This window comes from Magnolia sinica, chromosome 1, assembly GCF_029962835.1.
Source record: "Magnolia sinica isolate HGM2019 chromosome 1, MsV1, whole genome shotgun sequence".
Lineage (NCBI taxonomy): Eukaryota > Viridiplantae > Streptophyta > Magnoliopsida > Magnoliales > Magnoliaceae > Magnolia > Magnolia sinica.
Window position 1 is genome coordinate 130,604,903 of NC_080573.1, and position 72,089 is coordinate 130,676,991.

The 72,089-nt window shown below is 38.4% G+C and overlaps 2 protein-coding genes across 2 annotated transcripts; both read right to left on the reverse strand.

Annotated features, from left to right (window-relative positions):
• Positions 1-2,273: 2,273 nt before the first annotated feature.
• LOC131217160 (inorganic pyrophosphatase 1-like) lies at positions 2,274-5,161 on the reverse strand. The gene is made up of 4 exons (XM_058211961.1): positions 4,952-5,161; positions 3,612-3,733; positions 3,290-3,497; positions 2,274-2,844 (listed from the first exon to the last, which is right to left on the reverse strand). Exons 1-4 carry the CDS (start codon positions 5,087-5,089, stop codon positions 2,467-2,469), a joined length of 846 nt encoding a protein of 281 aa, XP_058067944.1. The 5' UTR covers positions 5,090-5,161; the 3' UTR covers positions 2,274-2,466.
• Positions 5,162-24,411: 19,250 nt separating this feature from the next.
• LOC131217171 (protein NDL1-like) lies at positions 24,412-33,365 on the reverse strand. Its single transcript, XM_058211971.1, has 11 exons — positions 33,208-33,365; positions 27,730-27,829; positions 27,349-27,446; positions 27,120-27,208; positions 26,590-26,650; positions 26,408-26,494; positions 26,241-26,318; positions 26,110-26,166; positions 25,932-25,987; positions 25,670-25,805; positions 24,412-25,035 (listed from the first exon to the last, which is right to left on the reverse strand). Exons 1-11 carry the CDS (start codon positions 33,271-33,273, stop codon positions 24,817-24,819), a joined length of 1,047 nt encoding a protein of 348 aa, XP_058067954.1. The 5' UTR covers positions 33,274-33,365; the 3' UTR covers positions 24,412-24,816.
• Between the last annotated feature and the right edge of the window lie 38,724 nt (positions 33,366-72,089).

Consider the following 72,089-nt stretch of genomic DNA (forward strand, 5'->3'; position numbering starts at 1 on the left):
GCATCTACATGCTAACCATTTAATTACCGTCATGCCTTAAAATTTTCTTATTACTTTCTTTTTTAATACTCACGAAAGAGAAGGATGACAATTCATTAAAATGACTAATACACACACACACACACATTACATCAATCAAATTAGAATTTGATTACCTTTAGAAATTATGTTGGCCCACACACAACCCTGTGATTGGCGTACCATACTGATAAAGGCAGGTGTGTAGAACAGGTAGAAGAAGAAGAACATCTCCTCTGCATACTATGAATCCAAGAGAAATAAATGAAAATTTGAGATGTTTCATTGATGTCCATCTCTAATATTAAATTAAAATGCTTTAAATAGTAAAATGTAAACTCTAATTAAGAGTCTTAATTTGATTAAATTCTAATTAAGAGTTTTAATTCAACTAAATTAAAAATTACTAAAAATTATATAATGTACTAAAAATAAAAAATATTAATTTAATCACACATGATCATTCTTACCATAAATAGAATTAGTTTTTTTAAAAACACAATATACTAAAACTTTAAAACGAAGGAATACATCTGAATCATAACTTATTAAAAATAGAAAGTTTTTTCTAAATTAGTAATTGCAATTTTGAATGGGAAGGAATCATTTTCTTGTGAAACTAACTGCAACCTGCCATGTTACAATACCCGGATCAAAAGTTAGGACTGATTTATAGTTTGGTCTATGACCTGTCATACATCACGTACCCATTTTTCCCTATAGTATGGCCCACCTAAACCGTGGATCCGACTTCTTTTTTTTTTTTGCCCCAGCGCTAAGTAGAGGGAATTTAATATCTACATGATCCACACCGTACATTAGGTGAGCCCCTGTGTGTTTCAACGGGAGCCCAAAGATGAGGCTGATCCCAAATTTCGGGTGGTTATGCTATGGGAACAGATGAGATGGGACGCCCACAGTTAAAATGTACAATTTGTGTGTGGGGTCCACCCACCATTAAAATCGTCCAATTTGTGTGTTGGGGCCACCGTGGTGTATATATGCAATCTAATCTATTCACCTGAGCTGGCAGGATGAAGGGACACTCTGAAAACAGGACATTCCAACACTCACATGGGCCACACCACATGAATGTAGAGATTTACGAATGATTTAACACCATTCCTTATGGTGCGGCCCACCTAAGTACTGGATGGAACTTATTTTCAGGAACCATGGTAAAAGTGTGGTGACGCATTTGATATACAGGTAGGTAGAACAGATGCATGTTCCTCCTACAGCTCACTCAGAGTAAGTCACGCCCTTTGCATGACCATGTGTCACCAGATCCATAACTTAGGTGGGTCACACCACAGAACAGTGGTATGGGACGTGGACTATATAGGTATGTGTGGGGGCCACCTTGGTTTGTATATTTCATCAAACACACCACCAAATTCCAAATCGGCAAAGGCTCAAAGATAAGAACAGTTAGTAGATTATCAAACAGCTCAAGATGAGAGGAAAACTCTCTGCACAGTTTTGGCTCTGCATTCGCCATTGTATGATCACGATCACACAATTCAAATCAGGCCCACTTTCTAGGATGCATTTGGAAGTCCAAATCAGCATATGATCAAATAACTAGGCTGAAATTAATGGATTTGATACATTGGATGCTTTTGGTGGCAAAAGGTGGTAGATGCATCCCATCATACTTCTACAACTTGGTGACTTATACTAGAAACTAGTCAAATTGTCTTGATGAAATTGCTAGCTGACTCACCAGAAACTCGATCGTGAGTGCCACTCGGTCTCAATACCCTACAATGTAAACCAAGATCGTTCTAAAAACTCAGTGACTCGATTAGAAACTCATCAGAGTCAACTTGGTTTGATGAGATTGCGAGCCTGAGTCATCAGGAAATTCATTTGGGAGTGTGACTCGGTCTCATTATCCTCACATGTGACAGGTGGGCCATGGATCTAGACCATCCATGCAGCAAGTCCTCGTTGTGGATTGCAATGGTTGAAAATCACACTCAATGGGACTATTCTAGCCATGCGAAATTGGTGGCCTTCAAATCGCCAGACAGGAAAAACTAATGGCTAGGATTGTCTGCTCCATGTGAATTTCAAACCCAGACCACACACCAACAGGACCCACTAAATGGACCATCTGGCCCCCACCACATCTCAAGATCAACTGTGCCTGATCAAAGGAGGTCTACTTGGATTAGACCATGTCTAAAAAAAAATCAAAAAAATCAAAATACATTTTTAAAATGTCCAAATCCAATCTACAGAACAAGAAATCCATGGAAGGGAAGTGAGATACATAATACTCTTTCGACATCCCATTTAAAGGACACATACATATCAAGTAGCTTGCTTGCCACTGTTTAAATGAAAAAAGAAAAAGAAAATAAAATCAGGCATTTATTTTATAGCCATTTGCCAAAGTTTAATTTTTTTAAAAAAAAACTGTTAGAAGGGTCATATGCATGGTTAGTGAGGCATTGGGAGAGGCCGTGGAAGAACTTCATGTGAAGAGACTGGAATTGTCTTGAACTTGCAATCAATTGAAAGCAACTGAGAAGAGTTGATGTTGTTGTTGGTGTCTTCAACAGAAGAGATTTCATTTATGAGATGAAGTAGAACTCTCTCAAGCTCTTCTGCATTGCCCCATTCATGGATCTCTGCCTCGAGAAGCAATGGATTATCACAAATGAGATCCCACAAGGGGTAGTTCCTCCTCGGCATCACATGGTCTCTTTCTCCTAGCTTCAAAGAGGGGCAGAAATCACCCTTTCCATCGCCCAGGTAGATGAACCGCTTCTTCCCGTCCTTGAGCACAGATGCACGAATTCGCTCCATGATAAGACCCTTTTGCCAAAAATCAATCATATAAAGCCATGTTAAACAAAGTAACGAGAGAAACGGAGAAAACTCAAATAGTTGCAGGAGGATAATCTAATTAGTGTTCAAGATGAGAATTTTGATCATTTGTCTGGTGGCCCAATCAATGGATGGATCATCCATTGATGGAATCCACACCAATTGGACAATCACAACTTTCTGGCAATTTATATACAGATGGGTACATAGAATACCAGTAGTGGTCCACATTCTCCAGCAAACAGCAGGGAGATTGGACCGGAGTTGCCTGATCAATGCGAGTTTTGGATCAAAGCCCACCCATATTGAGTTTCATCAAGGTAGTGGCCCAAAGCACTTGATCTTTGTGTCACTTCTCCAATCTTTTTTACAGTACATAGTATGTAATTGATCATCCTGGCCCATCTCAAAAGGTGGTTACAAGATCAAATACCTTGCACATGTTTGGGGGGCAGTGGCTGCAGGTGCAGCCATGAGGAGAAGAGGTGAAATCATGGTAAGGGAAGATCCTAAGCTTCCCATCTTCATCTACAAAACTTGGGTTTGTGTTGATTTCCGAGAAGTAATGGATCAGCCCATGGTGTTTGAGGATTGTCTCAATGAAGAAGAGATTGGCGTCGCTCACTATCCTCAAATCACACCTGAAAGTTCAATGCAAAATAAGTAAGAAACACATGGAAATCACATAAACCCAATAAGGACAGACGTTGTGAAATTTGAATTACTTGGAGAAAAAAGGAGATTAGGAAAATTACCCAAGAGCATAAGCTGATTTGATGGCTGTGATAATCTGTGGGTATAGAGGAGCCCTTTTCAAACAATCTGCAATTTCTTCAATAGTCTTTCCTTGAGAGTGAAGCTCTCGCATCATTCTATCCTGAAAACATTAGAAAAGGATAGATACATATGAATTTGGAGGAAAGAATACAAAAAATCACAAGAGAAAACACTAAAACAAAAAGGGTATGTTTGGTTCCACCAAACCTCCATGAAATTTTCCACCCAATGCATTTGATTAATTATCTTAAAATGTAATGAAATTTAATGATATTCGATGCAACCGAACACGCGCGCACAGAAAAAAAGAGGATTGAATATTGTTTAAGAAGAAAAACAAAACTGTTGCTAGATCCATAAAACGATCTATTCCACTCAATAGGTGCATTGGTCCTTGGATCTGGGCCAAGCAATCAATCACCACCAGAAATATAGACCATAGCCGAAAAATTATACATTACACTTTACCCTTCCAGACAAAAGACTAATAATAATAAGGAAAATAAAAAAAAGAAAAACCAAGATCAAACCTTCTCAAGAATTCAAGAAAAGACATACATATATATACATATGCGCATACATACATACATGTATAGAGAGAAAAACAGAACTCAATAACAAACTCAAAAGTACTTTTATATATATATATATAAATTAAATTTGAAAAAAAAAAAAAAAAAAAAAAAAAAAAAACACTCACACCGCAGTGGGATTTCACCACCTATGGGCACTTGAACCCTTGACCAGGTGTTGAAACTCATTAGAGTTTACCACCGGAGCAAGAGTAAGGACCCAACTCAAAAGTACTTCAATAGCAATGGAAAAACCTCAAAGAAAACTAAAATTCAAGGCACACCACAATCCAAAACCAGCAAGATCTGCACTGTGTACTTCGACGGAATGGGCCAGAACATAAAACCCCAAGAACCTTCCATTGAGAAAAGCAAAACCCAATAACAGAACTTCACAAGAATTCAGAACAAAACAAATACACACATACATAGGCATATAAGTGCATAGTATGGGTCAGAATATAAAAACCCAATAACCTTCCATTGAAAAAAGCAAAACCCAACGACAAAACTTCACAAAAATTCACCAAAAATACAAACCCATATGGAAATGTACGTGTATAAATACATGAATGCATGTAAATTTAAAATAAATAAATTTAAAAAAAAAACTTTTTTTACTCTGTAATTCTTCAATTACAATAGAAAAACATCAAAGAGAAGCAGAATTCAAAGCACTACCCAATCCAAACCAGAGAAATATATACAGTAGACTTCAACAAAAGATCATACACATACGTACGTACCATCAGAGAATTCCATGGGATGGTAGGAAGAAGCTCTTCGAAGAGCTGGGTTGCACCCATATCGTCAATCACCCAATTATCGCTATCGCAGTCGATGATCGTCTTGTCGAAATCGAAAACTACCACAATCTCGGCCATTGAAATAAGTTTGGTGGGAATCCCGACTCAAAAAATCCAATTACTATGAAAAGTAGGCAATGGGACTAAGTTACAAGCACATGAATGTATTTATAGGCCTCTGGAAAGCTTCTACCTATTAGGGAGGTTTATGCCATGGAATATTACGTGATAGTTCATGAACATGATCGTCTCAGCTGAGCCATAACCCCATAGGCGGCCAGGATCTGGCATATTCTCCTGGAATAAAATACCCACTAATGCACGTGATTGAAACGCTTTCTGGCGCATATATGGAATATTTTCGATCTTTTTTGTAATTCAACGCACACATCTTCAAGCGCCAAGTACAAAGGCATATCATCGCTTGCCAATGTAGCAAGTATAGTCGCATCTGAGACATTCATATGGAGGTCCACTTAGTAAAATGTTCTTTAGACCAAAAAAATTAAGTCATTCTATTTATCAGGTGGGCCTATATGTATTAATAAATGAACGGTTGGAAGAAAATGAGTGGGCCAGGGTGATTTTAAGGTATGTAAATGGTGGGGTCACCATTTCGACGGTCCGGATTCGGCACATGTGTCTCACTGGCAGGTACGGTGCTCTTCTTTGGTGATTGAAGATGGGTACATCTAGAATTCCGCAGTTATTTGATACGTCGACAGAGCACGAGACATGGGATGAACGTGCAATCACTGTCCACCTGGCCTACAAGTAACTAAATATAAACCGTTCAAATCATGGGAATCTATTCTGATAGTTCATAAAACGAAAATCAGACTAATCAGATGATCCTTCCTATCAAAATGGTACCACGTATTGAATGGTCAAAATGGAAAAATCGACAGTCTAGATTCAACGGAGAATATCAGTTATTCAGAATGTTGGATTTTTTTTATTCTTTTTTATTTTGAGCATGAAACTAATCCAAAGTGGGTCCATTGATTTGGACGGCTTGGATCGTAGTATATGTATACCCACTTGTGATTTGGTTGTATGCATGCACCAATGTTTTTTGAAGTTTCGCTCCAATTCCTAGAGCGCCTTCTTTCTTTGAACAGAACAGGAGCAGGAGTTTCCGTCGATTTAGGTTTCTAGTGTGTCAGGCCACTGGATTTCGATATTTTCTTTTATTATTATTATTTTTTAATTTCATGTCTAGTATTTGCGGCGACCGACTTACCAAGATTCGTGGCGAGAAATTCCCCCACTAGATTGGCTACTCCCCCTGCCAACAGCCATTGGCTGGTGGTCTGTGCTCTGTGAGCCCCACAATGATGTATGTGTTTCATCCATGCCGTCCATCTATTTTTATAGATCATTTAATGTTATAAAAGAAAAAAATGAGATATATATCAACCTCAAGTGGACCACATTACTGGAAACAGTTTTGAATGAACGTTGACCATTAAAAACATTTTAGGGGCCATAAAAGTTTTGGATCAAGCTGATATTTATTTTTTCCTTTCATGTGGGTATTTGTGGTCTAATCAACAGATTGAATGTCAAATAAAAAGTACAGTGGGCCTTAGGAGAATTTTAATATTGGATATCCAATCATTATTATTTTCCTGTGGTGTGGTCCACCTAAGATTTATTTCCATATAACTTTTTAGTATAAATCACTAAAATGATACGTAAAAATGGATGAAACACATACATCATGGTAGGGCCCACAGAGCACCGACCATAAGCCACATGGCTGGAGTAGGGGAGTAGCCAATCCGTCTCCTTCCCCCACATGCCAACGTGGCACGAAACATACGGATGCGTATCCCGCTCCGGGATGCTGTCCATCTCATTCGAGAGATCATTTTAGGTCACGCGGTCAAAAATGACGTGAATTCAAAAAAGGTGAAACGTCATGGATTTCTCACAAACATTACGTTAGGCTTCCATAAAAGCCGGGTCCGAAACATACGGTAGCGGATTTAGCGCGGCCCCGGACTCAACCAATAGAGTGACGCCATTACTGTAAGGCTCACCTTGATACCACCTTGATACATATATTCTATATCCACACCGTCCATCTAGTTTTTAATCATTTTAAGGCATGAACTCAGAAAATGAAGTACTTCCAGTTCTCAGGTGGACCATACCATAAAAAAACAGTGGTGATTGTCCAATAATATGCTACAAAAGTTTCGTATCAAACTTGATATTTGTTCCCTCCCTTCATCATATATATTTAGGTAATCTTATCTAATTTGGATGGAAAATAAATATTATGGTAAGATTACTGGGGGACTTGGATTTTTTTTTATTACTAGGTTGTTCAATCACCACTGTCTCCTATGGTATGGTCCACCTGAATTTTGTATCTATCTCATTTTTGGGTTCATGCCTTCAAAAGATCAACCAAACAGGTGGACGTAGATGTAAATTACGTGCATCAAGGTAGGCCCTATAGCAAGTGCCGCACCGTCTTGGGTGTGACCACACCTCAACCGCTCACCAAAAACATACGTGGATCAGAGATCTAAGTGGGCTACCGTAGAGGAAATGTGATGATTGAACGTAATGAAAGGTTTCCGTCAGGCTAAGGGCCTATTTGTTAACTCTGAAAAATAGTATTTAACATGGAATTGAGAAAATGCTCCGCATCGAAGAGTTGTTTGCTAATGTCAATGTTAGATAGTGCTGAGTGATTTTTCATTGAATTCTTTCCGTGATAAGAGTAAATTGTTTCCAAAATTACTCGTTTTGAAGTTATTACATAATTTTTTCTCTTCTTCTATTCAAGATAGGAGTAAATTGTTTCCAAAATTATCCATTTTTAAGTTATTACAAAAAAAAAAAAGTTCTCTTTAAATTGTTTGCATAATAGAAAACTAACTTGTAACATGTGAAACTTCTTTATTCCCCATTTATTTGTTTGGATATCATATAAACATCAAGGTGGAGTTTGGGGGGAGGCGGATTGCGTCTTACCTCGCCCGGAGGATAATCTTTCTAGGCAAGGCTCCGTGGAGCCATCGTGATGTAAGTGTTTTATTTACACCGTTCATTGCTTTTCTAAGATCATTTTAAGGTTGTCCAAAAAATGAAGCAGTCCACTTCTCTAATAGACCACACCAAAGGAAGCTGTAGTGATAATGATAACCACCGTCAAAACCTTTCTAAGGGCCACCGTGATATATTTTTACCTTCCAACCTATTCATAAGGTCATGTAGACGTGGATGAAGTGAAAACACAAATATCAGCTTGATCCTAAACTTATACAACTCCCAAGAAGCTTTTAATGGTGTACGTTCAATCCCCACTTTGTGGTTCACTTCAGCCTTGGACCTTCCTCATTTTTTGGATAATATCTTAAAATATTTGAGGAAAACGATGAACGGCATGGATAAAACACTTACATTACGGTGGGCCCCACAGGATGGGGGTGGGACGCAATCCGCGTCCGAGCTTGAGAAGGTTTCACCTTACTTATGCTTTGAGGATTTCTAGAGAAAGTCTAATGGGAACATAGGTGGGCCGCTGTAATGTATGCAGTAAATCTATCTCGTTCATTCATGTTTTGAGATCATTTTAGTAAAACTGAGGAAAATGAGCCTGATCCAAAATTTAAGTGGGCCACGCAAGAGGAAATAGTGGAGATTTAACAAGAAATGCCTACCATTGAAAGGTAAACCTTTCTGGACTCCACCTTGATGTTTATATGATATCCGAACCGTTAATAAGTCATTCCCACTCACATGAACTGAAAATATAATAAACCCAGCGTGATAGAAACCTTCTTGTGGCCATATGATTGTTTCAATAATAGTTATTCAATCCCCATTATTTCTTTCCTCTCGTGTAGCCCATTTGAATCTTAGTTCTAGCTCATCTTAGTTCCAGCTCATTTTTCATATCATGTTCTAAAATGATATAGTAAAGCATATAATGAGGTGAATTTCTCACAAACATTGCGGTGGGCCATCTCTGGTTCCCAGCGCGACAACTTATGTAGCAAGAAATCAATATCATAAACATACGGTGTATTTGAGTGACACAGTTGAGTGCTACCCCTGCTAGGCCTATGAGGGTAGAGGTGGGCATCGAGTTGAGTCGGACCGGATTGGGCCCAACTTGACTCGGTCCGAAATTTTCAATGCCTGAACCGAACTTGATCCAATCTAGGACTGAGTCCAAGTCCTCTAACTCGATTCGATCCGTTACACTACCAGCCTGACCCGAACCGAGTCCGACTCAGTCAGGGAAACTGAGTCGGATTGGATTAGGGATGGTTCGAATTGAATCTCTTATGACCCCTAAAAGAGTTTCAATTGTAAATGTTCAACTCCCACTGCTTTTTGCAGTGTGGTCCACTTGATCTTTAGATCTATCTTATTTTTCAGCTCAAGCTTGAAGATGAGCATGCCAAATGGATGGACGGTTGGGATACAACACATACTTCATGATGGGACCCACAGAACTTGCTGATGTCAATACATCAAAACAACTGGCTTGGTGCGTGGTACACCTGCTCATCCTCGTTTCGCTTTCTTTCATTGGGATGAGGATTTCCTGCATGGCTGCATTGGGATGCTATGTGGGCCCACAGTGATATTTATAAGAAATCCAAACCGTCTATCAGTTGAGGGAGCTCATTTTAGGTCAAGATATCAAAAAATAGGTGAATCCAAAGCTCAAGTACACAGGACGAGAGGGAAAAACGAGGAAAGAGTTTCCTACCTTTAAAACCTTCCTGTTATCTACCCTGATATTTATATGTCATCCAAACCGTTTATAAGGTCATTCCCACTCGGATGAAGTGAAAACACCAAAACTTCTTCCAATATTAAACTCTATGGCCATGCGAATGTTTCAAACGGTGGTCACTGAATTTACATTGTTTCCTCTCGTAAGGGTCACTTGAGCTTTGGATACACTTCATTTTTGGCCACATGTCCTAAAATGAGATCCGAAAACGGATGGACGGTGTGGATTTATCACAAACATCATGGTGGGACCCACCTAGCATCCCTCGTGTGAAATTCCTGCGAAAGGCTTTCGCTTGAAATCTGCGTCTGTCGTAGCTCGGTGCTCGATGCACCTTGAGCCACGAGTGAGAGGACGGATTGGCTACTCTCCCTGACACTAGCCAATCGGTGCTCTGTGGACCCCACCATGATGTATTTATTTCATCCATGTCGTCCATCTATTTTTCTAGATCATTTTATGGTATTAAACAAAAAATGAGGCATATCCCAATCTCAAGTGGACAACATTACAGGAAATAGTGTTGAATGAACATTGTGCGGATCAGATTAGATTCCGGATCGGATCGGTCCGGATTGACCATTGATCTGAACTCGATCCGATTTACGGTAGGATCTAACTAGGCCAACTCGATCCGACCTGATCCTAGCCTTCGGTTTGAATCGGATCCGGATTCGTCGAATCAAGTCGGATCCATCGGATCGGTCTCGTTTCTGCCCAACTCTATATGAGGGTCCACCATGATGTATGGATTTTATCCACGTTGTCCATCCATTTTTTCCATGTCATTTCAGGTGAATAAGCCTGAACATTAGGCATATCCAAGGCTCAAGTAGACGGATCAAAATCTTACCGTTGAAAACTTCTTGGGGGCTATATAAGTTTTTGATCAAGCTGACATTTTTGTTTTCCCTTCCTCCATGTTTATATGACCTTATGAACATGTTTTATGAAAAACAAACAACCAATGGACCTTTAGGAAGTTTTCAACAGTGGGCGCTGCTTCCCATAGCCTAGTACGGTGTAGTCTACTTGAGCCTCGGATCCACTTCATTAAAAGGCTATGGCAAAATGAGGTGGGCCATGAGTGCATTGAAGAAACGGATATGGATGTGAATTATTGCAACAACCGTTGTAAAGAGCGCCCATCCAAAAAATAAAAAGAGGAAGGAAAGAAAATCTTTGGGGCCCACCGTGATATCTGTGTGTCATCCACTCTTTCTAGCACTTGCACCAGCTCACCTTAAGGATATATATGAGCCCAACAATAAAGGCGGCCAAAAACTAGATTGAGCTACGACACATGGAAAAGTTGGAATGGGGAATCAAGCTTATAAGCGGATTGGATTGGATATGAGTATATATCACCGTGTTCCAGCAAGGTTCCAATGGTGGGTGATCTCTATAGTATGGCCCACTTGCATGTTGGATCTGCCTCATTTTTGGAATCACGTACTAACATGAGCTAGCGCTAATAATGAACGGAGTGGATGTTACACTCACATCATGTTGGGCCCACGGAGCTTTTCCGTTGCCCGGGTCCCTATAACAGTTATGTTAAAAGAGGGACGCGGATTGCGTCCTTTCCCGCCCAGATAATTCGTCCCGGGCACGTGATGTAAGTGTTTTATCCACTCCATTCATCGTTTTTCTTAGATCATTTTAAGGTATGATGATAAAAATGAGTAAGGTCCACAGCTCCGTTGGACCACACAAAAGGAAGGTGCAGTGATAATGACACCCATCGTTGAAATCTTTATAAGGGCCACTGTGATTTTATTTTATTTTACCATACAACCTATTAATAAGGTCATGTAGACGTGGATGAAGTGAAAACACAAATATCGGCTTGATCCGAAACTTCTTCGGCTCTCAAGAAGTTTTTAATGGGAGACGTTCAATCTCCACTTAAGATCTTAAAATGCTTTATTTTTTCGGATCATACCTTAAAATAATCTAAGAAAAATGATGAATGGAGTGGATAAAACACTTACATCACGTTGGGCCCTACACAGCCATGCCCGGTCGAATTACCATCGCAGATTGTGTCCTACCCTGCCCGGACGGTAATCCATATGGGCAGTGCTCTGTGGGGCCCACCGTGATGTAAGTGTTTTATCCACTCCGTTCATAGATTTTTCAGATAATTTTAAGGTATGATCCTAAAATTTAAGCAGGTCCACAACTCCAGTGGACCACACCAAAGGAAGCTGCCGTGATAATGACACTCACTGCTGAAACCTTTCTAACGGCCAGCGTGATGTTTTTTTTACCATCCAACCTATTCATAACGTCATGTAGACGTGGATGAAGTGAAAAAACAAATATCATATTGATCCGAAACTTCTCCAGCTCCTAAGAAGTTTTTAATGGTGGACATTTAATACCCATTTGTGGTTCACTTAAGAAATGAAACTGCCTAATTTTTGTTATAATATTTTAAAATGATCTGAGAAAAATGATGAACGGCTTAGATAAAACACTTACATCACAATAGGATGCAATCCGCGTCCTTCTAGGATCACCCGAGTGGTTAGATGTTTTGGCATATGGTCGATCCATCGGGGCAATAGATAAACGGTCTAAATCTCATATACCCGAGCAACGTGTAAGAATTTCAAAGTGTTTGATACCTCCACGTGCTTCAAATGTTATCAAACGTTATTAGAATAATGTCATGAGACAGGAAACTTTTAAAAATAATAATAATAATAATCTGCATTTATGATGTAATTACGTTTATCAAATGTTAATTATTTAATTACAACTATGCCTTAATAATTCTGTAATACTCTTTCTTTCCTTTTTTTGAATGCTCGGCTCAAGAGACAATAATGAAAATTCATTGAAATGATTAATTGTAATACCTTTTCTAATACAACCTACCTTATTATTTTGCCTCCAGGGGATTGAAATCGTGCAACCATTTTTTATTTTTTATTTTTCCTTAACGTACGCGGATTGGGTGCTACCTAGCCTGTCCCTAGCGAGGAGTGGTCAGGGGATCTAAGGGGCCACTGTGATTGATAGGTTTCATCCGCACCGTTCATCCATTTTTCCCTATCATTTGAGAGTACAGGACCAAAAATGAGGTAGATCCAAGGCTGAAGTAAACCACACCACATGAAGCTGCGGTGGTAATGATATCCACCTTAAAAACTTCATAAGACCCACTGTGATGATTATTAATTGCCATCCAACCTGTTCATAAGGTCTACGGGAAACTAGAAATATCAGCTTTTTGATGATAGGTGTTTAATTCCCACTACGAGGTTTTCTAAAGCTTTGAAGCGCATGATTTTTGAGATTCTATCCTAAAATGATAGAGCAAAATAGAGGATACTGTTGATAAAACCCACACATCATGGTAGCCCCTTGGAGCCCTTGTCTCGTGCCTAGCCGAGTGTAGGAATGGTACCTGTTTATTTCCTGTTCCATAAGCACACAATGCAGTCAGGAAGACATCCATTCCATCGATAAAGGCACATATTCAGACAGTCGGACCAGATTAAGGCACCGTTTGTTTAAATATGAAGTCTAAAGCCTGAATCTGAAATTTGAAGCCTGAATTTGAAATCAGATTAAGGGCCTGTTTGTTAACGCTGAATTTTTGTACTTAACACAGAATTGAGAAAATGTTCCGTGTTTAGTGGTGTTTGTTAATGCGTCGTTAACGCGGAAGAAGGAAAGCGCTAAGTGGTTTTTCACTTAATTCTTTCTATGATAGGAGTCTAGCTTAATGGTGAATGCAGAATGCACTCAATAAATTTTTCATTAAACAAAATTTTTGCTTCCAAAATTACCTCTTTTTAAGTAGTTATGGCAATTTCTTCACTTTAAATTGTCTGCTCAGTACAAAATCAACTTTTAAGTATGAAACTTCTTTATGCCCCATCATGATGTATATGTTTCATCCATTCCATTCATCCATTTTTAAAGATCATTTTAGGGGTTTATACCAAAAGTGAGAGGAATATAAATCTCAAGTGAGCTATACCACAGGAAAACAATAGTGATTGGATATCCACCATTAAAATTCTCCTAAGGCCCAATGTACTGTTTATTTGACATCCAATCCGTTGATTAGGTCATATAAACCTAGATGAATGGAAAAAAACAAAGATCAGCTTCATCCAAAACTTTTATGGCCCTCAAAAGTTTTTAATGGTCGACGTTCATTCAACACTGTTTTCCTATAATGTGGTTCACTTGAGATTGGGATATACCTCATTTTTGGTCCCGTAACCATAAAATGATCTAGAAACATAGATGAACGACATGGATGAAACACCTACATCATGGTAGAGCCCACATGGCACCAACCATCAGCCATTGGCTGGTGGCAGGGGAGTAGCCAATTTATTTCTGCGGCGTGGATTGGATAGTGACAGGTTGAGTAGCGAGACTCGCTTACTGTTACTGAAGTTATGTCATCAAGTTATGTGGGCCCATCATGATGTATTTTTTGTATCCACGCCGTCCATCCATTTGGAAATATAATTTTAGACAAAGATCCAAAGAATGAGTCAAATCCAAAGCTCCGGTGGACCTCACCACAGAAAACAATGAGGAGAGTAACGCCCACCATTAAAAACTTAAATAGGCCACAAAAGTTTTTGATCAAGCTGATATTTGTTTTTTCCTTTCTTTCATGCCTATGTTAACTTGTGAACAGGTTGGATTTCAAATAAATATTATGGTGAGCCTTAGGAATGTTTCAACGGTAGGCATCAATCTCGCCACTGTTTTTTGTGGTGGGGTCAACTACATATTTGGATCTTCCTCACTTTTTAACTCATGCTCTAAAATTAAATCTCCAAATAGATGAACGGTGTAGATATAACACATACATCATAGTGGGCCCATGGAACTTGATGACATCACTTCCTTGGCGAATCTCGCTATTCAACTTGTGGCTAATCCGCGCCCAAGTAGGATGAGGATTGGTTGGTGTACCACACACAAGCTATGTAGCTGATGTATTTACGTCAGCAAGTTCTGTGGATCCCATCATGAGGTATGTGTTATATCCAAACTACTCATCCATTTTGCGAGCTCATATTAAAGCTTGAGACAAAATAAGCTACAAAAAGCAGCAAGGGATTGAACGTCTACCATTGAAACCCTTTTTGAGGTCACAGAAGTTTTGGATCAATATGATTTTTCCCCTCTTCTTACAGGCATTTGTGACCTTACGAACATATTGGATGGAAAATAAACTTAAATAGGCTACAGGAGTTTTGGATAAATATGTTTTCACTTCATCCAATTGGGAATGACCTTATAAACAGTTCGGATAACATATAAATATAAGGTGGGCCTTATTTGAAGGTTTTGTTGCTACTAATGTTCAATCCCATACAACACATAGTGACAATCTTTCCGCTAAGAGGAATTGAGGGCCTTATGATGATATTTTAGTCTTTTATTAAGTATTTTAGTTTATTTGAATTAAATATAATGATTTTATTTTCATTTAATAAAAAATAATTTCTTTAAAATGTAAAACATTTCCAAATGAGCAATAGGGGCAAATGTGTCAAATTAACATGTTTCAGACATTTAAGATGTTTGTTAATAAACAGTTTGTTTCAAATTTAATACTTAATTTTTAGATTTCAACCATAATTATCAAATAAGTTTTTTTACTTCAGGTTTCAGATTGGGGCTTTAGATTTCATATTCAGTATTAAGACTTCAGATTTAACAAACAGGACCTAAGTATTATTTTTCAGAGTTAACAAACAGGCCTTAAGTCTGATTAGGTCTTTTCCATGGAGCCCAACTTGATGTATGCATTGTATATTCAGGTTATCCATCCATTTTGCCAACTCATTTTAAGGTATGTGTAAAAAAATGAAACATATACAAATTAACAACATGAAAGAAAAATATAAATATCATCTTGATCCATAACTATTATCACTTATAAAAAAAAAAAATTTATAATCACACCGTTGTTACCTTTAGTACATTTCACCTGATATTTAAATCTTCTTCATTTTTTGGTACATGCTTTAATATGAGCTAGAACAATAAATAGATGAAACATATATATAACACATACATCAAGAAGGGCCCCACCGAAAAAGCACGTTCATAGATTAAGTGTGCCTTTCAAAGCTTGTTCTTGTGGTAAAAAACCAACCAAATCATAACTTAAGTGGGTCACACGACGAGAACAATAGCATAGGATACACAATATAAGTATGTGTGTGGGGGCCTCTTTGGAGTGTATATTTCATTAAACCCATACATCAAGTGTAACCCGTTATGATCAATGTAAGAAAAAAAAAAAAAAAAAAGAGCTATATTTTAAAACTATGGGCTGCATATTTTAAGGTTCCAATTAAAGTAAATTTGCATGACAGATTAAAAAAGGTTTTATTAAAATGGGTATTTTGGTTATTTATATGATTTTCATGTTTTCTTTCAACAAAGTGTATTAAAGAAAGTATCTTAAAATTTCGAAGGCATAACTGTAATTTAGATAATTAAAAGTTACAGAACTATAATATAAGATAAATATAGAAGTTTGGTTGTAACTTTTCTTATCAGACAAACATAAATAATTTACTAATTATAATTCTTAAATTAGTATGCAAAAGTAAGATACATCGACCCTAGCAAAAGTGACACTTCTTTATGACTTTCAAGCAAGGAGTCACGGGAATGCTAACTGCACTCGGCTTTCCATGCAAACACGTGAAAAATCTGTATAGAATCGTAACCGTTCATCTGATAGATAGGCCATGGCCCATAGATTACGTAGATATTGCAACCATATCCATTTGGTTGGAAGACTTGTAAAGTGAGCTTTACATGGTCAAATTACTGATTTTTTACGCACTCCTCGTCTGTATATATAGAGAGGAATTTTTTCCAAACAATTTGAGAACTCATCCCATGTGATGTATGCACAAAATCCAAACCGTCCATTAGATGAGTCACCTCTTTTTATAAAAAAAAAAAGCAACTTGTAGGTTTTAGTTATACATATTGCTATTTTCTTATTTCTGTTTGAAAGTGGACAGCCAAAAGCAACCTATAGCTTTTGCTTTAACAAACAGCTTTTATAAGGGGAAAAAGTAGCTTTAGGCAGTTATGTAGGGCCCTATTGGCTCGTGCCAATCGTGCCAGGTTCAACCGGAGGCGGTTTGGTTCATGACACACACTGGCCGGCCGGCCGGCTGGTATCAAAGCTCTTTGGGCCCACTATGATGCATGTGTTTTATCCATGTCGTTCAGCCATTTTTCTCATCTGATTTTAAAGTATGAGCCCGAAAATGAGGCAGCTCCAAATCGAAGGTGGACCACACTAGAGAAAAAAATTATTGATTGAATTTTTAACATAAAAAACTTTCAAGGACCAGTATAATGTTCATTTGCCATTGGAAACCTGTTGCTAAGGTGACTTGAACAAAGAGAAAAAACAAATATCAGCTTGATTCAAAACTTTTGTACCCCACCAAATAAGTTTGCAATAGTAAGCATTCAACCCCACTATTTTCTATGGTATGGTCCACCTAAGGTTTGGATTTGCCTTTTTTTTGGTGCATGCATGATGCAGAGTCCACGAGAAAAGGAACAAGAAAAATAGAAAATAAATTTTATAAAATTCGAAATTTTATAATAAAATTAAAACTTACTATTTACAGTAAAAATGGAATTAAAAGAGGAAAACGACCTTGATTTTGTGGTATTTCAAAAATTCAACTTGTGCGCCCCGGGATAGCAGGGTTAGGTGGCTAAAGTAGCTCGTTTTACCATAAAATCATATGTTTTATATCCCATAACTCATTCCGTATTGTGAGACATATCCGATTTAAGGTCTGACAGTCCAGATCACTTCTGTCATTTCCGGAACTTTTTCTGATCCACCTTGACCATAAAACTGCCCACGACCCGCTCTACATCAATGCACTAAAATGAGCTGGCAAATAAATAATGGACGGCATGAATAAAATACATACATCATCGAGGGTCCTCTATAGCTTTGACGCTAGCTTTCTGCTTGGGTTAGGGTCACCAGCCAAACCGCGTCCGGTTCAACCACGGGTCACGGGAATTTCAACCACTCTTCTGCAAATGCCTCAACGTAACTTGCAATCTTATCATTCCCAACAACATTCCACTTCTGTAGGACATCCGTACGATGAAAATGGTGGGCCCCACCATAAAGATCAGTGGCACAAAAAAACGGATCGGTCCGCTCATTAGGTGAGTCTAGCTCATCAAACAGCGGTGGCCCATCTAATGAGTTTATAAGCCTAATTGACGAGTGATCTTCATGATCAGGCCTACGGTTTGAATCTATATGATGGGACCAAACTGATGGATGGCTTAGATTTTATACTAGGCTACGCTGGCGCATGCGGTGGTGAGTAGAAAGGATGCATTTTGCATGCTTAAGATTGTATGATTGGTGCGATTTTTGTACCACTAGATATCATGGCGGGGTACACTTTATGGATGGTCCAGATCATTGCAACGTGGCTACATGTGCTTCATCGACGGATTCAAGAGTAAACGTGCCACAAATCTTTTGCACGAAGATCAGTTCATCAAAATTCGATTGAAAGTAATTGATGATCCATTCATCTGATGGGTCTCATCATGGATGGGCCAGGGTATTTCAATGATCTTGTCCGTCCAATTAAAAATAAAATTTTAAAGAGTACAGTCGTCCAAACGAAGGGTTGTCCAAAACAGATGAGATAAGAAGGAATGCGTAAGCATGCATCTGTAGGGGCGAAGGTTGGCTTTATCCGAGCCATTGTTATGAAGGCCATCATGGATGGGCCATGCCCCAAAATCTTATATTTGGCAAAAGCCTGTGAAGAGTGCGGCGTGGACATAGTAGACGGTCGGGATAGGAGATGTGGATTTGAATGAATCAAAATGAAAACATGTGCATGGAAAGGTTCCCAAACACTTAATAGAATAGAAAGATAAGAGAATGCATGCATGGGAGGGGTGAATAAATGCATACAATGCATGCATCTCTTAGGACCTCTGGCCTACCTTCCATGATGAAGTGGATAGAAGAGTAGGACCATTCCAACATTCCCTCTTTTTAGCTTCTCTGGCTAGCAACTACAGGGCCCCACATGGCATTACTTGCTAATTACTGAAAAATGGGATTATTTGGACGGCTAAGAGTTTCAAGATGGGTATGATTTGGAGACTGCAGGTATCCATGTTGGGGCCCAGCTGATAAACTCTATTTACCAAAAGAAGGGTCTTAGAGGCTTGTTGGGGTTATCTTGTGGGAACCAACCACAAGGGGTTGTACAAGTGGGCCACACTCATCCAACATTCCACATGTAAAGACGTGCTTTCCTGCCATGGGGAATTTATAGAATAACCTTATGAAAATTTGAGTAGTTCATGAGATAGCCGTTGAAATGGAGCATCTTGTTTTATATTTAATTCGAATTCCTAAAAGAGAATAGGAATTTGTTCATTTAAAGGCGCAGCACAAAGATGGATATAGAGGATGAAAACACGAGTGCAAGGAGAAGATTATGTTCAAAAGATCCATGCTCTTGGAACACATCTATGTTATATTCGTTGATAAATGCACTACCCTGTGGAGCCCACATGCAGAGAAGGATGGGCCAGGATTCAATGCTCACAGAATAGAAAGCCATGATCATCTAATTGTGATGTTCGAATGGTATAAAAAATATATATATAACCGTTGGCTCAACTGATTTCATTTTATTCTGGCTCGTCTGCATAAGCATCCATGTGATCGAGGTTCCTATCGTATGATTCTATGGCATGTGGGCACATGGGTCGAGGACTTGGTAGATGAGGAAAGGTGCCCATCTGCGAAAAACGAACTTTCTCTCTCTGTTTGTTTTTTTCACACGGGCACTCACACCAATGGATGGTTGATCGGCATATGAGTTCCATCAACTGGCTTCTGTCCAAAGGCCCACATGGTAAGATGATCTGGACCGTCCCCATCAAACTTGGCGTGCACATTAGGCCCAGGCCTATATGAAGGCCCAATATGCTCGGCCTGAGCAAAGCGTAACCCTGGGCCCAGGCCTTTCTGGTTTGTAAAAGGCCGTCTGGGCCTGAACTGTGATCCAGCGGGCCAGGTCTGGGCATATTGTAAGGCCCAAGAATAAATGGCCCTGGTTCATGATTGCCAAGGACTTCCCCAAACCCGGGAGCGGATTAGGTGTTATCCGGGTAAGACTGTAGTGGGTGTTACCTTTACTGTGTGGAGCCTGCATTTATTTATCTGTTGTATATCCATGCCGTCCATCTGTTTTTGCAGCTCATGTTTAGACGTTATCCCAAAAATAAAGCAGATCCAAATCTCAGGTTGACCACACCACTGAAAAGAGTGGTGAATGACCATTAAAAACTTTTTGTGAGCCAAAAAGTCTTTTATAATGCTGATATTTATATTTTCACTCCATCCAGGTCTGGTTGACCTTATCAACGGGTTGGATTTTGAAATAAACATTATGGTGGACTCTAGAAAGTTTTTAGTGGTGGGAGTTCATTCACTACTATTTCGACTGTTTCTTGTGGTGTGGTCATCCTGAGATATAGATCCTCTTATTTTTAGAATCAACTCCTAAAATGGACTGAAAAAATGGATGGACGGCGTGGATGTAAATAAATCATCAAGGTGGACCCCATGGTAAGGATAACACCTAATCCACTCCACCTCACCCCAGCCTGCTGACAGCTCTGGGCCCTATTGTGGGTATACGATGGTCTCTGAACAATCTTGACCGTCCAATCAGTGACCTTTTTCAAAGAGATGATTAAAAGAAAGGGAAAGCTGCAGTCAAAAACTTTTATTAAAGGTATAATTATAGTTATCCACCTATTAATCATCTAATTGTAATTATAGCTTGAGAATTTCATAATAGTTTTTTTAAGATAATTTAAAAGTGGTCTGTTTTTGGTCCATAGACAAAAAGGCAGACAGCCAAATGCAAAAATTCCCTGCCTAAGTACCTTTTCTTAAGTTGATTTAAACCGTTCATGTTCTCATAACGACTATACAGAAGATAAGGTCTTATAATCATGCCCCACTGATGATCCTGTTTACACATCCTAACCTTGAATTTTGAATTTGAATATGAGCCATTCAAAAAAGCTACTTTAAAATGTTCCATGTTTATCTTCATCAGCAAGTTTCTTCCGGTGGGCCCTATAGCATAGAATAAAAAGAATGTGAACGGTTCATATCATCAGGTAAGATGCAATCCAAGGGTGCAAATAGTCCCCCGTACGTTAACTGTGGTAAGGTGCACATGTCTTATCAAAACCCTATCCACAAAGACTCTCCTTCCAAGGTTTCTGCAGGAGGAATCCATTTCTCAAAGTTACCTCTTTGGGGCCCACCAAGTTGTATATATGAAATCCACACCGTCCATCAGTGCGCTCGTTGATGGTAAGCCCTGGGCACAAAATCAACCAGACCCTCTGCTTAGGTGGATCATATTATAGAGACAATGGGTATAGGACACCAGCAGTGGATTTGCGTTTGGGGCCACCATGGTATCTATGTTTCAGGTGGCCTCACCAAGCTGAAGGGAATATAGAAAAGTCATCCTGGTACAAAAGGCTGTAAGCACAAGTTTACAATGTTTTCTTTTATTTGTTTAGTGGACATAAGGTCACCTAATGGACGGAGTGGATTTCACCATGTAGGGGTTATAACGTCAGATTATATATATATATATTTTTTAAAGTGTTGTATAGACAATTTCGGACGCGGATTGCTTACTACCTAATTACGCTAGATACTGAGTAAATCCGTGGGGATCCACCGTGATGTGTCTTATCCACGCTGTCCATCTGTTTAATCAGCTCATTTTAGGGAAACCCAAAATTAAAACATGCCCAAAGCTCAAGTGGACCACACCACAGGAAACGGTGGAATTGAACGACTACCGTTAGAAACTTATACAAGTTTTGGATCAAGCCGATACTTTTGTTTTACCTTCATCCAGGTTTCTGTGAACTAATGAATAGTGTGGCTGACAAATAAACTATCACCGTGGGCACTAAGAAGGTTTCAACGGTGGACGTCATTATCCCCAATCTTTCCTGTGTCGGGGGTCCACTTGAGCTTTCGAGATAATTCAATTTAGTATCATGCCCTAAAATGAACTTATAAAACGGATGAACGGCGTGGATAAGACGCATACATCACGGTGAGCACTAAGAGTTTCCTCAATACGCAATCGGCGTCCTACTATTTTGATCATTCATAGAGTAGCTGTGCTGCTGGAAAAGTCTGTGGGCCCCACCATGATGTATGATTTTATCCACGCCGTCCATCCATTTTTCCAGCTCAGTTTAGAGCATGTGACGAAAAAATTGGGGCAGATCTAAATCTCAGGTGGGCCATGCCATGAGAAATAGTGGTGATTGTACAACCACCGTTAAAAAATTCTTTGGGGCTACGAAAATTTTGGATCTAGTCTGAATGAATCTAACCAACAGGTTGGATGGCAAGTAAACATTACGATGGGCCCTGGGAAGTTTTTAATGGTGAGCGTTCAATCACCAGTATTTCCTGTGGTGTGGTCCATCTAAATTGGATGGATGGCGTGGACAAAACACATACATCATACTGGGGCCAACAGTACCAAGGCAACCCGAGATCCATCATGGTTGCATTCACCTCCAAAATGAACGGTATGATCGAAGTTGTCCAGTCAAGTACAACTTTGATGGGCCATTCGTTATAAGCCCCCCACCCCATGGAAGGTCGTGATCATCAGCGAGTGGAACAACAGATGGATGGAGATAAAGAGCACTGTGTACAGAGAACATCTTCAAATAAGTTGCAGCCCAGTTTAGTAGTGCGCGGGAAATACGGTTCTCTCGCTTTTCGGAATCGAGACAGCTGGAAGGAGGGAATGTGTGAACTTAGAATGTAGTTTTTTGGATCGTGAACGAAGCAGTTTCCTATCAATTACTGTATAACAGTTTATATTACGTTTTGAGAAGAGACAGAGAGAGAGAGAGAGAGAGAAAGAGACGGATACATGAGCACCGACACTCGAGGGATGCACGGATTCCCACCACTAAAAAAAAGGTAGCGGATTGCGTACTTAGTAACTGAGTACGCTAAGCGTACTGAGTAAACTCTGTGGGGTCCACCATGATTTTCATATTTTATCTACTCCGTCCATCCATTTTAACAGATAATTTTATGCTTGATCCCAAAAATGAGATATATCCAAATCTCAAGTGGACCTCACCATGGGAAAAAGTGTGAAGTGAAATTCTACCATTGAAAATTTCTTGGGGCCCACGGAAGTTTTGGATCAAGCTGATATTTGTTTTTTTACCTTCATCCATGTCTGCGTAATCTTATGAACAGATTAGATGACAAATAAAAATCACTGTGGGCCCTAAGAAGATTTCAACGGTGGAATTCATTATTTGCATTTTTTCTTATAGTGTGGTCCACTTGGAATTTGGGAATACTTTTATTTTAGACTCAACCACTAAAATGATCTCGAAAAACCGATGGATGGTATGGATAATCCACATACATTCATAGTAGGCCCAACTGAGTTTACACAGTACGATAAAAGTGTACGGATTGTGTACTGAGTAACTCCCTACGCTTAGCGTACTGAGTAAACTCTGTAGGGTCCACCATGATTTTTATATTTTATCTACTCCGTCCATCCATTTTAACAGATAATTTTATGACTTGATCCCAAAAATGAGATATATCCAAATCTCAAATGGACCTCACCACGGGAAAAAGTGTGAATTGAAATTCTACCGTTGAAAATTTCTTAGGGCCCACGAAAGTTTTGAATCAAGCTGATATTTGTTTTTTACCTTCATCCATGTCTGCCTAATCTTATGAACAGGTTAGATGACAAATAAAAATCACTGTGGGCCCTAGGAAGATTTCAATGGTGGAAGTCATTATTTGCATTGTTTCTTATAACGCGGTCTACTTGAGATTTGGGAATACTTCTATTTTAGACTCAACCACTAAAATGATCTCGGAAAACTGATGGACAGCGTGAATAATCCACATACATTCATAGTAGGCCCAACTGAGTTTACTCGGTACGATAAAAGCATACTGAAGCATATTGAGTAACTCAGTATGCAATCATATTTCTGAAAAAAAGGGAAGCCGATTGCGTACTGAGTAAAATGTGGGTCTACCATGATTTTCATATTTTATCTACTCCGTCCATCCATTTTAACAGATAATTTTATAGCTTGATCCCAATAATGAGAAATATCCAAATCTCAAATGGACCTCACCACGGGAAAAAGTGTGAATTGAAATTCTACCGTTGAAAATTTCTTAGGGCCCACGGAAGTTTTGGATCAAAATGATATTTGCTTTTTACCTTCATCCATGTCTGCGTAATCTTATGAACAGGTTAGATGACAAATAAAAATCATATACAGGCCATCCACCACCATATATGAGCATGTAGCACGTGTATGTCAATCCATCGTACATTCCAGCCCAATCAATCATATACCGGCCATGTGTGTGGGGGTATGAATTACGATGTGAAAACTTCTGAGTCCTCCAACTAATATGGGTCCCCACCGAGTCAATGGACACCACCACATGTGGAAGGGGAGGGAAAAGGGGGGAAAGAGAAAAAAATACAGACGTCTCCATTTTATATTATTACCGTTCAAAAGAAAAGAAGGAAAGGGGGCCATCTCCCAAATGATTGATGTCACCGCCACTCTCCTCTTCTTGATTATTATTACTAATCAGGTATAAACAAATGAGGATTTACAGGCACTGCTCTACTCTTCTTCTTTTTTATTACTACAAAATGAATGGAATAGAATACCCCTCTCTCTCTCTCTCTCTTGTATCATTGTCCTTCCCCAATCCTTTCTGTCGTCTTCTACTATTTTATCTACAACCACAGATCAACCCCCACCACAAACAATCTCCCCGCAGAAAAAATCCACGAAAAATACAACTCCAGTATTACAACAGATATGCCGTCCTTCCCAGCCACCCTTGCTGCCCTTCTTTCCCTCATCAGACCTGCAGAGATGCCCGCGTCTTTATTGGCTTTAGCTTCACCCCCATGCTTTCCGGGGAAAGCAGCTCTGGGGAGCAAGACGAGCTTAGCGGGCTCTGGGGGGTGCTGTTCAGCTGGGATGGGCGGTAGAGACCATAACCCATTAGGAAGTACTCCAACGGTATCAGCATCGCATGGGGCTGCTCCTCCGTAACCATTGACCCACATGCCTGAACCTGCATTCCCCATCAAACCCATTCCATACACGATTACACATCCCCACTATCCAAAGTAACGACTTCCAACCAAATTAGGGATTTTTATACCATAATTTTGATTTTACCAAAAGGTCCCTGAACGTGCTTTTCAGGGGCAGAAATAACCCAATCAGTCTTCTACTCTCTTCCCCCCTAAAATCCATTGGAATGCATTGTGGGCTCATGTGGTTTGTGTGTGACATCCAACCTGTTCAACAGGTACACCTGATCATGATGATCAGATGGAATAAAAATCATGCAGATCTAACATCAGCATTGATTGGATCACCCTGATTTTTTATTTGTCTAATCAATGAAATGGAGTACACCTGTTGAAAGGGTTAGATGTCATCCAAACAACACATGGACTGATGATGGACCCCATAATCCTCATCATAATCCTCAACCACTCTTTAGGGGGGAGAAGGATGATAATCCTCCAGAAAGCATTTTCTCTAATTTCAAAACGACCAGGACATTTTGGTAAAACCATACTTTCTGAGGAATTCCATGGTAAAAATCTCACAAAATTAAAAGCATCCGACATGAAAGAAGAAAACATGCATGTGCATGTACCCCCTTGTTTAATTAAAGGCATCCACGTGTTACATACCTCAACCAAAGCACTGTATCTTCTGTCTAGTTTTGACATCATGTGAATGGCCTCAGAATGAAAGGGAGAGTCCTCTCCAACAAATATTAGTGTCCGTCGCTGTAGTTTCCTCAATCCTTCAGTTATGTCCCATCTCCTGTACTTCCCCAATGCAATGCATCTCATCATTTTGTTCGAATGGCGCACACACGTCCACAATGACAAAGGCATATAATTATAACATCAGATCAAGAAAAGACAAAAAAGGGAGCGACCAACATACCCATTGATTGCTTGAAGAAACCGACAAACATTTCCACCCTGTCTCTCATCAAGCAACTGCAAGGATGACAACGCAAAGGGGGTCCAAAAACAAACATCTTCAGTTTTTCTCCCCCAAACAAACAGAGACTAGCAAAGACATGCAAAAATTCACTGCAAAGAAGAATAAGAGCACTAACGCTTCGGCATGCTTGCACAATGTCTGACTCGGGAACCTGTCCACTACCTCGCACTTCCTGCCAATGTCAGGCACCTGAGTTGATCTGTTGGATCTCAAAAAATACGAGCAAATAAAGCAACTAAGGTATACCTTGCTGAAGTACCGCTGAAGCAAGCATTCCTTCAGCACACCACACATTCCATAAAAGTACAACAAATTTGACATCACCTGCAGATGATTCACAGCTATATTTACAAGATAAAAACCAATACTTTTGGGCTTACAAACTGATAATACTCAGGGGTCAGGGAAGGAACCTTATTATACACCCATTCCGTCCAAGAGGGTGCTTTACATAGAGGGGAAACAAGTATCAAACCAAGAACACGTTCCCTGTACTTCATCTGGAACCATGTCACAGGCAAACCAGATTAACAATAAAACCACAGATGGACCAGAGATTGAGGCATTAAGCATGCTGCATCTAATAATCACATACAGCAAAAAGTGTAAGGATATAGGCCCCAGCCGTGACCCCCAAGAACATCACTGCACCAAGCCTGAAATAGAAAGGAGGAAAAAGAAAAAAGAGAAGTCATGAGAAATGTAGGGAAGGTCGGATGTTCGCCAAGAAGGCAATCATCAAGTGATTGTCAGCGGAAGACATAAATATTTTCACTTTTCTATTAAGATGTTTGCCAAATAAAAGTGATAGGACTCGTTGATCATGGTATGTCCAACAGACCATTGGATAGTCACACATTCTGATTGGTTGAAAGCAAGCTTCTTACAGAACAGAGGGCACAAACATTTTCACTCTTCTATTAAGAAGATGTTTGCCAAATAAAAGTGACAGGACTCGTGGTATGTCCAACAGACTATTGGATAGTCACAATCTCTGATTGGTTGAAAGCAAGCTTCGTACAGAACAGAGGGCACAGTGTTTTTGGTCATCTTCAACTCTAGCTTAGCTATTGAAAGCAATAAATATTGAAAGCATAATTTCGTCTTTAAAAAAAAAATTATTACCCGAAGTAATCAAGAACATCCGCAACCTGATCTGCTAAATCATCGACAGAAGGAATAGGAATATCTGAAGAAATTGCAGCAGCACCCAACTGCAAGAACTCTTGAAGAAAGTGCCAAACAAAACGATGTGAATACAATGCTTGGCGACAAGTTTTGTTTTCCATAAAAATTATTTGTAGAAAGATCAATGGAATTAAAGATAAAATTGTAAGTCAACCAAACTACCGACCTCATGCCCTGGTGGAGTGATATGATATATGCAGAAATTATGAAGCAGCAGAGAAGCAGCTTCCGGGCAAAAGAACAATCCTTGGAAACATGACATATCTGGTCAAATTCACCATGAATATGTTAGTTCAAAACATATAAGATTATTAGAAAAATTCTGATCAGATTTTTTTTCTGAAAGTGACCAGAGGTCAGATAAACCAATAATCTAATTAGTTAACAAACTTAATGAAACCGGCTGAAATGAAAGTACCAATTACAGGATAGAAATTTTTATATGATACACATTAAGTATAATGTGGTAATATTTTTTTACGATCATCAGACAGGAAGGCTCAGAAAGGGAAAAGATCCGACTCTAACAAAATATCATCACACTTACGATTTAGAGCTAAATCGGGATACGTCACCAGTGCTGGCTTGTCCTGGTCTCCAAACACAGCAACAGAAACAGAACCATGACCAGTCCATATAAGATGTTCCTGAGGACAGATTAAAAGAAGCTTATATTCGTATCACACCACAGAAAAACTAAGAAAAGAATCAAATGGAAATCATGACGTTAGCTAAGCCTGCATGCCTTTATGACACGTAAATCTGCACACTGCTGCATGTTTCAGCCCATCAGGTGGGTCTGGCCATATTAGATGCTCTAACCCAAAAAATCAGGATGGTTCACCCATGGACCACTATACTGGAAACATTTGAGGGCTTATAAAACGTTTGCCAAGTTTATCTCAGCCATGTTTGCCAAGTTTATCTCAGCCATACTTTCGTTCATAAACTTTGGTCAATATAATCTGTGGACTGTCTGATTCTTGGGCCAGTGCGTCAAAATAGTGGGACCCCCATGATGCATGGATTAGATCTCGCGCCTATGTGCCACGCTGGCACATGTTGTGGCCTGTACATGAAACCACATGTGCCCGAGAGAGAGAGAGAGAGAGAGAGAGACTTAACAAAAAGAAAAACCTTGCAAGACGTTGCCCAAATGTTTATAAACCACGCAACACATCACCAAATGGACAACGGTAATGTGCCAACAAGGAAAATTTTAAAATAATAATAATAATTAAAATAAAATAAAAAATCGGAGAGAAGGAATATGAAGGGTTTTAACTTTTAAGACAACCATTAACAAGCATACATTAAGAAACTGCCAATAAACGTTAACTGGTCAAAGCAGAAAGCTAAAACATTAGATAATCAATGAAACCAGGCAAACAGATTAGGTGAACAAGTGAAAACAGGAATTCTTCTTGTCCAAAGTATAAGGAAACAATCACGTTGCTGAAACAAAAGATGAACACGAGTTCCATGGAAAAAAAACCATTGAAAAAGAAATAAAAGAGAACCTAGGAATAGAGCTGGCATCAGACCGAGTCGGATCGGATTGGGTCCAACTCGACTCGGTCCGAAATCTACATGGCCTGACCCAAAAGCGATCCAATCCGGGACCTAGTCCGGGTCATCTGACTCGAACCAATCCGAACCACTGCTGGCCTGATCCGATCCGAGTCCGACTCAGTCAGGAAAACCAAGTCGGATCGGATTGGACACAGTTCGGATCAGTCCAAATGTTTTGTTTTTTTTTTTTAGAAAAATTAAAAATAATAATAATAAATTCTAAAAATAGTAACAAAATGGTGGTAATTCTTAAATCATACACAATGTATAGTTTCATAAAAATCTAACATGCACATTCTAACATAAAATGAATAAAGAAAATAAATCATGTTCAAAATCAAAAGTAAATAAACCTAACATGCACATGCTGATATATAGATTAGGTAAAACTTTCATCCATTCAATACCCTCTATATAATGAATGCCTTTGTGGCATGTAACTAAATGAACATTATTTGTAATAGTAACCCCCTCCTCCACCTCCACCTCTGTTGCCAGATTCATCCTTCGGTTCTATTTTTACTAATTCAACTGCAGGAGAACTCTTGGCCGACTCTGAGCTTAATGTGTCCAAAAAACAGTCATTCACCTCTGCTGAATCGGATGGTGGGGATGCCTTCTCATCGTCCTCATTCACAGATGCAAGAAGTTTTTTCAAACGCTTTCCATGATCCGATTTGTACGGGATTCCCAACCGCCTATAAAATGCTGCAAGAGTTTTAAGAAACTTTGATAGTTTACTTGTGCCTGTTTCAGCATCATGTTGTTTCGAAGGTGGATGTTGTTGTCCGGTACTTCTTAATCTGGATGCCATTTGCGAGCTTTCTTTAACGGCCTCTTTATAATCGCATTCTTCTTATTCCCTTAAAATTCTCTTTTGTTCTTCTTTACTAATTGTGGAAGGCCTGGAACCAGAGCCAGAGGTAGTTCCTCTGCTTAACCTGATTGAGTGGCCGAGTGGGTCCTACCTAATGAATGGAGAGACTCGAGTGGCCAGATCGGGATCGAGAGTTGCCTGATAAATGTGCCGGGCTGCGGAGTGGAGTCTGGAGTGGCCGGATCGGGATCGGGAGTGGCCTGAAGAGCGTGCCGGGCTGCTTGCGTTCGGGTGCGGGTAGAGAGGGTAGGGTAAAAGGTAAAATAAGTTTATATATATATATATATATAAAAGTTAGGGTAAAATAGTAAATATACATACTTATTAATAGATCCGGTCCGGATCGGATTTAGGATCGGTCCGGATTGACATCGATCCAAACCCGATCTAATAAACGATCAGATCTGCCTGATCCTACTCGAACCGCACCGATCCAGGCCTTTGGTTCTGTTCGGATTGGGTCAGAAATGCCCAGCTCTACCTAGGAAGCAAAATTCAAACCCCAAAAAAGATCGACTCCACCATCCAAGGAAGAAGATTCTCATACCAGGAGCAAAAGGTCAAGAAATCATCAAATAGATGATTATGTTAGTTATGAAAGAGGGAAGGAAACCTAAAAGGAAAGCATTTTGAACTTTCAAAGTCCTAAAAACAGAACAATTTATTTTAGAATAATCAACAAAAGAATTGCTATGAACAAGATCAAACAACCAAGCAATAGAGAGAGAGAGAGAGGTTCTCATCAAAGCAATACCAACATGTGATAGCTTAATGACATAAATAGCATGAGAAATGCTACCATGATTCAAGCGAATTGCCCCTCGGCAATGATTTGCTCACTTATTAGGGCACACATCAATGGCTCTAAAAATGATTTTCAAAATTTGACTTTGAAAGAGGAATGGTATCGTACAATTAGGCACATCTTCTTTTTTTTTGCGAGGGGTGGGGGTGTGGGGGGTGGAGAAGGGACGTGATGACGATCGCCTGAGTCCGTTTATGAAGATTATTGGGGAATTCTTCATCCACCATGGGAGCTAAGGGTGGAGAAGGGATATGATGACGATCACCTGAGTCCGTTTATTTTTTACTCTCTCCTATTATCCGTTGCTGGACTATGAAGATTATTGGGGAATTCTTCATCCACCATGGGAGCTAACTAACCGTCTAGATTAAAGAAACATAGGCACCATGTAACAGAATTGGAAAAGAGTGTAGGCTATGCTAAGATGGGGCCACCTAGCATATGATTCCTCCCTATAAGAGAGGCTTGTTAAGCAAACATGTGTACAAGGTAGAGGATGTACATGCCACTAAATGTGCCAAAATGACACACGAGCATAACATCAAACCCCCACATCACATAGGTTCTGCATGTAGATAACCTGTTTCAAAAATTAGGCCAGTTATCTGGTTAGTTGGGCCACAATGTTATTTTAAAAAAAATTAAAATAAATAAATAAACAGATGCCTTAGAGAAACTTAAACATGCTGAGTGACCAATTGAATTTTGTATCAGAAAATCTTAAAGACTGGACCAGCCTGATGGACAGCTTGGATCTTACGTACATGTGCCATGCTGGCACATGTAATGGCTTGTTAATGAAATGTCTTATACAAAAGCTCCTCTAAGGGGTCATTTGGATGGTGGTAAATGGGGCAAGTAATAAATGATTTACCAGCAAATCATTTACTACTTGTGTTTGGATACTCTAATTTGCTAGTAAATCATTGTGTAAATGATTTACTAGCAAAGCCCCCTTCTCATTTACTAGCAAAAAGGTGAGTTTTCATTTACTAGTAAATCAGGAGATGGCAACCGCTCTATTTTTTTGAATGAAGGCCTATAAAGCAGATTTCATTTACCATTTACAGGCTATCCGAACACTATCAATGATTTACTAGTAAATCATTCACAACTTAAAGCATAGCGTAAACCATTTACCACCATCCAAAGGATCCCTAAGAGATAACAAGAGAAATTATTACATAAGGCAGTTTCATGGGAATTTCACATGCAGCCATTCCTTTGCCACCAAAGTGTCAAATGTGCAGAATGGTGGTCCACACTGTGACAATCGCCCTATAGGTATAATTCACTCATCATTGGGGACGCTAAAAAAACACTGGACAGCCAGTTGTATGAATCAGTATACCATCATGGACCATCCAATGAGATGATCAGACTGATTTATATATCAAGTGATTGTTATAGTGTGGCCCACATTTTTACAGACCATGCTCTCCTCCCCACTTGTGAAACTAAATTTTTTTATTTTTTTATTTTTAAAAAGGTACAGATCATGAAAGATATGTGCTACACACCACATCTCTTTTCTGACTACTCCAAGATAAAAAGCTCCGGGGATTCATTTCCCAACTCCGAATATGAGCACGAATGGCCCCTCAAAGGGGATTCACTCGAATCACCGTAGCACCATGGCATTAAAAGACTTGTTCAAGTCAAGTGCAACTTGGACAAGTCAACTCAGATTAGGCACGTCCCAATCCGGTTCTAGACAGCACTGCCAGATTAACTCTGGTATCTGCTTCACATAAAACCCATTGCATCATTTGCATGTGCCAACCTGTCATGCCTGTAGGACATCCAAGCTGTGTATAAACAGTCATGGACATTAATATCACATGGCAAAAAAGATCAGGGCCGCCCACTCATCGGGCAGAAAAGAAAAACAAGATGGTTTACATTGGAACTGTCAATAGTCTGACAACAAGTCCATTTGCGGCTACCTGATGAGTAGACTGGACTGATTTCTGCACCAGGTGATCCCATGGTGGGGTCACCGCCTTGTTCATAACTTGGATGACCCCCACACATGACGATTTAGAACCTGGATTCAGGCTGTATCTCAAAGTCACACAGTGGGCAGTAGGGGCAGTGGAGTCATGCAAGGAAGAGAATTGGGACATCCAAACGGGTAAAGTTCAGAGATATCAACCATCATCACCATACGTGATACAAGAGAAACGGATTGAAAGAGAAACACACATCTCAGACTAGGAAAGTTTTGTAAAAAAGAAGCCTAAACAAATACAAGAGTTCCAAAGCTTTGATCACCGGTTTCACTCCATACCTAGAGAAAAAGATAGCAAAAATGGCTATAACATCAGGAAAATCCTTCTCCTACTAATAATCTCTAACTAAGAAGGCACGGAAACATGACCAGACCCCTAAAACCTCAAAATTGCATCCGAATCCAACAAATCCCCCAAAATCACCACTGAAACCCAAAACTACAAATAAAAATCCAAAATGCAAAGTTAAATGTCCCTAAAATACTCAAGAAATGCAATCAAGGAATAGAAAACACGAGATTCTCCAACGTTCTCCAATCAAACCAGGCAAACCCCGCCTCATAAACTCAAATTCCAAGAGAAGCGGAAAGAAAACCAATCCACGCATCAAATGCACAAAAGATCCAATCCGTTCTCAAATCAAACCCTGAAACTCCTCAAAACATCTAAAGAAGATGAAAGATCCAATGCACATTGGAATGAAATCCTCAGACGCAAATAAGAAGTGATATCTGACGAAAACTCTCTGAAAAATCTAACCTTCCCTCCGAGAGAGATCGTCTCCACATCGACCGATACGGAACCGCTCGAGCTCGAATCTCCCATTGCAACGGCTCACTGTCTGGAATCGGAAACCCTAGCTCGTTCCCGCTCCTCTCTCTCTCTCTCTCTCTCTCTGAGCTTCCAGACATTCGCTGTCTTAAATACGAAGCAATTCTCGGGAGAGTCTAACCGCAGGCTAACCACGGTTAACCGCACCGACGCTCTCGTCTACCAGCTGGAGGTCTCCGTGGTCCGTACTAACGACGTTTAACCGGATACTTGTTTCTTCGGTCAATATCTTTTGTGTGAAACGGGTTTCCGTCTCTTGAAAAATTTCCATCGAAATTTGGAAGCTTTTGATTTTTTATTATTTTTGGGATTTTTTTCACATGACGTTAATTATTTTAATGCACGTGCCAACAACTGTCTGCTTTTTCGGCTTGTTTGGATTTCCAATTTACTTTGAAATTCGAAGTAAATAAGCAATTTTTATAATTCTCATGTGTTTATTTGAAAGAGAATTATAGCATAAAAATAAGGTCAAAACAGTATAAATTAAATATTATAAGAAAGTTGTAGTTATTTTTTTATGTTAAAAATTATTATTATTATAATAATGTCCTATAAAATATTATGGGTAAAATTGAACTGACCTACTATCTAAGATGTGTAGTAATGAAGCTATTGTAGCAGACTCCATGAACGAGCTGACCAAGAAGACTCAATGATCAAGTTAGAACAATTTGGAAATAAGATTCATTGGCAAACCCACATACCTAAGGTTGGATGCTGACCTCGACTACCGACTTCAAGGTTGGATGTTGATCTCGACCTCGGTCTTAGAACAAAAAAAATCCGGATTAAATCATAACCATATATGTATGAGACTTCCAAGCAAAGTCTTAACCAGAGATTACGCTAATCGAGACATAATCGAAAAAATATACAAAAACATATTCAAATCCCGGTATGAGCCCTCCAAGATATCTCACAAATATACTCGAATACGAAAATGAGAAGACCTGTAGATACATCAATCTCTTTGAGGAAAAGACACACAACTATCCCAATTCTAACACGCCTACTGTGAGTCCATACGACTGACTTAGGCATCGGAGGGTCCTCGACCACAATTGACGCTCCTAATGTCTCATTGTCCCTTTGTTCTCTATTAATTTACAAATACCTGCCGACTCATAAGAGATGGAATAGGATCGGCCATATTTGAGCAACAACATAAAACGAACAAATGTAAATTGTGATCAATACAATAGTTGAATATAAGTTGTGTACGATCTATTGTTATTGTAACTCATAAACTAAATACCTGTTATCACCAGTTCGGTAACTTACATTTGTATGAATTAGAATCCAAAACACAATTAATGTAAAATAAAATATTCAGTTGTGTTTAATCACTTGTAATTGGAATTTATTGAATTAAAAAAAAAAGTCTATAATAATTAAAATTTTGTAATATATTCATGGAACCTTAAATTTTTAAAACTTAATCATCTCTAATACCATAATTTAGTATATGTAACATTTGATTTAGTAATTGTAATAATCATATTATTACTTTGGTCAAAAAATTAAGAAAAATTCAAGTTTTAGGTGGGGCATAGGGTGGGCATATTATTTTGGGAGTTAAATGGCCTTATTTTTGAAGCTAGAGTTGTTTTGAGGTAGATAGGATTTTACAAAATTTTACATGAACCCACCATGGTATTCATGTAAAATTCACCCTGAGCACCATGCGTGTCACCCCCTGTTAGGCCTAAGGACCAAAATTCAGCCCCATCTATGATTCAAGTGAGCCACATGATTGGAAATAATATATTGGGCAATGCTCGAATTCAAAAGTATTTCCTTTCACGGGGCTCACCTAAATAATAGTTGGGCTTCTTCTTCTTCTTCTTTTTGTTCCCAAGTATAAACTTTAATGTGCCATCTAATGATTGGAGTGGATTTCATATAATCGTTGTGGTGAGGTGCTGGAAAAAAATAATAATAATAATAATTCAAGGGTGGACATTTTTCTTAGCTATTTCATTTCTCATGGTCCACCTAAAACCTAAGTTGGCCTGATTTTAGCCCCTAAGGGCGTGTTTGATTTCCAAGAGCTTGGGTAAATACCCAGGAAATGGGTAATTATTACCATTTCATCCATTTGAAAATACAGGGAAACTTCTGCATTGGGAACCAGTTCAAATAGCTATTTAAAATCTTTGAACCTCAAGGTAATGTATATGATATATCAATTCCATCCATATGTTTTATCACAATATTTTGAGGCATGAGCTAAAAAATGAGGATGATCCAACACTCAAGTGACCCACACTAAAAGAAATAGTGGCCTCACAAAGTTTTTAATGGTAAGTATTCGATTCTTGTTTTTGTATGGTGTGGTCTATTTAAGTTTTGGATATACCTCATTTTTTTGCTCATACTATAAATTCAAAAGGCATAATCGATGAACTGTGTAGATAAGCGAAATGCATCACAGTGGGACCCATATATATTTTGTAATGTTTTCGGTTTCTATGTCAAAAAAGTAAGTAGTCAAATCAGGTGCCTTGCAAATACACAAGGAAATAATTATTACTCTTTTGCCTCGTATTTACCAATGCACTAGAAAATCAAATAGGCCCTAAATGTAAGTTGAGATGACACATTTAATGATCAAAGTGTATTTCACGTAAACATCACAATGGTCCATGTAAAATTAAGAGTAGACATCCATTTTCCCAAATATTTCTCTTTGTATGGCCCACTTGAATCATGGAATGGGTTGATTTTTGTGGTATGAGTTTAACATGGGATGATGTACCTATTGGTCAGGGTCAATTTCATGCAAACATCACAATGGGGCTGGCCCAGGCCTTACTTTTGCGCCACCATCATTAATAATAGTTCGCGGTTAGATTTTGAATTGTCAGAGGAATCATTGATAAATGGGATTGAAATCATAGCATTCGAGGCAATAATTGGATTCCAATTCACACATTCCTAACTTTCAAACAACTTACATTTTTTCAATTTACACTAAAAGAGTTACTTTGACTTTAAATAACAAATAGAATTGTTAGCAGCCTAAAAGACAATTTTGCATCTTTTGAACATAGTTTCCATTGTTTTTATCCCGATTGCACATGATGGATGTAAGCTCACATAAGCCAAAGTTTGGTTGGGCACATTACAATGTCCTTGTCACATTCACTTCATGTATCAATTTCACAAGCTCGTGATGGTTGGGAAAATTTCGAAATAATAATTATAGATAACAACAAATAAAATTAATATTGATAAGAACCAAGCTGAAGCACGTATCAAATATGTAATATGTTACCCTTAAAATGTGATTCACCCCCTTCTTAGTAATTAGAGATCACCGGCGAATTATTTCAAAGATACAAAAAGCTTTATTTAATATTGTGTGCAACAATCATGAATGACCACCCTAGAAATTCGGCTAACGCAGTCTTTGTCTCTGGTAGACTCGGTGAGTTTCCAGACTTAGAACTCAATGAGTTTGACTATTTAGTGTGTTATTAACTCATTTTAGTTAAAAGAAAATGAGAGATTTTGTGTATTTACAAATGAGGTCGATTGGATTTTTGCTGCTTTATATCTTTCAAAGCACATGCAAAGTGTACCACTAGTGCCTCTATAGCTACATTGCCTCACCGCCTCCATGTGTGGGTCAATAGAACACACAACCCAAGTTCATTATCTCCCTCTTTTCTCTGAGTAAGCTATGTACAAGAGAGTTTATAAACCTCAAAAATCTCCCTTCTCTAACTGATGTGAGGCTAAACAAAATTCAATTTTTCTTTTCTTTTTTTCAAAATATTTTTGGAGGTAAACCAATTTTGAATTTGATTTTTTATTTTGAAATTCAAAAATTACATTTATTATTTCATTTAACCACTAAGAGATGAATTCTCGACAATGGTAAGACATGGCCCAACGGCTAGATAGATCAAAAAAATTCATGTAGAGTACATTACAGGAAACAATAACATTTTACAAACCCTTTAAACTATATCAAGATCCACATAAATTTCAAATGAAGCTTATGTTGAATCAATAAGATTTTACAAACCCTTTAAACTATATTGAGATCCACATAAATTTCAAATGAAGCTTATGTTTGTGTTTTCCCTTCAACTTTGTAGGCATAACCTTATGAATAGGTTGGATGGAACTTATAGAGATGATAGTGGACAACATGAAGGTATCATCGGTTGGCATTTTCGTCTCCCACTACTTCTCCTGGGGGTGGCCCACCAAGTTTTGGATCTATCTAGTTTTGGAGCTCACATCCTACCATGAGCTTGAGAAATTAATGGACAAAGTGAGTGTCATGAAGTCACCATAATGAGCTTAATGAAAGTTTGAACGATGGGCATTCCCATCCACCAGTGTTTCATGTGCTTTGGCCTACCTAAGTTTTGGACATGCATGGTTCTTATGCTCATGCCTTATCATATGTAGGTGAAAACTGATGAATGAAGTGGATATCATGGGGAAGCATACAATTGTCTCTTCCATTCTGCATTGAGGAATTAAAACCATGTTGGGATGGCCCATATGCAATCAGTCACAAATAAATTCTAGTGCATGAGCTTGTGATCCTCTTACTGGGGACCGCAAAAGCACACATAGATGAATCAAGTAGGGTAATTCAATCACACCAAGAAAGCACAATGTAAACATTCCAAATTTTAACATGGAAAAACTCTTTTGGTAAAAAACCACGGCACAAAGCAATGGATATCATTATGAAAGCAAAAAATTACAAAAGTAGAGACATTACCTAATTCGAAAAATCTCGAATCAACCCAAGCAACACCCTTGAAACCCTAGAATGAATTAAAAAGCCCTTAAATTTTCTCTCAATCCTAATTACACCCAAATATATAGTCTTTGGAAGAATCACAATTAAAATAGGAAACAAATCCCGCCCTTTTTCTATCTTTTTTTTTTTTTTTGGAGGGTTAGCTTGTTAGTACACACCCATGTCAGTACACACACTCCATGTTAGCCACCCCCGATAGGAATCGATACCAAGACCTCAAGTGTTGAAATGAGGTATCTCCACTCAGTCTGCTAGTTGAGCTATGGATCTAGGTGTATCCCGCCCTATTTCTGAATGACTTAAGACTTGAAAAAACGACCCATCTTCACCCAAGCACTAATGGTGGCACCTCCAATGTCGACTGCTGATCAGATTGCCATCTGGATTCTCCATCACAAGCAAGGCAAAATCTGAGGGTCTAGTCACCCCAAAAAAGAACCAGAAAGTCTCAATCAGAGCCATCAATTTTATCCTGTCACCCATCCTCTCTATCACCATCTTTGCCTTCAATTACCTATCGGACAGCAAATGTTGGTTTCTCCTCCTTTTGCAATTCCAATGGGAGTTTCATATATTCGGCTGCGTCGACTAATTATATAATTTCTTATCAATTAGAATTGAGAGTGAAAAGAAAACCATCTCAATCTCACACATTTGCACAGTGTGTTCTTATCTCCTCTTACGTTCCTATTGTATCTTGTCGCCCCACCTCTAATGCTCCTGGACCATTCAATTACTGTAGCAGACTGTGGATTGCATTAGTCTTAAAAATTGCAGGATCAGATGATTTAAAATATTGAATGGTTAATTTGCTCATTCTAACTATCTCATTTGTAGGAGCCCGATTAGAGAGATTGGATCATTTAAATCAGAAGGCTTCTATACTAAAGCAATTCAGTGGGGCCCACCTAAACAATAATATATAAGGTAAAGAAGAAAAATCCCTGACTGACAGTTATTTGCAGCAAATGGCGCAAATGGCATTTAACCATAGTTGTGTAGATGGGGGCTTTTACCAAGGTCTTTTTGGTCATTTAAAAATACAATACGTTATGCACAGGATTTTTAAACATCGAGTAATTATTTCATTAACCGCTTAAAATAAGTATTTATTTGGAAAATTTTTAAAAGCAAACAAATCATATAAAAAATCTCTCATTATTTTTTTTATCAGATTTCCATGCACTAACTAATAAATGTTATGGGCCCTTTTAGATACCACCAAATAATCTACTTTTCTACTTATTGCAGTTGATAAGTAACTTATTTAAGATAAGTAAATTTACTTTATAATTAAAAGTATTTAATCACTTTAGTTAAAAAAATTACTTTTCTACTTTTCATGAGTTGATAAAGGGACTTGTAAGAGAGATGAAAGAGATGAGAAGCTGATGAATATATTGTTTACCAAACATACTAATCTTTTTAATAAATAGAAAGTAAGATAAGCTACTTGTGTCATAAGTAACTTATCATAAATAAGTTAAGATCCAAATGCCTCCTCCATGACTTTTTTTAAATCTCAGGCATGACACGGTTTCACTTCAATTCCTTTTGCCTTGTGATAGTCCAATCATTTAAATTGTTCATATTTATTGGTAGATAATCACACTTTAGCAGTAAAATATTTCAAATTTTAGAGGTAAATGGGACACATTGAAAATTTTCTTTTCATTATTCTAAATTTATCTCCATCTGTTGATTTTCGCAATGATTAGTTCACAGTAAGTTTTTAATGTGCCTTATATATAGCATGGGGTCCACAACATGGATTGTTCGGTCATTGGAACACAGGCCTGTTTGGCCGGGCAGATAGGATGGTATTAGAGTGGATTGTACGGATTTCAAGGTAATGATAGTTGCGTCAGTAGTTTGATGCAAGATCTATGGGGTCGCTATATCCCACTATTGCTATATTTGGTCTGTTTGGCACGCCCAGCCAATCTCGGGATTAAATCTTCCAATCCCTTTCAATCCCTCGAACCAAACACGTCTCAGGCAATTTTGAAGGGATTAGAGTGGATTGGATGAGATTTAAAGGTAATAATGGTGATGTCAGTGGATTGTCTTAAGATCCATGGGATTGCTATATCCCGGGATCACGATCCCATGTCTGTTTGGCACGCCTGGCCAATCCCGGGATCTATTATCCAATCCCTTCCGATCTCATCCAGTCTGCCCGGCCAAACAGGCTCAGGGCTCTGCATCCAGGGTGGCAATGGAGGTAAAACAAGCTCTCTTGTGCACACTGAGCCTCAGAGCGTTTGCCTATGGGTTTGTGGTGCATCAGCCACCACTCTGGTTTTAGGGTGTGTCACCCCGCTAGAGCCACGCGTTGACTGGTATGATGATCAAAACCGTTCATGTGGTCGAGCTTATGGTACTTTGCGCTGTAAGAAATTTATGCTGAACGGCTAGTTTTGATTATCGATATCTGCAAATGAATTGCTAACACTCAGGACAAAACTTTCAATGGCTCACGTTCAAATCTAAAATCAAAGGGTAGGATCATTATCAAAGCTTTGTTATTAAAAAAATTATATATAGTTTATTTATGGTAGCAACAAGAAGATGGACGGTTCAAACCAGAGGACCATTTCAGCATGTGTACACCAGCGGATGACGACATATACTTGACAATGAATCGCGACGGAGGTAAACGGAGCTCTGTATGCATGTACGATCCTCGTTGTACTTCGTATGGTCATTGTCAGATCTGTTAGATCTTATACAGATTAATGTATTTCTGTATAATATGAAAACCGAAAAGTGCAAAATAATTAGAAATCAGGACTGGCTGAAGCACGTCTGGAACGCTGTCCTTAAAGCGTTATTTGCCCCTACTCAAGTGAATTGAGTATGCTGGTAGGTTACAGGCAAATAGCTTCTAGGATACGACGAGCCTGGTGTGGGTCTGCGTTCAACAAACACGAAGGCCCACCAAATGGAACTCAATTACACACTTTCTGGCAGTATTACAATACAAAGGAAAAAATCCTAAAAGAATAAGAAAAGAAGAGAAAAACTTCTGCACTGGTCAGTTCAAATCTTCAGCTACTAGTTCAGTTGAACCGTTCTAGACCACACCGCTGGTCTGTTCTTCAAGCTAAAGTTTAAGCCTTGCTATGTTGCTGGAAAACACTAGAATATTTGAGTGGAGAGGGGCTGGCTGTCTCAGTTCGTATGGGTTTGCTGGAGTGAGTTGAGATGGATTGGAAAACTATCCAGGTCCTCCTTTTATAGGCTAGGATGGCTAGGGGGTTATGGTCCAGAGACTTAAATTCCATTAAGCCATTTCTAGTTGTTGGAAAACTAGCCGTTTTATGACCATTTTTTAACTGTTGTGCATGGACCATCAAGCTGTTGCATGTTGACTGTTGTGAGACAATAGCTAGCCGTTTTCTAGCTGTTAGGTTAGCCATGCAGTAGTTACAGTTTCTGCTGCAACAGCTCTTTTCAGTCCCTCTATTTATACTGAGAGATTTCTCTCTCAGTCCTTTAGTCTCTCTACTAACCAGCCACCCGCCATAGCCACTTAGTCGCACCGCGACTCGCACACGTCTCGCTTCGGTTCCCTCAAGGTCGCGAAGGAGCGACCCTCTGCGACACGATGCGGACGTGCGCCACTAGCGCCTCTATAGCCACACTGCCTCACATGCTCACGCCCTCGCACCGAGCCCGTGCTAGAGCCCGTGCCCGAACCGAGACCGAGTCCGAGTCCGAGACTGAGCCCGAGCCCGAGCCCGAGCCCGAGCGCGCGCGCGGGTGTTCCAGTGCGTAGGTCCATAGTCCACGGACTAGGTAAGTAAATATTATAATACTCCACTTCCTTCATATAAACCACAGGTTTTTCTCTTCTCTTTTCCATGTGGGACTATTCCAAAAAACCCGTAGAAAAGTGTTTTTTCAAAACAACTTTTTATATTATATTATATTTTATTATTAAAATATTTTTATTAAAATCAATTTTTTGCAACAATCCCCCACTTGATTTTTTATTAAAATATTTTCTCGGTTAAACAATACTGCCAGAATAATTTGCTTATATGCATAAAGAAAAATATCTTTCGATTTTAATCTTTCCTTAGTGTAAGTATTTCAAAACTCTGTCAAAATGACTGGTAGTAGCAGCTTTGATCCAGTTATTCCTAGATAACAGAATTGAAAATACCACACACATATTCGCTATGTGTTTGTTAGAGTTCCCACAATCTTACTCAGCACAATTAATGGCCATGTGCTTATCCTAATTCATGAACGATCCCAAGAGAGAAAAACTCCTAACTCTCATGAGAGACGGCACCATCTCTACGTTCGTATAGGTGAAATCCTTCCAGTATCTCCGTTACTATAAGATACTTGTCCTTATAGACTGGATTTTATTAAGAGTTCTAAGACTCAACCATCTATCGTAACGCTCAGCACTTATCTATTATGGATGAGGTTTTATAATTTTAGTGCTGAAAAACTTTCCACATATCAGTGACTTGTTCTTACTCATTAAACTTAAAATCAGAGATTTTCTGACTTTAGGTTGGGTTACCATCACTGGTGGAACATTGGTTGAAGAGTTTCAACCCCATCTCTCTAGATGTAGCCTTTACTACCTCTCTCGGTAGAGGTTTCGTAAACGGATCTGGCAGGTTATTGCTTGATTTCATATAATAAATATCAATGATTCCATCTCGAATCAATTGTCTGACATCATCATGTTGAAGACTAATATGTCTAGACTTACCATTATAAGTCCCGCTATAGGCTCTAGCTAATGTGGCTTCACTATCACAATGTAGTGACACAGCCGATATAGGCTTTACACAAAGGAATTTCTAATAGAAGATCCCTTAGCCACTCAGCCTCTTTGCCTGTTGCAGTCAGGGCTATAAATTCAGACTCAATAGTCGAATGCGTTATGCAAGTCTATTTCTTAGATCCCCAAGATACAGCTGCACCTCCTAGGGTGAATACCCACCCTGTAGTAGACTTGTTGTCCTCTACACTCGATATCCAGCTCGCATCGGTATATCCTTCCAATACGGTAAGAAACTTTGAATAGAATAGTCCTAAGTCTTTGGTTGCTTTTAAGTAACCAAGGACTCTACTTATTGCATTCCAGTGTTCAGTACTGAGGTTACTAGTAAACCTACTAAGTTTACTCACAGCATATGCGATATCAGGTCTAGTGCATTGCATAGCATACATAAGACTCCTTATAGCACTCGCATATTCTAATTGTGCAACTATTCTTCCAGTATTTTCTTTTAGCTTGATACTTGGATCAAATGGGGTCTTTGCTTCTTTTATATTTAGATAGTTAAACTTGTTTAGTATCTTCTCAATGTTTTATAACTTTGATACCAAGAATGGTATCAACTTGTCCAAGATCCTTCATTTTAAATACGGAAGATAGAAATCTTTTTGTTTCAGTTACACCTTCCATTTTATTACTTATTATTAACATGTCATCAACATACAGACAAATAATAACGATGTAACTGCCATCTACTTTAGAATATATGCATTTGTCAGCTACATTATGCATGAAACCATGAGAAAGTATTTTGGAATCAAACTTCTCATGCCACTGTTTTGGTGCTTGTTTTAATCTATACAATGATTTGACTAATCTACATACTTTGTTTTCATTTCTTGGTAGAACGAATCCTTCAGGTTGTTCCATGTATACCTCCTCGTTGAGGTCACCATACAGGAATGTAGTCTTTACATCTATTTGGTGGATGTGAAGATGATGTATTGAAGCTAGCGCAAATAATATCCTAATGGATGTTATCCTAGCTACAGGAGAGTAGGTGTCAAAGTAATCTATTCCTTCTTTTTCTCTAAAACCCTTAACTACTAGTCGAACTTTAAAGATTTGGATAGTCCCATCAGTGTGATATTTCTTTCTAAATACCCACTTACAACCTATGGGTCTAGAACCTGGAGGTAAGTTAACTAGTTCCCATGTTTGATTTGATAGTATAGATTCCATTTCATCATTTATAGCTTTTTTCCAGAAAGCTGAGTCTCTAGAGGATATGGCCTCTTTATATGTTTTAGGATCATCTTCTATAGTCATTACTATAGGTATTTTTCTTATAACATTTTCTCTATCTCCTTCTACAAGATGGAAAATGACACATTGTGAGTCTATATAGTCATCTCCAAGACTCTTCTCTATTCTTGTTCTTTGACTCCTACGAGGCTCAATAGGAGCTTCCACTATCTGTGGAGCTGTTCTATCTGGTTCTCTATTAGGAGTTTGGATTTCATTATCCTTTGACTCCAAGGATAGTGAGTTCTTAAAGAACTCAACATCTCTTGATTCTATTATTGTATTAGACTCTATGTCTAAAAGTCTATAAGCTTTACTATTTTGTGCATACCCTACGAAGGCGCACTTAATAGCTCTTGGTCCTAACTTAGTTCTTTTTGGATCAGGGGTTCTGCAATATGCAAGACACCCCCACACTTTTAGATATCCTAGATTAGGTTTTCTACCTCTCCATGTTTCATATGGAGATATTATATATTTTTTAGACGGAATTCTGTTTATTATATGGCATGCTGCAAGCAGTGCCTCTCCCCATAGACTTAATGGCAACTTTGCTCTTATCAGCATTGAGTTGACCATTTCTACTAATGTTCTATTCTTTCTTTCAGCTATTCCGTTTTGTTAAGGTGTATATGGCGATGTACATTGATGTATCAGTTCATGTTCTTCACAGAAGTTATCGAATTCATTGGAGAAGTATTCTCCTCCTCTATCGCTATGGAGAATTTTTATTTTCTTATTCAGTTGATTCTCCACTTCTGCTTTATATATTTTAAACATGCTTAATGCTTCATCTTTACTTTTTAATAGGTATACATACACATACCTAGAGCAATCATCTATAAAGGTTATGAAGTACCGTTTACCTCCATGAGTAAGAATACCGTTTAACTCACAGATGTCACTGTGCACAAGATCCAATATTAGAGACGATCTTTCAACACTTGAAAAAGGTTTCTTTGTCATTTTGGATCTTATGCACACTTCACATTTTTCGGTTTCATTATCTGTGTATGAGATTAAACCATTCTTAGCCATGAACTTCAACGTACTATACCCTATATGGGCTAGTCTATCATGCCACAGTCCAGCGGATTCAACCATATACACAGAAGTGCTACTTTCATTCAGAGAAAACTTAACCATTCCGTTACAAGCATATCCCTTTCCGACAAAATTTTCATTTTTGGACAGAATCAGTTTACCTGACTCATACACCACCCGTATGCCTGGTTTTCCCAGAAGATCTCCAGAAACTAAGTTTCGCCTCATGTCTGGGACGTGCAGTACATTAGTTAGAATTACTTTCTTTCCAGAGGTGAATATCAGTTCGACAGTTCCTTTACCGACAACCTTCGATCGGACTTCATTACCCATTTGGACTTCTTGACCATCGGTCAATTCCTCATAGATTTTGAAGGCTGATTTGTCGTAGCACACATGTACAGTAGCGGCAGTATCATACCACCAACCTGGAACTTTACCTTGGATGGTATTCACCTCAGTGATCATAGCCACAATATCGCCTTCTTCTACTGCACTTGCCTCTTTTTTGGATTTGCGATAGCGGCATACTCGAGCATAGTGTCCGATTTTTCCACAGACATGGCATGAGCCCTTGAACTTTCCGTTCTTCTTCTGGGTGTTCTTCTTGAATTTTCCTTTATTAGGTTTCAAGGAATCGTCCTTCTCGGGATGTTTGTTATTAGTGTTTTCTACAGCATATACCTTGGACAAGGTATTCCCGTTATCATTTTTTCTATCGCGGTTACGGGATTCTTCCTCAATCCTGAGGTGTTTTTGGATTTGTTCCAGTGTGTAGTCTTCGGTTTTATGCAACAACTTCTTTCTATAATCTTTCCACATCGGTGGCAATTTTGCGAGTATAGCCCCGACTTGGAATGATTCAGGAAGATCGATTTTTATCGCTTTGATTTTGTTTACTATTAGCTGCAATTCTTGGATTTGGGGCAACAACGGTTTATTATCTATCATGCTAAAGTCAAAATACCTAGCGATGAGAAACTTGTTGGTGCCTTCTTCTTCAGCCTTATATTTGAATTCCAAAGCGGCCCAGATATCCTTTGTTGATGACGTCTATTGATACAGATCGTACAGGCGGTCGGAGAGAGCGTTCAGAATGTGTCCTCGACACAAGAGTTCGTCTTCGGCTCTTTTGATGCGGGCAGCTACTTGTTCAGGTGTGTCGTTGTCAGATGCTTCAGGTAGTGCTTGTAAATTTGGATCTAATATGTAATAGATCTTCAGTGCCGTCAGGAGAAATTTCAGCTTGTCTTGTCATCTTGTAAAATTGGTTCCATCGAACCGATCAAGACGTATTAAGTCCTGATTCATCAACTTGATGGATGAAACACTGTTGACTTCTATTAGTAAACTAACGCTTTAAGATTGTTAGATCTTATACAGATTAATGTATTTCTGTATAATATGGAAACCGAAAAGTGCAAAATAATTAGAAATCAGGACAGGCTGAAGCACGTCTGAAACGCTGTCCTTAAAGCGTTATTTGCCCCTACTCAAGTGAATTGAGTATGCTGGTAGGTTACAGGCAAATAGCTTCTAGGATACGACGAGCCTGGTGTGGGTCTGCGTTCAGCAAACACGAAGGCCCACCAAATGGAACTCAATTACACACTTTCTGGCAGTATTACAATATAAAGGAAAAAATCCCAAAAGAATAAGAAAAGAAGAGAAAAACTTCTGCACTGGTCAGTTCAAATCTTCAGCTACTGGTTCAGTTGAACCGTTCTAGACCACACCGCTGGTCTGTTCTTCAAGCTAAGGTTTAAGCCTTGCTATGTTGCTGGAAAACACTAGAATATTTGAGTAGAGAGGGGCTGGCTGTCTCAATTCGTATGGGTTTGCTGGAGTGAGTTGAGATAGATTGGAAAACCATCCAGGTCCTCCTTTTATAGGCTAGGATGACTAGGGGGTTATGGTCCAGAGACTTAAATTCCATTAAGTCATTTCTAGCTGTTGGAAAACTAGCTGTTTTATGGCCGTTTTTTAACTGTTGTGCATGGACCATCAAGCTGCTGCATGCTGACTGTTGTGAGACAACAGCTAGCCGTTTTCTAGCTGTTGGGCTAGCCATGCAGCAATTACAGCTGGACCCTGCACTAATGGCTCAGCTGTTACAGTTTTTGCTGCAACAGCTCTTTTTAGTCCATCATTTATACTGAGAGATTTCTCTCTCAGTCCTTTAGTCTCTCTACTAACCAGCCACCCGCCATAGCCACTTAGTCGCACTGCGACTCGCATACGTCTCGCTCCGGTTCGCTCAAGGTGGCAAAGGAGCGACCCTCTACGACACGATACGGACGTGCGCCATTAGCACCACTAGCGCCTCTACAGCCACACTGCCTCACATGCCCACGCCCTCGTACCGTGCCCGTGCCCGAGACCGAGACCGAGCCCGAGCGCACGCGCGCGCGAGTGTTCCAGTGCGTACACGCAAGGTCCATAGTCCACGGACTAGGTAAGTAAATATTATAATACTCCACTTCCTTCTTATAAACCACAGGTTTTTCTCTTCTCTTTTCCATGTGGGACTATTCCAAAAAACCCGTAGAAAAGTGTTTTTTCAAAACAACTTTTTATATTATATCATATTTATTATTAAAATATTTTTATTAAAATCAATTTTTTGCAACATGGTCATTGCCAGATCATAATCACGCAATATTGCCCACTACCTGCCTTGAGTTGTAAACCGACTATGCAAGATGGACACATCTGTAGTGGTGGGCCTTACCATTAAACCATGATCCAACGGTTATTTCTCCGACTAAATGTGGATGTTCCAGTGTCCCAGATCATTCATCCACCACACCTTCCAACATGCATCATGCGTATTAAATATGAGCCTTTCAATTGGCTGGAAGCCATTCTTAGATCATGGGACTAAAAAATTAGTCCATTCCACACCTTAGGTGGGTCACTCTGTTATCGATGGTTGTAAGAATTTTTCTACCTGTCCATTTCTATGTTTTGGATTGTCTACGGTGAGAAATTGGTGTACCTTATTTTTTAGGTCCTTAACATAGCCAATCAATAAATGGCATGTGTCATTGGATAGGAGTAAATAGCATGGAAAAGATTTGAAGAAATAGTTGGAGCATTTTTAGCAGAAATACGATCTATGTTGAGTTGGATGATACCCTTTATTTGAGCTACAGTTGAGAAGTTTTGGAGGCAGAAAGTAGCTAAGTAAAAAAAAAGATAATTAAAAGGACATGACATCAATATGGTAGAAGGATCTAAAAAATTGGTGTGACAATTATTCAGCTAGCATAATCATTAAAATAAAAAAGAGAAACACATTAAATAAGTTGTAACATAAATCTATAAGTAGCAAAAAATTTAACAAAACAAATCATTTTACAATAACCAAAGAAACTAATCAATTTATCTTTCCTTATCTTAGTTTTGGCTCTATTGTATGAGTAATAATAATATTTATCTGTAATCTAAGTCTCTGTTCTCACATTAGACTAATTTTGTTTTAATACAAACAATTCTTTATTAAAAAAAGTTCATTGTAGTCTTGCCTTGTAGTTGATTGTAAGTATTTTTTTTTTTTATATATAATTATTTTTGATAGATTGACATACCCAAAAAAAAGCGCATGAAAGGTGAACTGTAGCTCATCTTTGGAGGAAGAACATCACCCTCCAACAAGTTGCATGATCATCTTGAAACAATCTTATGCCAGTGGTTGAATATGTGATTGATTTTTTCATATTTCAGTCATATACGATCGTATTCGACGTATCTAACTATCTTGACACTTGGGGTCAAAGTTATTCGGTTTGAATCGAGTCGCACAATTGGTTCTGACATGCCTGAACACACCACACGTGACCAAAATTAAGCCTAGAGACAACAGAAATAAGTTGTTCTCCTGGTGACCAATTTTCTCATGTCTCGGTTATATAGTGCTGCATTTGATGTATTTACTTATCTTGATACTTGGGGTCAAAGTTGTTCAGTTTGAATCGAGCTCCACGATCAGTTCTGACATACCCACACACACCACATGTGACAAAAAACAAGCCAAGAGACAACATAAACGAGTTGTTCTCATGATGATAGTGGGTTTTTCAAACAACTTTTGTTGAGAGACAATATTTGCATCAAAAAAAAAAAAAAAAACCTAATGGAAGGCTCTGATCATTCCAACCTAATTTGCATTATCGCGGGTGCCTGTGTGTGGATGGGAAGGACATCCACACGCGTTGCAAACCTCATACTTACCTTGCTAGGACGACACTTGCATGTTACATTGTCTGCTACCTCTTATGGTACACTATCCATACAAAAAAGATCTTTTGGACCCTGAAAGTCAATGCCCTGGGTCATGTCCTCGCAAGGGTGCAGTCTCCTTCCATCAACGCCCCATTTGGATATGACCTCAAATTGGGATTAGCAACCTAGTCATATTTGCCAATCCCCTAGAAGATGCATTTGGATTATTTTAAAAAATTTCTTTTGGAGGGAACGTTTGGATGTACTAAAATCCGCATTAAGCATATAGCTGATCATGGGACAAGAATCACAAAAATATTAAAAATCCTATTTATAATCAATCGCATTTGCGAGAGATAATAAGAAGATACAGTATGTGGTAATTACCATGCATTCGACTTGAGTGGGGCGCCAAAGTTTACCAAGAGTCATCCATATCTAAAACTCAAGTGGGACACCCCACATGAATCAATCTACTAGCACTTGAACTCATATATTTACATGATGTGGCTGACTTAAGTGTCAGAAATTTTGTTTACGCTAGAGGAGTTCGGATCATTAGTGTCTGCCATAAACGGAGGTATAGTTAGGATGTAATACAGGAAGTCAGAACTCGCTTAGGCGCTTTGATACCATGTTAGAAATTTTGTTTTTCATATCTTCTTTTTTTATATATATTCAATCGTAGGTTATATACATTTTAAAAAAGAAAAAAAATAAGACCTCTTTACTATACAATTCCATCTCCTACATTCATGCTAAACTTCTTTATTTACGGGATGTTACAAATTTCAAATGCCTAAAATCTCTTTTGGTTGTTTAGCTCACTCCAACAACTATATTAGTTGTTTACAGCTCACGCCAACATTAAGTTTTTATATAAAATGAGTTTTGGTGTGTCCCTTCATCTAGACGGGCACACCTGATTAATGAATTGGATGACATATACATAACCCAATGAACCCCATATTTCATTTGGAAATTTCTATAACCGCGTCACCCTTCCTAATGTCCCTCATTAATTCCCTTTGCCATGATTACCAGAGTTATGGATTAGGCTAGATTTGGGATCTCAACCTAACATGAGGTGCATCTAATGGACAGGTTGGATGCCACTCACATCACAGAGCCCCCACACAGCTCGAACATATGTCCATATGTGATCATTCTCCTCGGAATGGTCCCACATAATCACATTGTTCCCAAAAAACCGTCCGATCTTGTCACATATGTGGGTCATCATACGAACTTAATTGTTTGGAATCAACCACCATAACAAATCATAATCCCATATGCGACAACAATCCGATCAAGATCAGACGGTCCCTTGAGACGAAAATTCGGTGCTAGTGACTACAGCCGCCTATTCAACAAATTACAAAGTAATAATTCCCACTAAAAATAATAGATTTTTCATTCGACGCCATATTCAAAATCTATTGAATAAAATTAACATATAAAGCAGACCCAATATTTCTTCAAAAGTATAGGGATGTAATCTTGGAATTTTTGACTAAGGACTCAAGCACATAAGTGTCAATGTCTCTCATTATCTAAAAAAATAATATATTAGATATTAAAATGTAAATAATGTTATTATTCTATTGGTGAGAAACTAACAACTTAAAAAGACATGTATGTTATCCATTGGTGTCGCTTTAAGACCCCCATGATGTGATTTCCCAGCTACCATGTGGCAGATAATGCGACGTATCCGGCATTCCATCTAAAAGTTAAAAATAATATTGTTAGTTTCTATGATTTCTCAATGCCTGCAGGTGTTACTCTTCTAAAAATGATTTAGTCCTTCGCATATTTGGTTGCAGTAAATACTATGAAATATTATGATATTTTCATTAAAAGCAACCAAACACATCTTTCGTTTGGGCTAATATTTAAGTCCGTTTGGATACTTACATAAGTTAACGTGTTACGTACACTTCTTGTCATGCCCCGGTGGTAAACTTATAGGCATTTCAATAGGGGTCATGGATTCGAGCATCTATGGTGGTGTGAGTGCATGAGTGTGTGGGGGTGTGGGTGCACATGAAAAAAGAAGAAGAAAAAGTTGATAAATTACTTTCTTAATTAAGTTAGTTCAACAACTATCATTATAAAAGTAATTTATGTAATAAAAGCTACTTATTTTCATTAGTTTATTTTTTATTTTTTTACTTGTTGTCTCATTACTTCTCTAGTCTCTCTTACCCACTCTCATCTCTCCATGTGATAGATGGTCCATATCAAAGTAGGTCCCATGTGATGGACGGTCAACATAAAAGGTGGACCCCACATGATGGATGGCCCACATCAAAGTTGGCCCTTAATGATAAATGGCCCCCATGCATCCAAAGCAGGCCCTATATATATAACAACAACCAACTTCAAAGGGTTCACATGATAGACGTTCCACATCAAAGGTGGGCTCCACATGATGGGTAATGGATACTAAAGGTGGGCCTCACATGATGGATGGTCTACATCAAGGTGGGCCTCATATAATAAATGGTCCATGTCAAAGGTTGGCCCCTAATGACGGACAACCCACTTTAAAGGTGGGATCCACACGATGGACAATCCACATCAAAGGTGGGTTCCAAATGATGGGTAATAGGCATTGAAGGTTGGCCCACATGGACAATTTATTTGATGGTGGGCTCCACATGATGGACAATTCATTTTGACAGCGAGGTCCACATGATTGATGCCCCACATAATGGATGGTCCACATCAAAGATGCCGATGACGAATGACCCACATCCAAGGTTGGCCCTACATGATCAAAGGCCCATGTCAAAGGTGGGGATCACATAATGGACGGTCCACTTTAAGGGTGCTGATGATCAATAGCCCACATCCAAGGTAGGCCCACATGATGGAAGGACCTAGATCCAAAGTGGGCCTTGCATGACAGATAATCCACATCAAAGGTGGGCCTCACAGGGTGGATGGTTCACATTGAAGGTAGGCCACACACGATGGATGGTTCACATTTAAGACAAGGCCATGAATAATCCACATCAAAGATTGAGCCCACATGATGGATGATGGATATTAAAAGTGGATGGAACAAATTTGAGGAATAAATACTTATTTGATGGTGAAAACCAAGCACACTTTTCCACTTCTTAGTTGATAAGTATGCTTTTTTAGAAAATGTACTTATCTTTAAATAAATAGAAACTAAGATAAGATCCTTAAGACATAAGTTGCTTATGTAAAGTAACTTACTATCTAAATGCCTCTTTATTGATAGAGGGTTGTTCACCCGTCGGCACATGCACTCCTACTAGTGGTTTATGCTTTTCTAGCCACAAGATGTATTATAGTAATATATATTTTCTTAGTCTCTCCTCTTATTACATTTTGTGGCTAAAAAAGCCATGCACCACAAAATAGTAATAGAGACGCTAATAGATGATTGATTCTTTGGTTGCCATTGGTTTTTTTTTTTTTTTTTTTTAAACTTTTCTTAAGATGATCCTACGAAAAAGGGATGATTGTGGCATACATGTCAATGTGGCACATGTGCGAAAGATCCATGCTACTTGTTTTGTCGGTGTCGAGAGCGTTGCATAAAAACCTTAGGATCTCGCTTCCCACAAACACCAGAATTATGGGATATAATAAAGCAATGAAATAAATCAAAGCACAAATCACACGACACAAGATATTTTACGTGGAAAACCCTCGAAGAGGTAAAAACCACGGGACCTAGTCTAGAACAACAATTTACTATGAAGTAGAACGTTACAATCGATCACAAGCACACACCGCTTGCATGGAGTGGATAAACAATAAGAGAATAAAGAAAACATGGAGATCTCACTGATCACGAAGACGTAGAAGTGCTGAAACGTCGACTACGAAGTGAATCACCTCTACGAACAGAATCCTCCCTTCCACAAGCTTCCTTTTTCTCTCTCTCCTTTGATAACCCTAAAACCCTTTAGCAAACCTTTGCATAGCTTTAGGAAACCCCTTTGCATTACCCTATAATAACCCTAGGACCCTTATTTAGAGTTTAGGAAACTCATTTCCGCACCTCCGTGAAAATTGCCTCAAATTTACGCAGTCCGCATCAAATTCGGATTGAATTTACGTAACCCTCGACTAGTCGAGCCGGGTCCTAGACTGGTCAAGTGGCCCACTCGACCGGTCGAGACTGACCCTCGACTAGTCGAGCACTATGGGATTCCAAAACAAATAGCTCGCTGGACTTTGACTTGAACAGCCCACTTGACCAATCGAGTAGTACTCTCGACTGGTCGAGTAGCAGCGTTGTAATGCCAAGATTTGTGGCATCCGATCCGCACACATCTCCTCTGAAATGAGGAGGAAAAACCCCATAAGTGGAGACCACCACTCATCAAGAGGACTACACTACTCGCTCTTCACGACTGTGCATGATGAATCACAATTCTTGTTAGTGTATACATGTATGGTTCTACATACCACCATAAAACTTATATCATATTCGCTTAGGTATTATATTAGCATATTTCTTTTTCATATTTGTACATTTTCTTTTATTATAAATTAATAAAAAAATGGAAAAAATATATCATCACTAAATTTCCTGAAATTACAGTTCAAAACCCTTAGTAGGTCAATTAGAAACTTAGCCATCTAGACTTGAAAATAGCCGTTGATCTGTCTCTCAAATTCCCTCTTAAGCCAACTTATCGCTTTTCGTTAAAATAGAATATGAACTGAATTGCAACCTCACATTTAGTAGCTATTTTATTTTAGGTGTCTTTTCTACTTTATCTATGTACAATAATTAAAATTTTTACAACCATACCAAGCACTTTAAGTTTAATGATTTAAACATTGAGTCGAGTCTAGTTAAGAGTACTCCTGGCTAGGAATCGGATCCAGTCAAAGTTTTCGTGTTTCTTGATGAATGACCCAGATCCAAGATCCCATTCAAAAGTTCCAAGCTGGCATGTGTGCTCTGGTTGTATGGAATTTCGTCCAACACATAAAATGATTGAGCAATTTGAATAATAAAAATGTTAAAATCATTTGTCAATACATAGGGCTGTTTGGTTAGCTATAAATGTATGTAAATGAACTGTTTGGTTAGCTATAAATGCATGTAAATGATGCTAAATAAGTAATATTAACTTTTGGTATTTATAGCAGTAGACCATGAATTTTGAAAAGAGACTCATATAAGCTCTGTGGCCCACCATGATGTATGTATTTTATTAATGCCATCCATTTATTTTGTCAAATCATTTTAGGGAATGGCCCCCCATGCCCTAAAAATGAGGTAGATCCAAGTGTATCCAAAACTTTTGTAGCCTTCAAGAAGTTTTCGATGGTAGGCGGTTAGCCCCCACCGTTTTATGTGGTGTGGTCCACTTTGGTTTTGAATCCGTCTCATTTTTCGGTTCATGCCCTAAAATGATCTTTAAAATGAATAAACAGCATGAATATAGCACATAAATCATGGTGGGGCCCACCAATTACTAAGTCAAACAGTAAGCATTTTCCATAATTACTTATTTAACACTGAAAAAACATACATCATGGTGGGGCCCACCTCTATATTTCTCCTTCCTTTTAGGCTTTTTTCTATGAGAGGACCATTATATTTCTCTCTTGGCACTTGGGGAGCAAGTACAGAAACAAGCAATTAGATCAAGACAGGACAGGGATAAGAGTGCTCCACTGGCTCCCCCTGCGTGGAAGCCATCAGGATTGAGTGGGGCCCACTTCATCCAAACTGAACTTTCACCGGGAGAGGTTCAAAACTCATTCCCTATAAAACCAAGACACCATCAACCCCTATCGGTAGCATATTTTTAGTTGGATGGGTAGTTTGAAAATAAGAAATGCTCCAAATGCTTTCATACTGCTATAAAAGTCATAGTACCCCCAGTTGCATTGTTTCACTCAGACAGTCCAATCAAACGATCTGAGCTGTCTATTAAATCCAAACATGTTTCATTAACTATTATGCAAAATCCTATTGATTGGATGATTTAATCCACCCTTGAATTGGCTTTATTTTATATTTTCATCAGATGGATGGATGGGATGGTTACAATTGCCTAACAAAAGTAAGTCTGTAGAATCACAAGCAACTAATGACTAGTCCTAATAAATGGATGAATCAAGTTGTGGATCGGGCCATTTTTTGGGTAAACAATCCTTCTTATTAAAGTCATTGATCAAGTAGCCAATATTTGCCAGGTTGGTATGATGTTTTCATGGTAGCGGATGAAATCCATGTTGTAGGTAATGAACCATCTGGATTAATAGATTCAATTGTCTTAGGGTCCCAATGCAATTATGAGCAGTGTGACTTATAGTGCTAGGAGAGCGTTGGAGCATTTTTAGAGTGAAACAGGCTAGCTCAGTTAACTCACCCAACTTGGCACAAATAAGCTCGACTTGGCTTACACCCAGATCCATAGGTTAACTAGCAGACTAAGTGGAGATACCTCGTTTCACACTTAAGGTCTTGGTATCGATCCCTAGCAGGGGTGGCTAACATGGAGTGTGTGCATTGACATGGGTGTGTACTATCAAGCTAACCCAAAAAAAGAAAAAAAAAAAACTTGACTTGGCTTGACTTGAAGTTGGGTTTAATTTGAAGTGAGTTAGATATTTTTATTTTGAAAGGATTTCAAACTAAGCTTGAGCTGGCCCGGGTTTGACACAGCTTTGCTTTCCTAAACCTAACTCTATTTGGCTGGGCTCAATTCAACTTGAGCAATAACTTAATTTTATATATATATATATATATATATATATATATATATATATATAAAACTTAATTAATAATTTATATTTTATAGTATATAATATAAAAAAGAATCATCAATGCAATAAATAATGGACTCAAAAGCTTGATTTCAAACTTAGCAAAAAGCTCAAGCCCAAACTTAGCTCGAGTTGATTTAGCTGCTGATTGAACCAAGTTGAGTTAGCTAATTAGGCTTGAGGATTAAGCTAAGCCGAACTCAAACTGGATAAGCCGCTGGTTGCACCAAGCGAGCAATGCCAAGCTCGACTTGGTTCAAGTACAACTCTAAGCATTTTCGTTAAAAAATAAATTGAAAACCAAATGGGGATTATTAGAAGCATTATTAGGAATACAGGGTTATTTAAGACATTAAGGAGGGTTCCGTATCAGTCGTCTTCAATAGAAATCTAACAGACGAGGCTCACTTTCAACCGTTCACGGCTTTACCGGCTCTTTCCGTTAACCAGGGGAATCCCTAGTAACGGTATTGCAGCCGATCATAAAGATGAACAAACAAACACGCCCTGCATCTGCTCATGTGGAACACGTGTGAGAAATCCGCAACGTTCATCGGATGGGCCTCTACTTGAATCCACCATAAACAATAAATTTTCTGATATACTCATAATGTGGATGTGATTTGAATGTGGACCACTGGTTATGATTTTCCTGATTGTCCATTTTTGTACACGTGCGACTCGGTCAATTTTGTACTATCCTGATTTTGGAACGTTTATCTCAGGTCCAGCATGATTTTGGGTCAGGATCAGTACACAGGCACGTGTGAAACTTGTATTTGTCAAGCGTAGATGTGCAGCTGCAGCCTGCAAACATCATTCCTACTGTCTAAAACCAGATCCAGCCTGCCGCGTGGCGCAATGGACGGAGACGGCATACCTAAAAGCTAGGACGATCGCATAAAGCTAGCCCACCCACCGTGCCGCGATTGGTGACACCTGATGACGCGGACTGGAACGGCACCTGTTTTACGCAGCTCATAAAACACCGAATATCCGCGTGGCCAACCGTATTTTATTTGTAAATCCACTCCGTCCATCAGGTGTGAATCCTTACTTTAACCGTAAATACAGAATATAATACCAATTGAAAACTTCAATCGCCCACACCAACGGTAAAAATGTAAAATTGCACCTAAGACCTCCAAGGTTAATATGGCCCACCTGAGTTTTGGGACAGACTGATATATATATATTTTAAAATCTGTACTTACTCATAGTGAGTTACACGTGATTTACACACCATTATGGCCCCACGCCAAATTCATTAGTTGGCATCAAATCCTGCTCCCTCTCTTGAGGCGACCATGATCTAAAATTCTGGTTGACCATAGTAAGAGAAATGCAAATCAAGGGAGTAAACTGTTTTCATATTTTATAGCCCAAAGTTTCAGATCAAAGTAAAAAATTGAGCTTGGTATGTTTAATGAGGTGTCGCTTCATGTTAACGGTTCAGATTTTGGAGTCAAATCACATATAATGAGTTCTAAAAAAAGGTTCTCACGAGTTCTATACAAACTGATGCAGGTGAGTGAGTAGGGAAAATTCCATCTAAATATTAGTATTACCATAAAGTTACTTTAAAGGTATATTGATCAATTCATGCTCCTTACTCTATAGCTTAGGGTAAAAGGGCGTTTTCACCCATCTATATCCTCTGACGTAGAGATCGGTTGCAACCAGTAGAGAATAAACCGTGTACGTTATCGCCTCCAAAAATATCGTAAAATCAAGTGCGGTTCGTGTGTTGAAGTCTCATGGAAGCCGTAGCTTCTCATTGGTACATGTTAACGTGTCACCGCTAATGACCGCTGACTAAAAACACTTATTTTTTCTCTCCTAATTGATTTCATGCTCCACTATACAAATTTTTCCACGGAGCCTTTTTAACCTAACTTTCTTAATGTGTGGAATTTCTGTGAGCCCATCATGATTTACCTGTTAGATCTACACCGTACATCAAAAATTTCAGATCATTTTAGAGCGTGAGCCCAAAAATGAGGAACTACTGTTGCAACCTTCCTAGGGTTCACAATAAAGATTTTTTGGCATCTAAATTGTTCGTAAGGTCACAAGGACATGAAGTGAAAACACAAATATCAGCTGCAACCTTATGTGACCACAAAAGTTTTTAATAGTAGGTGTTCAATTTCCAATGTTTCCTGTGGTGTGGCCCACTTTAGCCTTGGATTTGCCTTGACATGGATAAATTGATGGACCTTGTAAATCTGACACATACGTTATAATGTGCCCATAGAAGTTCCACACACTTCCCTGTTTTCTCTCTCCAGCAATGAAATTTCTTGACCTGTGAGATGTACGAGGCCCTCCAATTATATATTCTTTATATCTATGCTGCCCATTCTTTTCTTCTTCTTTTTTTCGAATTATTTGATGAGATGAGCCAAAAAAATAAAAAAAAAAGAGGATTCAAAGCTGAAGTAGACCACACCAAAAAGAAGGAATTGATGCCCACTGTTGGAAAATTCTTGGGGCCACATAATGCTTTTATCAAGTTGGTATTTGTGTTTTCCATTGGTCCAGGTTTTTGTGACCTTATAAACCTCATTGTTGTCCCTAGAAAAGTTTCAATGGTACCACTTAATACTCATTGCTTTTTGTGGCGTGGACCACTCGAGCTTTAGATCTGCCTAATTTTTGTACCATGGCTTAAAATGATCTCTTAAAATGGATGGATGGCATAGATATAACACCTACCTACCCGACCCAATCCGCTCAACACACGCACCCCACGCAATCCGCTTCTAAACGGCACATATTGGGTACTATCCTTGCCAGTACTTGGGGATAGTTTTGATGCCTATAAGGGCCCGTTTGGCCGGGCGGATTGGAAGGGATTGGATGGTATTGGAAGTTAAATCCCGGGATTGGCCGAGGGTGCCAAACAGACTGGGTGATCTGATCTTGGGATATAACAATCCCATAGATCTTAAGACAATCCACTGACAAAACCATCATTACCTATAAATCCCATCCAATCCACCCTAATCAGTTCAAATTTCCTTGGGACATGTTTAGTTCAAGGGATTGGAAGGGATGGGAAGGTTTAATCCCAGGATTGGCCGAGCGTACCAAACAGACTCGATATAGCAGTCCCGGGATATAGCAATCCCATGGATCTTAAGACAATCCACTGACAACACCATCATTGCCTTGAAATCCATGCCATCCACCCTAATACCATTCAATCCCTTCCAATCCACCCATCCAAACAGGCCCTAAAGTATTTAAGTTGTAAAGGGATTACAGGTAATCTTATTACGAAGGCTGTTTGGATGCATGTATTTGCCCATGAAAGCTTTACAAGTTATAAGCCGGCTATAGCTTTTAGCTGTAATATATATGAAACCCGAAAAAAAACCATGTTTGTAAAGTCTTTTGTAGCTAAAAAGGCATTATACATGCTAGAACACAATTGTTAATATACACTCATGATATGTGGGGAGCACACTAATGTGAATGGTACATTCAATATATCCATCATGTACTTCCCTTGATGCTCTCTTGTGACCCTAAAAAACAGCTCGTCCATTATTAAATGGGTTACCGAGGGAAGGATGGGACATCCACCACTAAAACTTCTAGATTGCATTTAGGGCTCACTATGTTGCGTAGAAGACATCCAACCTATCTAGTGTGTGCATGCTTTAATGCTCTATTACAACTTTAAAAAAATCAAGTCTTTCTTACGTGATTTGTATATTTTGGAAGGTTCACCGCCCTGGTTTTATGGTATGAATATCTACTTTATTCATTGTAAACACTTTATAGACTAGTCAAACACACAATCTATTTACCTGTAAATTGATTACCACCTAAAAACTAAACAGAATAGCATATAAACCGATTACACCTAAAACTCTTTTTAAGTGTAATGTGTTTACAATTTAAAAAATTGCACACATCCAAATGATCCCTTAGGTAGAAACAACGGTAATGTCAAGGGTTCTGTGAAGTCACCATGATATATTTGTTTTTATCTCTACTGTCCATCTAATTTGATAAACCATGAGCCCAAACCACGATATATTTGTTTTTATCTCTACTGTCCATCTAATTTGATAAACCATGAGCCCAAAAAAAGAATCAGATTGAAAGCTCAAATGGACCACACCACATAAAGCGGTGAGGATTGAAAGCTTATTATTGAAAACTTCTTGAACGACACATACGTTTCAAATCAAGCTGATATTTATGTTTTCCCTTCAAACTAGTATATGCCATATATGAACAGGTCGGATGTGAAATAAACATCATGGTGGGCCTGAGAAAGTTTTAACTGTAGACATTTAATTACTACTGCTTCATATGGTGTGGTCTACTCGAGCCTTTAATATACCTCCGATTTGGGGTCATGGGCTAAAATGATGTGTTAAAATGAATAGACAGCATGGATAAAACATATACATCTTGGTGAGACCTATGGATCCTTTGATAGGATTGTCCGTCTCTTGCTAGGTCTGGGGTGGGGTCGTACCCAATTCATGCCCCTTCCAACACCGACCCCACTGAATCCGAGGCACGGCTTCGGTGGATCCCCGGATCCACCCAAGTGGGTGGGACTCATGACTGTGGGGCCCACCGTGATGTATGTGATTACATCACTTTGTTATTGAAAGCTTGTTTTACCTAAAATCCAAAAAATGAAGCTGATTTAACTCTTAAATGGACCATAATACACGAAACGATGGTAATTGACTATTAAAAACTTCTTGTGTGCCAAAAATGCTTTAGATTAGGATGATATTTGTGTGGTCTCTTCATTTGGGTCTTTGTTACCTTATCAATAGGTTGGATAACAAATAAGCATTTCAGTGGAATCCATGAAGTTTTTAACTATCACAATTGTGTTCTAATGGTGTGGTCCACCTAAGATTTGGGTCAGCTTCATTTTTGAAACCATGAGCTCAAATGAGTCATTAAAACCGTTAGACAGTATATCTTTAAGGCACATACATAACTGTAAGCCCCGTCCACCAAATATGCCCTTGTGGCAATGGCAGTGCTACTGAAGGAGTCCGCCGCATGGGATAGGACCTGTTGTAATGTGTTTCTGAAAATTCAATCTAATCACTTGTTACGTGTAAAAAAACAGCCCCATTTGTGATTTAGGTGAGAGATAACGATGAGAAACAGTGTCCACAATGGCGCCTAACCTCCAAATTATTTCTCTCGGTGTGTCCCACCCGAGTTATTGATTGTCCTGATTCTTGGTCCCTTATTCTAATTGTTTTCGTGGAATCTACTGATTGGAGTGGATTTCTTATAATTATTACGGTGGGCCTAGTAAAAAATCAACATTGGAAATCTCTCTCGATTGTTTCCTTCATTTGGTGTGGCCCTAAAAAAAATCAACTTTCCTTTGATGTGGCCCATCTGAATCATAGGTTAGCCTGATGTTTTAGCCTTAGACCTAATGTAGGATTATACAAACAATGGTTGGAATGGATTTCAGATATGAATTACGCGGACCTCATATATGCCACCTACGTCAAGTTTTGGCTGGGGCGTCTTAATGTGCATATGAAATCCACCTTGACCATTAGTTATCTAATCCGTTATTAGTTCAGTGGCTAAAAAACGAAGCTGGTCTATGATTCATATAGGCCACACTATTGGGAGAATGTCCAATATTAATTTTTTACAAGGGCCACCTTAAAATTATAAGAAATTTAATTCAAGCATTAAGTTGCATAGAAATATTTAGATCTAGGCTAAATAATCATGAAAATCCATGATTTAGGTGGGTTACACATAGGAAAATAGTTCTGAGGGTGGGTATCACTATGTACATTGTTTAAATTGTATGGTCCACTGAAATGATAAATGGGGCTCATTTTTTATGCAATGCCTAAAATTAAGTCATATAATTGGCAAAAAGATTAAATTTTTAAAAACACAACAACAACAAGTCATGGCCATATAGTTTTTAGTTTTCGAGGCATAATATTTCGCTGCATGGGAAAAGACTGACCACAAGAAAGCACATACTGATTTCTATTAACATAACAGGAATATATATATATATATATATATATATATATATATATATATATAAATTTTTTTTTTCTTTGGTTGGGCTGGTTGGGGTTTCCTTTTTTTTTAAAATTTCAAAGGTTTAAAAAAAAAAATTTTTAAAATTTTAACTTAAAGGTTTCCCAAAATTGGGTTTAAAAGGGGCCAAAATTTTTAAACCATGGGTAAAAGGTTTAAAATTTTTGAAAATTAATTTTAAACCTTTTTTAAAAAAAACCCCCCAAAATTTTGGGAAAAAAAAAAGGGCCCAAGGCCCAAAAATTTTTTTTTTTGCCCCCTTAATTTTGTTGGTTTTCCCCCTTTTTTGTTTTGGGAAAAAATTTTGGGGAAAATTTTAAAAACCCCCCAAATTAAAAACCCTTGGCCCCCCGGTTTTTTTCCTTTTTGGCCCAAAAAAATTTTTTTCCTTTGCAAAAGCCATTGGAATTTTTTTTTTTTAAAAAAATTTTTAAAAACCTTTTTTTTTCAATTTTTCCCAAAAAAATTTTCCCCTTTTTTTAACGTTGGGATTTTTAAACCCCCCAAAATTTTAATTTAAAAAATTTTAATGGAAAAAAAATCTGTTTGTTCTAGCTATTTTTTTGGCCTTTTTTTTTAAATGTGCCCCCTTAAAATTTTAAAAATTTTTAAAAATTTTGGAAAAATAAATTTTTTAAAAAAAGGAAAACCACAACATAGGTCCTTTTAAAATTTTAAAAAAAAAAAATTTTTAAAATTTTTCCCAAAAAAAATGAGTTTTTTTAACAAAAAATTAAAAATTTTTAAAAAGGAAAAATTTTTAAAAAAAAAAAATTGGAAATTTTTTTTTAAAAAAAAATTTGGGATTTTTAAAATGAAAAAATAATTTTTTAAAAAATTTTAATTTTTAAAAAAAAAAAAATTTTTTTTTTTATTTTTAAAATAAATTTTTTTTTAAAAAAATTAAATTTTTTTTTTTTTTTTTTTAAAAAAATTTTTAAAAATTTTAAAAAATTTAAAATAATATTTTAAAAAAAAAATTTTAAATTTCCTTTTTTTTTTTTGGAAAAATTTTTTTTTTGGGTTTTTTTAAAAATTTAAGGGTTTTTAAAAAAAAACCTTGGGGTAGGACATAACTCCACAAAATTTTAAGAATTTTAAAAAAATTTTTGGGGGTTTTTTTTTGGTTTTTCCAATCGGGCCCTTTTAAAAAAAAATTTTTTTTAAAAAACCCTTATACATTTTTTTATGGTGAAAGAGGGAAAATTTTAAATTAAAAAAAAATTTTAAAAAAAAACGGAAAGAGAGGGAAAACTGTAATGAAGGGGGGAAAACCCACCTTTTTAAATTTAAAAAAAAAAAAAATTTTTAACCAAATTTTAAAGTTTTTTTTTTTAAAACCCCCCAAAAAAAAAAAAAAATTTTTTTTTTAAAAAATTTTCCCCAAATTTTTTTTTAAAAATTTAATTTTTTTTAAAAAAAAAGGATCTTTGGACCCCCAAAAAAAAAAAAAAAAAAATTTTTGGGGAAAAAATTTTTTTTTTTTTTTCCCCTTTTTTTTTTTTTTGGGCCAATTTAAAAAAAAAATTTGGGGGCTACCAAAACATCCTTTTCAATTTTTTCCTTTTAAAATTTTTCGAATCCTTTTTTTTAAAAAAACCCCCAAAAAAAGGGGGGGAAAAAATTTTTAAAAAGTTTTTTTAAAAATTTTTTGAAATTTCAATTTTTCCAAAAAAAATTTTAAAAAAAACCCAAGGAAAAAAGGGGATTTTTGGGTTAAAAAATTTTTTCCCAAATTTTTTCTTTTTTTTTCCAAACCCTTTAAAAAAAAAAAGGGGAAGGGAAAAAAAAAAATTTAAAATTTTAAATTTCCCCCTTTTTTTTTTTTCCCTTTTATTTTTTTAAAATTTTTTTAAGTTTAAATGTTAAATCAAGCCTCGATGTTCTAATATAATATTTGAATTTTTTGGCCCTTTGGCCCTTTTTTTTCCCTTCCCTTTTTTAAAAAATTTGGTTTTTTTTTTTTTAAAAGGGGCCCCAATTAATTTTTTAAAAAAATTTTTTTTTTCCCCGAGGATTTGTGTCATTCACAAGGTTTTTTCCCCCCTTTTTTTTTTAAAACCTTTTAAATTTTAAAATTTTTTTTCCCTTTAAATTTTTTCTACCTCGGGACCAAAAAAAAAAAAAAAAAAAAAAAAAAATTTTTTTTTTTTTTTTCCAATTGGGTTTTTTCCCCCTTTTTTTTAGAAAAAAAATAAAAATTTTTTGGGAAATTTAAAAAAACCCCAAAAATTTTTTTTTATATGGGAAATTTTTTTTTTGGGAAATTTAAAATTTTGGGAAAAAATTTAAAAAGGGAAAAAAACAAAAAAGGGGAAAAAAGGGTAAAAGGAAAAACCCCCAATTTTTAAAATTTAAAAAAACCTTTCCAAAAAAAACCCCCAAACCGGGGCCCCCCGGTTTGGGAATTTCCCCAACCCGCACTTTTATGAAGCCACTTTGTTCGAACTCCGTCACTTTATACTACAATATCATCACTTTGTCTATTGTACCCCATTTTTATACTACACCTCGTCACTTTGTTTACTGTAACCTGTCATTTTGTGTTGCAATCTCGCCACTTTGTCTTTGTGACCGTCTTTGCTAACCTCGCCACTTTGTATTTGAACCCATTACTTTGTATTGCAATCTCGTTACTTTTCTACTATACCCTCACTTTGCTAAACCCGTCACTTTGTCTTTGAACCCACCTTTGTCTATGAACCTTGTCACTTTGTCGCAATCCAGGTCCTGCCTAGTGAACCCCGTCACTTTATAGTGCAACCCCATCACTTTATCTATCGAACCCCATCACTTTTGCAACATCGTTACTTTGTTCTCGCAGCCGTTTTTTTTGCCCAAATCCCACTTTGTCTATTATATCCTGTCACTTTGTCCGAATTATACTTAACCTCATCACTTTGTCCAATGACCTTACTTAATCCCATCACTTTGTCAGTAAAACCCCATCATAAAGTGACAAGTACTTCACAAAGTGATGAGGTAAAGTAAACAAGGTGACGAGCTTGCGGATAAAAAAGGAGGGTACCTGAATGCACCATAGTATGGATCAACTGAATGAAGTCACAATTACTTGAGAAAATGAACTGTTTAATTATGCTCCCTGAGGAAGATGCTGAAGGTAAATGGACATGTAAGATCCTAGGCGATGCTTGGGTGACCACCTAAAACCCTGATTGATTGCTGAGATTTATAAGAACCCTGGTGAACAATGGAGGTAGAATAAAAAGCTGGCTGGTTGCAATTCTATCTCACCCATTTTCTTGATGGATAATTGCACCCAGTTTCAGTCGTTGCAATCGTCACAAAACTACTACTTCTTGACATGATTATCCGTGATTTATTGATGTTTCAATAATTAATTAGTTACAAAGTGACGGAATACAATAGACAAAGTGACGAGGTTGCAATACAAAGTGACGGGGTTCGGTAGACAAAGTGACGATGTTCCAGTACAAAGTGACAGGATTCATAGACAAAGTAACGAGATTGTAGCACAAAGTGACAGAGTATAGTAGACAAAGTGACGAGGTTGTAGCATAAAGTGACGGGGTACATTAGATAAAATGACGATGTTGTAGTACAAAGTGACGAAGTTCAGTAGACAAAGTGACGGGATTGCAGTACAAAGTGACGGGGTTCAGTAGACAAAGTGACGGGGTTGCAGTACAAAGTAACGAAGTTCACTAGACAAAGTGACGGGATTACAGTATAAAATGACGGGGTTCACTAGACAAAGCGATGAGGTTGTAGTATAAAGTGATGGGGTTCAGTAGACAAAATGATGGGGTTGCAGTACAAAGTGACGGGGTATAGTAGACAAAGTGACGAGGTTGTAGTACAAAGTGACGGGGTTCAGTAGACAAAGTGATGATGTTGCAGTACAAAGTGACGGGGTTCACTAGACAAAGTAACGAGATTGTAGCACAAACTAACGGGGTTCAATAGACAAAGTGATGATGTTGCAGTACAAAGTGATGGGGTTCAGTAGATAAAGTGACGGGGTTGCAATACAAAGTGACGGGGTTCACTAGACAGTGACAGGGTTGCAGTACAAAGTGACAGGGTTCACTAGACAAAGTGACGGGGTTCAGTAGACAAAGTGACGGGGTTGCAGTACAAAGTGACGGGGTACAGTAAATAAAGTGACGAGGTTGCAGTACAAAGTAACGGGGTTCAGTAGACAAAGTGACGAGGTTGCAGTACAAAGTGATGGGGTCACTAGACAAAGTGAGGAGATTGCAACACAAAATGACAGGGTACAGTAGACAAAGTGACGAGGTTGTAGCATAAAGTGACGGGGTACAATAGACAAAGTGATGATGTTGTAGTATAAAGTGACGGAGTTCAGCAGACAAAGTGACGGAGTTGCAGTACAAAGTGACGGGGTTCACTAGACAAAGTGACGAGGTTGCAGTACAAAGTGACGGGATTCAATAAACAAAGTGACGGGGTTCAGTAGACAAAGTGACGAGGTTTGGATTGGATTCAGTTGTAATAAATGGTGGGCGTGACTCTCTCCACTATTTTCTATGGTGGGGTCCACTCGAGTTTTGGATTTGATTCATTCTTTGGCTCATGCCTTAAATGATCTCTCCAAATGGATGGACGGTGTGGATACAAAACATACATCATAGTGGGACCCATATAAATGGGTGACATCACTTCCCCACCATGATGTATGTGTTTCATCCATTCCGTTAATCTATATTTACATATAATTTTAGGAGTTGATCCCAAAAATGAGAGGAATATAAATCTCATATGGACCATACCACAGGAAAGCAATGGTGATTGGATATCCATCATTAAAGTCCTCATAAGGCCCACCGTACTATTTATTTGACATCCAATATGTTGGTTTGGTCACAAAGCCCAAGTGAAGGGAAAAATCAAAGATTAGCTTGATCCAAAACTTTTATGGTCCTCAAAAAGTTTTTAATGGTTAACGTTCATTCAACACTGTTTCATGCAATGTGATCCACTTGAGATTGGGTTATACCTCATTTATGGTCTCAGACCATAGAATGATCTAGAAAAATAAATGGACGGCATGGATGAAACACATATATCATGGTGGGCCCACATAGCACCAAGTGGTAGGGGAGTAGCCAATACGTTTCCAATGGAAACCGTGGATGCAGATTCACTGGGGAAAGCGTTTTGCATGAAGTTCCAACGCTAGATGTATGGTGGAGTCCACCGTGATGTTTATAAGAATTCCAATCCATTCATCCATTTTTAGAGCTTATTTTAAGACATGTAACAAAAAATCAGGATGATAAAAAACTCAACTGGGCCATACAAGATGAAACAGTGGAGAAAGAAATTCCTACCGTTGAAACCTTCCTGTGCCTCTTGATGTTTATATGCCATCCAAACTGTATATAAGGTCATTTTTACCACGATGAAGTGAAAACGCTAAAATATTAGACCGAAACTTTTGTAGCCATATAAATATTTCAACGGTGGACACTAAATCACCACTGTTTCCTCTCGTGTGGCCCATTTGAGTTTTGTATATTCATTAGTTTTGGTATGATGTCCTAAAATGATTTCTAAAAATGGATGAACGGGTTGGATTTATCACAAATGTCGCAGTGGGCCCATCTGTAATCCTTGCATAGCATCTTATTGCAAAAGGCTTTGGTAGGAAATCCGCGTCTAAAATGTGAAATCGGATTGTGTACCGAGTCTTATCGTAATGAGTAAACTCTATTGAACCCATTGTGAAATCATGTGGTTTATCCATGCAGTCCATCCATATTTTCAGATCATTTTAGGAGTTGAGCTCAAAACTAAACTAAATAATATCAAAAGCTCAAGTAGACCATACCGAAGGAAACAGCGAAAATATTGATTTTCACCATGGAAGTGTTTCTAAGCTTCCAATGATTTTTATTTTTCATCCAAACTGTACATAGGATCACAAAGACATGAATGAATGGAAAAAACAAATATCATCTTGATATAAAACTTCCATGGGCCCCAAAAACTTTTCAATGGTAGAATTCAATTCACATTGTTTCAGGTGGTGTGGTCCACTTGATCCTTAGATATGATTAATTTTTGTTGTAAAACACTAAAATTAGATGATAAAAGAAATGGATGGAGTTGATACATTGCACGAATGAGAATAACGGTGGGCCTCACAGACTTTACTCATTACGCTTACCGTACTGAGGTACTCAGCGCGCAAACCGCTTCCGTTTAACGTCTCCGTTATAGTTTTTATTAAATTTACTTTTTCTATTATATTTAAAAAATTGATGAGGTGGCACTTGCAGTGACGTTGACCAATGAAAACGCGGGAGGCAGAGGATCCGCACTCATATATAAATGGTGGATAAAACATGATGGACGGATGATGTTACATATACAACATGGTGGGCCCACAGGGCTTGCATGTTTTAATCGCAGGTGTTGCAAACATTCCGGTGGCATGATCTTTTTCATTGTTGCCACGTGGATGATTTGACTTGCTCAAGAGATCGATGGAGACGGATTGGCTACTTCCCCTGCCACCAGCCCCGTGGCTGGTGGTCGGTGCTCTGTGGGCCCCACTATGATGTATCTGTTTCATCCATTCCGTTCATCCATTTTTAAAGATAATTTTAGTGTTTAATTATAAAAATGAGAGGGATAAAAATCTGAGTGGATCACACCATAGGAAAACAATGGTGATTGGATATCCACCATTAAAATACTCCTAAGGCCCACTGTACTGTTTATTTGAAATCCAATCTGTTGATTAAGTCATACAGGACCAGATGAAGGGAAAAACCAAATATCAGCTTGATCCGAAACTTTTATGGCCCCCAAAATTTTTTTAATGGTCCACGCTCATTCAACACTGTTTTCTGTAATGTGGTCCACTTGAGATCGGGATATATCTCTTTTTTTGTCTAATACCATAAAATTATCTGGAAAAATAGATGAACAGCATGGATGAAACACGTACATCATGGTGGGGCCCATAGAGCACCGACCATCAGCCATTGGCTGGTGGCAGGGGGAGTAGCCAATACGTTTCCGAGATGGTATAGGTGAACTTGCGCCACGTGTCCTGAAATGCGGATACATGCAAAAACATTAGCGACATGTGGTGACGCACGCAGCTATATTTTATGGACGAGAGTACGGTAGCTCACCGGACCACCAAATTAGTTGATCTCACTCCCTTGGATGGTCGTTGAAGTGGGACCCAAACACATCACTCTCCAATTGTGGACCAGATTGCACCTCCACTTTTTACCTAATAGTCCTGCACTGCAAACATTGCCGGAAATTATCACACACGTACAAACCAATGTGGAGCTCCCCAGTTGTGTGGGGTCCTCTATCATCTGCCTCTGTCATCCAACCTGTCCATCAGATGCATCCCTGTGTTAGGCCCACTTCCCAAATTTCGGTCTAATCCAAAAAATCAGGTGGACCTCACTACAGGGAACGGCTGGGAACGAAGGAGAGAGGGCCACCCGCCCTGTAAACAGCCAAATTGAGTGTGGGTCCGCCGTGCTGTATCTAGCCCATCCGATCCATATATCAGATGGACTTCATAAGGAGTAGGAAGGATCCTAAAAATCAAGCCGTCTGGTGACTCAGGTGAGCCACACGAAGTGAATTTGGATGTTTTAGGCATGCTTTTACATAGTTGCTTATGGTGTGGCCCACCAGAATTTTGGATTAGATGGATTTTTGATTTGTACGGTGAAAATGAGGAGGAGCACGTGATGGAAGTTTTGATCTATCCAGATGACATGTAGACCCCGCAGCAGCTCTAGAGTATGTTAATTGCCGTTTACTGGAACAAATGTCAACCGGTGGATTTAGGATGTGAAAATTCAGTTAATCCGCACGGCGTAGGCTGCTGGTAGCATCGGACAGTTCTACCCCTACAGTAAAGGACGTGAAAAGGCGCGTGTCTGGGCAGTAGGATTAGTAGGGATCAGGTGGGATGGGATTCATCTGGTCACGTGGCAATTCGTGTTTGGGAGGAATGGAATTAGGTGGGAATTAGATTAGATGGAATTGCATTGGGTCACGTTCCAATTTCACTTAATGTTAGCAAGTTGTGTAGGTCCCATCATGATGTGTGGGCTATATCCACACCGTCCACCCATTTTTCTAGATTATTTTAGAGCATGGGCCAAAAAATCAGGCAAATCTAAAACTCAAGTGGACCCCACCATAGAAAGCAATGGGGATTGAATGCTTACTGTTAAAAGCTTCTTTGGGGTCACATAAGTTTTGGATCTACCTCATTTTTAGGCCCATGCCATAAAATGAGGTTACAAAATAAATGAAAGTTTTATATATAACACATGTGATATTCTCAATCATTTCAAATGATGGTGGGTATATCCATTCAATGTACCATTGTATTACCAACAAAGCATGGAATTAATCCTATCCCATGGCAACAGGGGATAATCCATGCCACGGGTAATAATTATGTTTTTTTGAATCCCATCCCACCTAATCCCTTCTAATCTCAGCGCCCAAACACGCCCATGGTATTAGATGGGCTTAGGTGGGATGGAATTGCATCTGGTCTGTACCGTGCCAATTTCACTAGATGAATGAAGAGCTTGGAATTAGATTAGATGGAGACGCACTAGGTCCGGTACCAATTTCATTCAATGTTAGCAAGTTGTGTAGGTCCAACCATGATGTGTGGGCTATATCCACACTGACCACCCATTTTTCGAGATCATTTTAGAGCATGGGCCAAAAAATCAGGTAAATCTAAAGCTCAAGTAGACCCCACCATAAAAAGCAATGGGGATTGAATATTTATCGTTGAAAACTTCTTTGGGGCTACATAAGTTTTGAATCTACCTTATTTTTAGGCCCATGCGATAAAATTAGGTTACAAAACAAATGAACGATTTATATATAACACATGTGTTTTATTCTCAATAATTTCAAATGATGGTGGGATATTCATACAATATACCACCATATAACAAACAAAACATGGAATTAAGCTTATCCCATGGTAGCAGGGGACAATCCTGCCTTGCGTAATAATTATGTTTTTTGAATCACATCCCACCTAATCCTTCCCAATGCCCAAAGTGGATTGGAAGGGATTAAATGGTATTAGTATGGATGGTACGGATTTTGAGGTAATGATAGCTGCATTGGTGCAAGATCCATGGGATTGGTACGGAGTTTGTTTGGCATGGAGTCTATTTGGCACGCCCAACTAATCCCGGGATTAAACCTTCCCATCCCTTCCAATTTCTGGAATAGGCTCATTTTTCAAAGCCTACAAAGTTAATTTTAATCCGATCTCACACTCCTTCCAAACATGTCATTTCCTTTTTCAAAGTGGGATTAGTAATGCAATCTCATTTAATACAACTTAATACCACTGGCCAAACAGACCCTTAGCTAATTAAAAGCATGCATTGTATCTCCACACCTTCCGTCTGTCATGCTAGCTTATTCTAGGGCACGGTTCCAAAAATGAAACAGATACAAATTTTAGATGTATCTACTTCAATGCCCTATCATTAAAATCTTCCGAGGGCCCACCTTAATTTTTTAATAGTGTTTAGTTACCATCCAACATGTTCATAAGGTTACAAATTTGGATGGCGTAAAAAGAAATATTAGCTTGATCCAAAGACTTGTATGGTTCATTAATGGTCAACAACCTCTTTTTCCTATAGTATAGCTCAGCTGAGAATTGGAGAATCTTTAAAATGAACAGACAATGCCGGCATAAAATACAAACATCAAGATGCGCCCCACAATAAGGACTGTACCTTCTTGGGTGAGACAGGCCGCACCTAATCAGCTCCTAGAGGTCCCACAATTTAGCAGGTTTAACTT

Excerpts from the sequence above, each read along its gene's own strand:
- LOC131217171 (XM_058211971.1), bottom strand. The coding sequence starts at position 33,273 with ATGGGAGATTCGAGCTCGAGCGGTTCCGTATCGGTCGATGTGGAGACG. Across the intron at positions 26,495-26,589 it reads ATATCCTTACACTTTTTGCT|ATGAAGTACAGGGAACGTGT; the intron begins GTATGTGATTAT and ends ACATGGTTCCAG. Across the intron at positions 25,988-26,109 it reads TTGTGCAAGCATGCCGAAGC|TTGCTTGATGAGAGACAGGG; the intron begins GTTAGTGCTCTT and ends TCATCCTTGCAG.
- LOC131217160 (XM_058211961.1), bottom strand. The coding sequence starts at position 5,089 with ATGGCCGAGATTGTGGTAGTTTTCGATTTCGACAAGACGATCATCGAC. Across the intron at positions 3,498-3,611 it reads AAATCAGCTTATGCTCTTGG|GTGTGATTTGAGGATAGTGA; the intron begins GTAATTTTCCTA and ends TTGAACTTTCAG. Across the intron at positions 2,845-3,289 it reads GCCCCCCAAACATGTGCAAG|GGTCTTATCATGGAGCGAAT; the intron begins GTATTTGATCTT and ends TTTTGGCAAAAG.